Raw genomic sequence first — 72,089 nt, forward strand, 5'->3', positions numbered from 1 at the left:
CCCCCTGCATCTCTTGCCCAAAGCCTTAAATCTGTGTCCCCTAGTCCTTGTACCATCAATTAGCTGGAACAGCCTTTCCCCGTATAGCCTATCCAAACCCGTCATAATCTTGTACACCTCTATCAAATCACTCCTCAACCTCCTTTGTTCTAATGAAAACAAATCCAGCTTCTCCAACCTGTCCTTGTAGCTAAGATACCCCATCCCCGAAACCATTCTGGTAAATCTCCTCTGCACCCTCTCAAGTGCCTTCACATCCTTCCTAAAGTGTGGTGACCAGAACTGGACGCAATACTCCAGTTGTGGCCTCTACTTTTGTACTCAATAACTCTATTTATGAAGCCCAAGATCCCACATGCTTTGTTAACCATTCTCTCAATATGTCCTGCCACCTTCAGGGACCTATGCACATTAACTCCCAAGTCCCTCTGTCTCTGCACACTCTTTAAAACTATACCATTAAGTGTACATTGCCTCTCCCTGTTCCTTCTGCCAAAATGCATCACCTCACACTTCTCTGTATTAAATTCCATCTGCCACTTGTCTGTCCATTCTGCTAGCCTTTCTATGTCCTGTTGCAGTCGATTGATATCATCATCACTGTTTGCCACACCCCAAGTTTGGTGTCATCGGCAGATTTAGAAATTCTACTCTGTATTCCAACATCCAGGTCATTTATATATATCAAAAAAGCAGTGGCCCCAGCATTGACCCTTGGGGAACACCACTGTCGACCATCCTCCAGTCTGAAAAACAGCCATTTATCACAACTCGCTGTTTTCTGTCCTTAAGCCAATTCCTTATCCAAGCTGCCACTGACCCACCTATTCCATGAGCCTTAATTTTGTTAACCAGCCTTCTATGTGGTACTTTGTCAAATCCTTCCGAAAATCCATGTAGACAAGATCCACTGCATTCCCTTTATCAATCCTCTCTGTTACTTCATCAAAAAATTCAATTAGATTAGTCGAACATGATCTTCCTTTTACAAACCCATGTTGGCCCTCCTTAATTAGCTTAAACCTCTCCAAATGCCAGTTAATTTTTTCCTTGATTATTGTTTCGAAAACTTTACCCACCACTGATGTTAAATTGACTGGCCTGTAATTACTAGGATTGTCCTTACACCCTTTCTTGAATAATGGTGTTGTGGCAGTACCACTGGTTGTCCCTTACATTGAGACACATAATTCCCTTTAACTTACCTTTCTGTATGTTTAACTTACCCTTTGGGGCCGTTGCCCTTTTAAATGATCTGTTGGGGCCATTGCCCCTTTAAGAGGCGACCTAACGCGCTGACGTCACGCATCGCGTGACGCACGCGCGCCGGCCGCCGGCCCGACTCGGTCTTCCAAGACGGCCGCCGGCACAGCCCGGCCTACCGCAACTTCGGCCGCATCGGCCAGCCGACAGGAGCGACGCGATCTTCCGCCCCCGCGGCAAGCACCGGCACAGCCCGGCCTCGCGACCTTGGCCTCAACGGCCAGCCTCCATACCGGGAGATGCGCTGACGCAACGACGCGGTCATGTGATGCCCCAAGCGCAGGCAAACGCGACGACGCGATCACGTGACGCCCAAAGCGCGGGAACACACAGCAGAGTGTGATGACGTCATCACGCTCCCCACAGGACTGCGAACTCAGTCCTCATGGAGTCCCCGCTGGGACAAGACGTACACCACGGTGCTCCTACAGTCAGCCATCTTACCTGCTGTCTTACCTGATGTAATTAGTCTGTTCCTGTAAATAAACAACTTATTTATAGTTCGTCGAAGTCAAACTCTCTTATTTAGTGGCGATCTACACGACCCGCTACATTGGTGACCCCACGACGTGAGTACGGGAGCTCATCAATTTCAACGCTACAATTGGTGAACCCATATCCGTGAACGATTTTCACGGTAGCAACGCGCGCCTGAACCTCATCTTCACTCAAGACGACCAACGCACAACTGCCGAACAACCACGGAACAGCAACCGCCTAACACCGATTCCACCAAAAGCGACCCCGTCTTTGCGTACGTATTCGCAATGGAAGCGCAGCTTGGAGGTGAGCCCGTTTTTCATGAACAATGTCACAAAGGTAGAGCACGACCAACGGCAACCGTCATCCACCAGCGCTACAATTGGTGGGTTTGTGAACGTCTTTCACAAACGAAGCACGCTATGGAAGCATCAGCCGTTCTGCTGTCACTACCGCAATCCAGGGAGCCATGGTCTCCCTCGTGCTTTATGCAGGTAGAAGCCCTGCTCGCCGAGAACATCGATGAGGCACAGGCCACGCACGTGCTCACGGTCTCCGTATTTGACTCTTCTACCGCCACACAGATCGTCCGCCTCTACATCCAAAGCAACAGCAAGTATACATCTCTCCAAGCGCGGGGTACACCATGTTCGGGCCCACAAGATCAGAGCGCGCTCCGCGGGGATACCACGAGGACTCACCCCCGCAAAACACGAGGACGCACTCCTCGTGCACGAGGACCCATCCCTCGCGAACCACGAGAACCCATCCCTCGTGAACACCGACGACTCCTTCTCCGCCGACGACGCACCAGCCCTTCAGCTTGCTGGTTGTGTTACCTACTACACGATTCGGCGTGAACAAAAGCGTGCCGCCCTCCTGGCTGTTTTCTCCTAAATCTACAACAGTTACAAGTGTTGCCGCCCTCCAGGCAGAGTTAACCCCTACTGAAAGCAACAACAACCTGGACTGTTGCCGCCCTTTCTCCAGTTTTCCCTTTAACAAACGCAAACGTCGACTGAAGCTGCACACATCGAGGACGGGTCCAACGGGCATCCTGCGGCCGCAATCAGCCATGTGAAAGTTGCTAGCCTCACCGATCACTGATCAACGCAGCAACTCTTCACCCTCCGGTGTGTTCACGTCGTAGCACTATGGCACGCACCGTTCTGTGCGTTCCAGCCTCCCGAAGGTTTCGCTCACCAGCCAACGGAGACATCGCCCGGGTCCGCCCAACCTGCCCGTCACTCTGACAAGGCCTGCTGTTTCGCACGTCTCCATGGTCCTTCGCCTGACGGATACGTTTTATTCGCCACGACGCACGTAAGGATCCGCTCACGAGCAGCATCTTCATACCTCGCCTACCAAGTCGAGACAGCACGACCGCCGTGACCACCAGCTCGTCAGACCATCTCATCCTTGGACTTTCATTAAAGCGAATTCTGGGGGGGCCTATGTGGCGGTACCACTGGTTGTCCCTTACATTGAGACACATAATTCCCTTTAACTTACCTTACTGTATGTTTAACTTACCTTTTGGGGCCGTTGCTCTTTTAACTTACCTGTTGGGGCCATTGCCCCTTTAAGAGGCGACCTAACGCGCTGAAGTCACGCATCACGTGACGCACGCGCGCCGGCCGCCGGCCCAACTCGGTCTTCCAAGACGGCCACCGGCACAGCCCGGCCTACCGCGACTTCGGCCGCATCGGCCAGCCGACGGGAGCGACGCGATCTTCCGCCCCCGCGGCAAGCACCGGCACAGCCCGGCCTCGCGACCTCGGCCTCAACGGCCAGCCTCCGTACCGGGAGACGCGCTGACGCAACGACGCGGTCACGTGATGCCCCAAGCGCGGGCAAACGCGACGACGCGATCACGTGACGCCCAAAGCGCGGGAACACACAGCAGAGCGTGATGAAGTCATCATGCTCCCCACAGGACTGCGAACTCAGTCCTCGTGGAGTCCCCGCTGGGACAAGACCTACACCACGGTGCTCCTACAGTCAGCCATCTTACCTGCTATCTTACCTGATGTAATTTGTCTGTTCCTGTAAATAAACAACTTATTTATAGTTCGTCGAAGTCAAACGCTCTTATTTAATGGCGATCTACACGAACCGCTACAGTGTCACACTTGCCACTTTCCAATCCTCAGGCACCTCCCCCGCGTCTAGGGAAGATTGAAAAATTATGGCAAGCCCTTCCGCTAGCTCCTCCCCCAATTCCCTTAGCAACCTGGGATGCAAGCCATCTGGACCAGGCAACTTGTACACTCTAAGCATACCCAATCTTTCTAGTACATCCAGTCTATCAATTTTCACCCCTTTCATTGCTTCTACCTTTTTCACTTCTACTGATATTTTGTCAGCATCCACCTCCTTAGTAAACACCGATACAAAGTAGTCATTGAGTATTCTAGCCTTGCCCTGCGCCTCTAAGCATATATCACCTTCTTTGTCTCTAATAGGCCCCACCACGCCTTTTACTACCCGCTTACTGTTTACATGCCGGTAGTAGATTTTTGGGTTCCCTTTTATGTTAACCGCCATTCAACTCTCATATTCTCTCTTTACCAATCTTATTTTCATCTTCACATCCCCTCTCAACTTATTGTATTTGGCCTGGTTCTCCCTTGAAAAATTCACCTGACATGCATCATACACCCTCTTTTTTTGTTTTTATCACCTTCTCTATCTCCCTTGTCATCCAAGGAGCCCTTGCTTTGGTTCCCTTATCCTTCCCTCTTGTTGGAATGTACCTAGCCTGTACTTGGAATATCTCCTCCTTAAAGATCACCCATTGTTCTGTTACAGTTTTTCCTGTCAGTCTTTGGTTCCATTTTACCCTGGCTAGATCCATTCGCATCCATTCGCTTCCCATTGAAGTTAGCCCTATTCCAGTTTAGATTGTTCCTTGCTCCTCTCCATTTCTAATCTAAATCTTTATGATACGATGATCACTCGTACCCAAGTGTTCTCCCACAAACACTTGGTCGACCTGGCCCATCTAATTCCCCAGCACCATATCCAGCAATGCCTCCTTCCTAGTTGGGCCAAGAACATATTGGTCAAGGAAATTCCCCTGAACACATTTCAGAAACCTACCTAGCATTATCCCAATTGATATTTGGGTAATTAAAGTCTCCCAAAATCACCACTCTATAGCTCCTGCATATCTCTGCGATTTCCCTGAAGATTTGCTCCTCTACCTCTCTCTCACTATTGGGAGGCCAATAGAATACCTCCAATAGCGTGATCATACCCTTTTTGCTCCTCAACTCTAACCAAATGGATTCTGTCCTTATCCCCTCAAGAACATCCTTCCTTTCCAACACTACAATGTTCCTTAATCAGCATTGCCACCCCACCTCTCTTTTTTCCTTCCCTATCTTTGCTGAACACCTTGTACCCTTGAATATTAAGTGCCCAGTCCTCACCATTTTTAAACCATGTTTCCGTTATTGCCACAACATCATATTGCCACACAGCTAATTGTGCTTGTAGATCACCAACCTTATTCACCACACTTTGAGCGTCTACATACACGTATTCTAAACACATTATTGAAATTTTCATTGTCTTTCTTAGAATGCTCCTGTCTAATATGGTTCTACTACCGCCTCTAGTACTATCTTCTCTAGTGCTATCCAACACAATCACTCTTTTATGCACCTTATTCCTCTTTTCTACTACTATATGCTGGTGTCCATCCCCCTGCCAATTTAGTTTAAACCCTCCCCAAAAGCACTAACAAACCTCCCCACGAGAATATTGGTCCCGGCTCTGTTGAGGTATAACCCGTCCGGCTTGTACAGGTCCCACCTTCCCCAAAAACTGTCCCAATGCCTCAGGAATCTCCCCAGCCACGCATTCATCTGTTCTATCCTTCTATTCCTGTACTCACTAGCACGTCGCACCAGGAGTAATCTGGAGATTACTACCTTTGAGGTCCTGCTTTTCAATCTCTCTCTTAGCTCCCTAAACTCTGCCTGCAGTTCCTCATCCCTCTTTCTGTCTATGTCATTGGTACCAATATGGACAACGACCACTGGCTGTTCACCCTCCCCCCTCAAAAGTGTCCTGCAGCCGCTCAGTGACATTCTTGACCCTGGCACCAAGGAGGGAACATACCATCCTGGAGTCAAGTCTACGGTCGCAGAAACACCTGTCTGCTCCCCTAACTATCAAATCCCCTACTACTATTGCTCTTCCACTCTTTTCCCTCCCCCGCTGTGCAGCTGAGCCACCCGTGGTTCTGTGGACTTCATTCTGGCAACACTGCCTGTAATGTATATACCTTTAAGGGGGGAACAATCTTTTACAGCTCATGTATACTGCAGTACCGGCAGTGACCACACCTGTATATAGCACTGAGTAGTAATCTGTACAGATCAGTTCCCGTGTGAGCCACGTTGAGTAAACACCTGTTGTACCGTTCTCCTGCAGTCTGTGTCTTATTATACACGGACACAACATTGGCGACAAGGCAAGTTCGAACCTACCTGCAACTCTGCATCACCTCCCGGGGATTCGTTCCTGGAGATCAGTGGATTGGAGGTCAAGGCCAGAGACTCGGGCGTCGACCACGGGCAATCGCCCAGTCATCCAGCAGAGACTCGAAAATTGCGGGGGAGGCTGTCGAGAGCCAGGCTTGGCTTTCCAGTCGAGGTGGTCCAGCGAAATGGGCTGGCAACAGGTAATGCGCAGACCCTTCCCGGACAGCGGCGGTCTAGAGCCTGACCAAGCGGCACAGCAAAGGGCCGAGCAGCGTCGACGGGGGAGAGAGAGAAAGGGCAGAACGCACAGGGTGCAGCCGGTGTTCAGGGGCTGAGCAGCGTCGAAGAGAGGGAGAGAGAGACGCGCAGAAACCCGCGAGGCGCTGCCATTGCCACGAGGACCGCCGAGAGCGGCGTTGGCAGCAGCGCAGGAGAAGCGCACGAAACCTACAGGGCGCCACCATTGCCACGAGAACCGCCGGGAGCGGCGTTGGCAGCAGCGGGGGAGGAAGGAAAGCGTGGGAGATGCCATTTTAAGCCATTGGGAGACGCCATTTTAAACCACACCCAAAATGCCGAAGAGTGGCAGTATCACCGCATTTGACAATGAAGTCGAAGATTGGACTACATATGTCGAATGAATAGAGGTATACTGCAAGGCAAATGAGGTGTCAGATGACAAGAAAGCATCGGTATTGTTAAATTTAATGGGTGCAAAGACGTATGGTTTATTACGAAACCTAGTAACCCCAACGAAGCCAATGGAAAAGAGTTTTGAAGACATAGTAACGATACTACAGTAACATTTAAACCCCACACCGCTGCTGATAGCAGAAAGATTCAAGTTTCACAAATGGAACCAGCATAAGGATGAAAGCAATGCTGATTATTTAACAGAACTATGCAAACTATCGAAACACTGCCAGTTTGGAGCGGGACTGGCAGATACCTTAAGGGACAAGTTTGTGTGTGGGCTTCAAAGTGAAGGAACCCAGAAATGGCTTTTATCTGAAAAGGACCTTAAGCTGGAAAAGGCTTTCAGCATTGCGGTATCATATGAAGCAGCAGCACGGGGCACTACAGAGATACAACAGAGACCGCAAGAATATGGCACAAACGAAATGTCATATGGAACAGAGAAGTGCTATCGCTGCGGCAGAACAACACACGACCAGAATGATTGCTGGTTCAAAGACAAAGTGTGCAGACAGTGTGGAAAAGTAGGACACATAGCACGAGTCTGCAGGTCGGGAAAGAAAACCAGCAATAAGAAACCTACCAAAGAAAAGTACAAGAAGGTACATAAGATGACGGAGAATAGTTCAGACGAACAAAAGAGTGATAATGACTCCGAAAGCAGGGAACTGAGTTGTCTGAAACTACATAATGTGATCACAACGGAGGATCACCGAACCATTTGGGTCACTCTCAAGATAGCTGGAGTCCAGGTAAAGATGGAATTGGACACAGGATCATCCCTAACAGTCATAAACCGACGGGACTATGAGCGGCTATTCTCACACATACCCTTGATGTGACGGTGCCAGTCAGTCCCTTTCCTAACCTCTAGGTGGCACCTTCACTTGTTAGTTTTCTGTGTTAATTGTTCCTAGCTCTCTGTTAATTCTTAATGGCTTGTTAGCTGTTCATGGGTTTCACCTGGTTTTCTTGGTATATAAGTTCTATGGTTGTTTCACTCAGTTCTCAGTCCTCACTAGGGTGAACCAGGGAGTTAGTCTTGACAATGTTCCTTGTCTTGACTCGGTGCTCTGTGTGACTAGCCTTTTCTCTATGGCAGCTTGCCTTCATTAGCTGGCTGCCATAGTTCTCTCGAGTTATGTATCTAAGTCTGTTATAGTTCTCTCGAGTTATGTATCTAAGTCTGTGTTCTTGTTTCTGGATTTAAGATGTTCTTAAGTCTGTTGTTCTGTTAAGTTGGTTGTCTTGGTAAGGTGCTGTTTGGACAAGCGTGTTGCTATGTGGGAGCCGTTGGGATCTTGTCTTGAGCTTTGCATTGATAAGCCGATTACCCTTGGGGTAGCTTGTCTGGAGTTGTGCCTCGGCAAGCCGTTGGCCCCTTGTGGTAGCTTGTCGCAAGCTCAGTATAGACAAGTGGGCTTCCTCATGGAAGCTGTCCGGAGTTCCTATCTTGACTAGCTGTCTTGTAACTTGTCTCTAGTTTTTATGTATGCTTTGTGTTTCTGTCTCGAGTTCTCTTGTCTCTAGTTCTTATGTATATTGCTGTGTCCCTTGTGTTATTCTAGTTATGTGTGAATCTAGTAAAGTTCAAACAAAGTACGGTATATGTGTTTCTTGTCTGGTTTCTGCACTTGGGTCCAGAGCCTACCTCGCCCGGAGAGCACGGCCTCGTATTTATATGGCCCCGTGGCTCCCCAACCCTGACACTTGAGAGACACAAAAATTATTTTGAAGACGTACACGGGGCAAAAAGTCTACCCCAAAGGAAAAATAAGGGTAACCGTTATATATAACGGTAAGGAAACACCAAAACTAGACCTGTATGCATTACAAGATGGAGGACTACCATTACTGGGACGTGAATGGATCCGGAACATACAACTGGATTGGCATTCCATACAGGCACTGACTGTGGCTGACAAAAAGGATGACGACGTCACACCTGGGCGGCTGTCAAAGATCCTAACTGACGTGAAAGAAGTGTTCCAGCAAGGACTCGGAACACTAAAAGGCATGACAGCGATGATTAAAATTGAAGAAAACGCAAGCCCAAAATTTTTTAACGCCAGACCGATACCTTATGCGATCCGCCCAGCCGTCGAAGCAGAGCTGGAGAGTCTGGAACGTTCAGGTGTACTGTCCAAGATAGACTGGAGCGAGTGGGCTACACCCATCGTCCCTGTGATGAAAAAGTCGTTGAGCAGCACGCCTGGGGAACCAAGGAAGGTTCGCATCTGTGGGGACTTTAAGGTAACAGTGAACCCGGTCCTTCACAACGTACAGTATCCACTTCCGCGGATTGAAGATATTTTCGCCTCGCTATCTGGAGGGAAATGCTTCACTAAGATTGATCTGGCCCAGGCGTATCTGCAAATGGAGGTAGAAGAAGCATCAAAAAAATACCTCATAATCAACACCCATAAAGGTCTCTACCAATACAACCGGCTGGTATTCGGGGTAGCATCAGCTCCGGCTATTTGGCAGAGGGCAATGGAACAAGTCCTGCAAGGGATCCCAGGGACCCAGTGTTATTTGGACGACATCCTGGTCACGGGCGAAAATGACAGTGATCACCTTGCCAACCTGGAGCAGGTGCTCACTAGATTGCAGGAATATGGGCTCCGAGCTAACCGCCCCAAATGTGAGTTTTTTAGAAAACAGATCTCGTATTGTGGCCACGTTATCGATAAAGAGGGGTTACATAAGTCCCCAGAGAAGATTGAGGCAGTAGTCAAGGCTCCAGCACCGGAAAATGTGCCACAACTGGGGTCGTTCCTCGGGCTGGTAAAGTACTACCATAAGTTCTTGCCAAATTTGTCTACAATACTACACCCACTGAACACTCAACTGCAAACTGGGGTGCCATGGAAGTGGAGTGACGAATGTAGACGAGCTTTCCAGAAGAGCAAAACACTAATCACATTGAAAGAGGTATTGGCCCATTACAACCCAGCACTAACAATTCAGTTGGCATGTGATGCGTCATCCTACGGCATTGGAGCGGTGCTGTCGCACAAATTCTCGGACGGCTCAGAGAGGCCAATAGCCTTTGCGTCACGATCACTAACCTCAGCCGAGCATAATTACACCCAGATTGACAGGGAGGCCCTCAGCCTAGTGTGGGGAGTGAAAAAGTTCAATCACTATCTGCACGGGCAGAAATTCACCTTGCTGACTGATCACCAGCCTCTTGTCTCCATTTTTAATCCGAAGAAGGGCGTTCCGGTGATGACTGCGCAACGACTACAAAGATGGTCGCATTTTCTAGGGGCGCACCACTATGAGATTGAATATAAGGGCAGGAAACAGCATAGAAATGCTGATGGGCTATCACACCTGCCACTGCCGACTGCGGAGGAAGCACCAGCAGTGGATCCTGTCGAAATATTCCATTCGACTATAGTTGAATACCTACTGGTAACTAACGCTTGTATCGAAAAGGAAACCCGAAATGACCCGACACTGTCTCGGGTATATGATTTGATGGTGAAGGGATGGCCAGCACATGGCGACTCACTGTTGCCAGCATTCTCAACAAGAGAACAGCTGTCAGTGTGCCGGGGGACCTTGATGTGTGGATCCCAAGTGGTAATTCCACCCAAGTTAAGGGATAGAGTGCTCAATGAGCTTCATGAGGGTCATCTGGGAGGGGTAAAAATGAAAAGCCTAGCCAGGGCTTATGTGTGGTGGCCGGGAATCGATAAACAAATCGAGCACCTGACCAAGAGTTGCTCAGGATGCCAGGAGGTCCAAAATGCACCACCACAGGCCCCTCTACACCCATGGGAGTGGCCCTCATCTCCATGGCAACGGGTGCATATTGATTTTGCTGGTCCATGCATGGACTCAATGTTTTTAATAGCCGTGGATGCACACTCGAAATGGCCTGATGTCATCAAAATGTCCTCCACCACCACGGAGAAAACTATTGCAGTCCTACGGCCCATTTTTGCCAGGAATGGCTTGCCAGAACAGATTTGCTCCGACAACGGACCACAATTTGTGTCCGAAGAGTTCCGGAGGCTCTTGAAAAAGAATGGGGTAAGGCATTACACATCCGCCCCGTATCATCCAGCCACAAATGGATTGGCTGAGAGGCTCGTACAAACCTTTAAGAAGGCAATAAAGGCTATGTACAATGACAACATTCCGCTGCAGCACAAGGACAATTTCCTGTTCGCCTACCGGAATGCGACACATGCAGTCACCAACCAGGCCCCAGCCATGATGTTCTTTAACCGAAGGTTAAGATCTCGCCTGGATTTGCTCAGACCAAACGTACGAAGAGATGTTGAGAGTAAGCAATTCCAGCACATCCATGAGAAGCCAACAAGGAGCTTCAATGTAGGGCAACCAGTCTTGGCCCGCGACTACCGAACAGAAAAATGGCAGCCAGGAACGATATGCACACGGCAGGGCCCACTAATGTACACAGTGGACGTTGGGGAGAGCATCGTGAGATGCCATGCTGACCAGATCCTAGAGTCACAGGAACAAGTCAACCCCATGCCTCGCCCATACGTACCCGGTGATGAACCTGACGTACAGGTCGCATCTACCCCAGAAACAGTAGCATCGGAAGCTGATGAACCAACCGACGACAGGGGGCCAGAATCGGCTCCGCACCAAGAGCAAGACACTCGGGAAAGGCGCTATCCAGAAAGGATCAGGAAGCCTCCCCAAAGACTGAATATATAAATAGACTATTTTCAGCTAATGTTGCATGTTAAAAGTGTTAATTGTAATTAGTTTGATATTTAATTGTTAAATGAGTGTTATGGTACTGTTAATCTAAAAGGGGAGGAATTGTAATTCCTCCCCTTTAAGGGGGGAACTATCTTTTACAGCTCATGTATACTGCAGTACCGGCAGTGACCACACCTGTATATAGCACTGAGTAGTAATCTGTACAGATCAGTTCCCGTGTGAGCCACGTTGAGTAAACACCTGTTGTACCGTTCTCCTGCAGTCTGTGTCTTATTATACGCGGACACAACACTGCCCAGAGGAACCATTGCCCTCACCACTACTCAGAACAGAATACTGGTTGGAAAGCGTGATGCACTTCGGGGACTCCTGCACTACCTGCCTGACCCCCCTCCTCTGTTTGGCAGACACCCATTCCCTCTCTGCCTGCATACTCTTAAACTATGGGGTGACCACCTCTAGAAGCGTGCTATCCACGTGACTGTCAGCCTCGCGGATGCACCGCAGTGACTCCAGCCGCCGCTCAAGCTCCGAAACCCAGAGCTCGAGTTACTGTAGCTGGTGACACTTCCCGCACATGTGGTCATCCAAGCTACACAAAACATCCAGGAGTTCCCATGTGGCACAGGATGTGCACTCCATGGGACTGAGCTGCCCTGCCATGCCTCATTTTAATAGACTAAGAACTAACCCAGCAGAAATAAACATTAAACTTAACAAATAACACTCCCCAGCTATTCACCAATTAGCTCTTTCCCTCTATTTAATAGGCTACTAACTAACTTAGCAGAAATAAACTTTTAAACTTAAAAAGATACACTCACTAGTTACTCACCAATCAGCTCCTTCCCTTGTGCTGATGTCACTTTTTTTACACTGGCGTCACTTTTTCAAAAACTGCCTCTGTTGAGTTGCTGCCGCTCCTTTTAACTGCTCCACTCTCACTGTGCTCCCTCCAGATCCACTCCTTCCGGTCTCAGGCTCCTGCCGCTCGGGAATGCTCCTTTTAACTGCTCCGCTCTCGTTGTGCTCCCACCAGGTCTGCTCCTTCCGTACTCGCTGCGTAAACAAGTTTTTCCTCCTGGCGCCTTTGGTTCTTCTGCCAATCAACTTCAATCTGTGTCCTCTGGTTCTCGACCCTTCCGCCAATAGGAACAGTTTGTCTCTATCTACTCTGTCTAGACCCATCATGATTTTGAACACCTCTGTTAATCTCCTCTCAACCTTCTCTGCTCTAAGGAGAACAGCCCCAGCTTCTCCAGTCTATCCATGTAACTGAAGTCCCTCATCCTTGGAAACATTCTTGTAAATCTTTTCTGCACCCTCTCTAAGACCTTCACATCCTTCCTAAAGTGCGGTGCCCAGAATTGGACAAAATACTCCAGTTGAGGCCAAACCAGTGTTTTATAAAAGTTCATCATAACTTCCTTGCTTTTGTACTCTATGGCCGCGAATTTGCTGGCGCTCAGAGGGCGGGTTTGGAGGTGAGTCGGGAGTACAAATGTAACTGATTGATGGCGGCTTGCGAACCTGCTGCCATCCCGCCTCCATGCTACTTTACCAAGTGTGGGGTCTGCGAGTCCCGATCAGACCCGACACCAAACGGCAGGCGAGGACTTAAGGCAGTTAACAACTTGTTAACTGCCTCGATAATCTTATTTTAACTGCTGAATCCGATTTTGGAGCTTTTTCTGCATGTTGCATAGTCCCGCAAAATTGCTTCTATTTGCCTCGAGAAAGAAAGACGCAATAAGCTACAATTTCTGTGTTCTGATCTTTTATTAGTAGATGCTTTGTGAATTTATCAAGAGAATACTGATAACAATCCACAAAATGTTTACATTATTTATACTCTCCTAAATTTAGCTCTGAGCAAACATCGGCCATTGGCTACACCACTTCTGATTCACTGGTATGCTCACTGTAACATATTCAAACGACAAATCCAGCAAATTTTGGAGTAAATTCACAACGACAAGTTCGGAGTGCAAGGTGGAGAAATTTGCGGCATACATCGCCGATCCCGCCATTTCAGGAAATTCCGGGTACCATCTTTTTATATAATCCTTCTTGGATTTATCTATGTGTGAAGATAGGGTTCAGTTATATTACATAAGAACATAAGAACATAAGAAATAGGAGCAGGGGTAGGCCAATCGGCCCCTCGAGCCTGCTCCGCCATTCAATAAGATCATGGCTGATCTGATCCTAACCGCCAATCTACTATCACAGAACCATCTCCTGAATCTAACAGAATTAGACACACAAAATAGGAGCAGGATTAGGCTACACAGCCCCTGGGCCCGCTCCGCTACCCACAGGGCCATGTCCGATCCGAACCTAGACTCATGTCCAAATTCCTGCCCGCTCCCCGTAACCCTTAATTCCCTTTACTTCTAGGAAACTGTCTATTTCTGTTTTAAATTTATGCAATGATGTAGCTTCTACAGCTTTTTGGGGCAGCATATTCCATGGACCTACCACCCTCTGAGTGAAGTAGTTCCTCCTCATCTCAGTTTTGAAAGAGCAGCCCCTTATTCTAAGACTATGCCCCCTAGTTCTAGTTTCACCCATCATCGGGAACATCCTCCCCGCATCCACCCGATCCAACCCCTTCACAATCTTATATGTTTCAATAAGATCGCCTCTCATTCTTCTGAACTCCAATGAGTAGAGTCCCAATCTACTCAACCTCTCCTCATATGTCCATCCCCTCATCCCTGGGATTAACCGAGTGAACCTTCTTTGTACTGACTCGAGAGCAAGTATGTCTTTTCTTAAGTATGGACACCAAAACTGCATGCAGTATTCCAGGTGCGGTCTCACCAATACCTTGTACAACTGAAGCAATACCTCCCTATTTTTATATTCTATCCCCCTAGCAATGAAAGCCAACATTCCATTGGCCTTCTTAATCACTTGCTGCACCTGCATACTAACCTTTTGAGTTTCGTGCACCTGGGCCCCCAGATCCCTTTGTACTTCAGTACTTTCCAGTTTCTTGCCATTAAGATACTAACTTGCTCTACGATTTTTCCTGCCAAAGTGCATAACCTCACACTTTCCAGTATTGTATTCCATCTGCCAAATCTCTGCCCACTTACTTAGCCTGTCTATGTCCCCTTGCAGGTTTTTTATGTCCTCCTCACTCACTACTTTCCCTCCCATCTTAGTATCATCTGCAAACTTTGATATGTTACACTCGGTCCCCTCCTCCAAATCGTTAATATAGATTGTAAAGAGTTGGGGACCCAGCACTGACCCCTGCGGAACATTACTAGTTACTGATTGCCAGTCTGAGAATGAACCATTTATCCCAACTCTCTGCCTTCTGTTAGATAGCCAATCCTCTATCCATGCCAGAATATTACCCCCAATCCCGTGATTTTTTATCTTAAGCAATAATCTTTTGTGCAGCACCTTGTCAAATGCCTTTTGGAAGTCTAAATACACTACGTCCACTGGTTCCCATTTATCCACCCTATATGTTACTTCCTCAAAGAACTCCAGCAAATTTGTCAAACATGACTTCCCCTTCATAAAACCATGCTGACTTTGTCCTATTAAATTATGATTATCCAAATGTCCTGTTACTGTCTCCTTAATAATGGACTCCAAAATTTTACCTACAACAGATATTAGGCTAACCGGTCTATAGTTTCCAGCCTTCTGTCTACTGCCCTTTTTAAATAAGGGTGTTACATTAGCAGTTTTCCAGTCTGCCGGGACCTTTGCTGAGTCCAGGGAGTTTTGGAAAATTATTACTAATGCATCCACAATCCCTACTGCCACTTCCCTCAAGACCCTAGGATGTAAGCCATCAGATCCAGCTGATTTATCCGCCTTGAGTCCCATTATTTTACCGAGTACCACTTCCTTAGTGATTTTCATCATGTTTAGCTCCTCCCCCCCATAGCCCCCTGTTTGTCCAGTGTTGAGATATTCTTAGTGTCCTCTACTGTAAAGACTGATACAAAATATTCATTCAGTGATTTTGCCATCTCCATATTTCCCACCATTAATTTCCCGGTCTCATCCTCTAAGGGACCAACATTTACTTTAGCCATCCTTTTTCTTTTTATATAACTATAAAAACTCTTACTATCTGTTTTTATATTTTTTGCTAATTTACTTTCATAATCTATCTTCCCTTTCTTAATCAATCTTTTTGTTATTTTTTGCTGTCTTTTAAAGTTTTCCCAATCCTCTATCCTCCCACTAGATTTGGCTACCTTATATGCCCTTGTTTTTAGTCGAATACTATCCTTAATTTCTTTACTTAGCCACGGATGGCTGTCTTTTCTTTTACACCCTATCTTCTCAGTGGAATATATATTTTTTGGAAGTTGTAAAATAACTCCTTAAATGTACACCACTGATCATGTATCGTCTTACCCTTTAATCTATTTTCCCAATCCACTCTACTCAATTCCGCTCTCATACCTTCATAATCTCCTTTATTCAAGCTTAGCACACTTGTTTGAGATCCAACCTTCTCACCCTCTAATTGAATATGGAATTCAACCATGTTATGGTCACTCATTCCAAGGGGATCCTTTACTAGAACATTTTTAATTAATCCTGTCTCGTTACACAGGACCAGATCTAAGGTTGCTTGCCCCCTGGTCGGTTCAGTTACATACTGCTCAAGAAACCCATCCCTAATATACTCAATGAACTCATCCTCGAGGCAGCCCTGCCCAATTTGATTTGTCCAATTAATATGATAGTTAAAATCCCCCATAATTATAGATGTTCCCTTATTACAAGCCTCAATTATTTCCTGATTGATACTCCGTCCAACAGAGTTGCAACTGTTCGGAGGCCTATAGACTACGCCCACTAGTGTTTTTTTCCCCTTATTATTCCTTATCTCCACCCAAACTTTTGACCCAATACCATTTCTCTGTATTACAGTGATTCCTTCCTTTATTAACATAGCCACCCCACCTCCCCTTCCTTCCTGCCTGTCCTTCCTGATCGTTAAATAACCTGGTATGTTTAATTCCCAGGCATTGTCACCCTGCAGCCATGTTTCTGTAATGGCCACAAGATCATACCCATATGTAGTTATTTGTGCCATTAACTCGTCTATTTTGTTACGAATGCTACGTGCATTCAGATAGAGAACTTTCAAATATGTTTTGTGACACTTAGGCCTAGAAATTCATTGACGCCACTTTTGGGGCGCTAAAGTGGGGCGTCCGCTAAAGTTTGCGGCCGCCGCCAAATCTAGGCCACTTCTCCGATATTCATTAGCTTCACCCTACTAGTTCGGGCGAGCGCTAAAACTGCTGTTGGACGCCTCTCTTTGGGCGCTAAGCCGGAGGTGGTGATCGATAGCGCCGAGGCCGGGTGCAGCGCAGGTGTGGCCATCTCGTGACTGACAGCAGACACCCTGGCACCGGCCAGCTCTTAAGGGGGAAGGGTCGACTGTGTCTGCTGCCACGCCCTGGATAGTGGAGCCCTCCAGCTAGGCCTGAACACTGCTGCTGGACCCAAATAGTGCCTGAAGACATGGAGAAGGCCCGTGAACGTGCGCAGCGCTTCTTAGAGCGTGATCTGAGTGTGCTGCTTGCTGCTGTGGAGAAGAGGCGCCATGTTTTGTACCCGGACAATGGCAAGAAGGTGACGGTCCACGTCTACAGGAGAGCCTGGAGGCATGTCGCCAGCAAGCTGTCAGCCAACAGCGACGTCCCCAGGACCGGTGCCCAATGCCGCAAAAAGTTAAATGACCTCACACGCATTGTCAGGGTGAGTACCCTTTCCAATGACCTCCTCATCCTTGCATGTGCACCTCACATTATGGGTAAAGGGACCTGAAAGCTCTAATGGCCAGCCTTCATCCAGCAGCTATGGCACAGGCATGAGCATCAATTGCACATTCTGCACTGAACACACTGGCCAAGCTATTCCACCATGGGAGGCAGTGCACACCAGATCATGGCGACACACTGGCCAGGCTACTCCACCATGGGAGGCAGTGCACACCAGATCATGGCGACACACTGGCCAGGCTATTCCACCATGGGAGGCAGTGCACACCAGATCATGGCGACACACTGGCCAGGCTATTCCACCATGGGAGGCAGTGCACACCAGATCATGGCGACACACTGGCCAGGCTATTCCACCATGGGAGGCAGTGCACACCAGATCATGGCGACACACTGGCCAGGCTATTCCACCATGGGAGGCAGTGCACACAAGATCATGGCGACACACTGGCCAGGCTATTCCACCATGGGAGGCAGTGCACACCAGATCATGGCGACACACTGTACTTAGAGGCCGTCCTTTCTCTTGCAGGCCAAGCTGGCGAATAATTGCAAGAGCCGGACTGCGACCGGGGGAGGAAGACCCCATATCCAGCCACTCACCGAACTGCAACATCACGTGGAGCGCCTCATGGGTGGCCGGGTGATTGGGCCCGTTGCATGTGGAGATGCCGACCCTGTTCTGGGCAGCAATGGTAAGGACATCACCTTTTGCACCTCTCTCGTCCCACTTGCGCGTCAGATCTACATCCTTTGCCACTGTCCGACCAATGCGCTGAATGCCACCACTCATGCATCCTGCACTGATGCCCTCTCCTCACTCTAAAGCTACTCTTGTGCCTTCCTGCTTTCAGATGGTCAAGAGGAGGTCCCTCAACTTGCCAGTGACAGACCCTCAGAGGAGGAGCAGGAGGAGGAGCAAGAGGAAGGCGGCCCATCAGGGGAACCCTCAGCCGCGGCCACCCAGGCCAATGTAGGGGACACGTCTTCCCTGGAGGGCAGCGTGGCGGAAGTGTCGAAGGGGAGGGGAGCTCCTGGGACCTGCGTGCTGCAGAAAGGCGGGAGTGGGGTGGAAGCTCGGCGGCCTTCTCCCCAGAGGGGGGATGCGTCGGAGGGGAGTCCAATTGCTGGGCCCAGCGGCCTCCAGCAACGGAGGAAGGGTCGGCCAGCTCGGCGGCCTTCTCCCCAGAGGGAGAGTCCGGCCTCCAGTCAGGAGATGCTCTTCGCCGAGGAGATGGAACGCCTCGAAGGCTTGTCCGCGGACTCGGAGCGCCGGCACACGGAGCTCATGGCGGCAGTGGCACGGTTGCCTGAGTCCATCGATTCGCTCTCTCGGAGTGTGGCCGAGTTCGGGCCCTTAGAGGCCACCAGTCGGGCGGAATACCGGGCAGATCTGTCAGCGACTGGCCAGGTGATTAGTGGTGCCGTCTAGTCACTGGCTGCTCTGCTGCGGTCAGTGAACAGGTCAACACGGGCACTCACTGCTGCCACACTTGCGGTGTCAGCCAGGCATCGCCAGGGCACCCGGCGCACTGCAGCAGCACATCGGTCTGTCCCTCGGCAGATTGGTGCGAATGCTGCAGTGCTGGCCCGGGCGAGTGCCAGTGTCTCAGGCGACCAGCGAGCGCCTGCCATCCGCCAGCTTGCCGCCATTCCTCCAGCCGCCACTGCCACTCCCCCAGTGGAGCTGCCAGGAGCTGCTGCAGCGACTGATGCTGGCCAGCCACAGCTGCAGCAATCAACAGCCGGCCGCTCGACGGCCAGACCTCGACTAGGCCGACCCCCAAGGGCATCTACCGTCACGACATGTGCCCCTCAGGAGCCTGCCCCCAGCCTTGCAGCAGCCAATGGCCTTACTTTGAGGCGGAGCAGCAGGGCGGGCAGGGGCCACCCAAAGATGGCCAAGGCATCGCCATAGCGGACCAAATAGTCGAATGTGTGGCCATTTGTGTTTGTTTCTTGAGGCCGAGAATTGGATGTTTGTTTTTTGAAGGCCGATGATGTGATGTTTGTTTTGGACGAAGGCCGAGAATGACGGCCATTTTAGTTGCCCTATTTTGTTAATCCTCCCCAGGTTGTGGGAGCGAGTAATGTGTTTGAGTGTTTTTTGGGGGTTTCATCTGTTTTTGGTTTTCATGTGGGAAGGGCCCAGAGTTTGTACAATAAAGCATTTTATTTATTCACATTGTCCATGTTTGATCTTTGAAGTGTTTGTTGCCTTAACCGGCTGAGGGCTTGCGGAGCGGCTGCAATCATGTTCTATCATTGGCACAAGCCATTCCCTGACAGGGGGCCTAGAAGTGACGTTCAATAAGCCGACGACGGGCGGCCCTTGGACCTTGTGCGTCCCTCCTGGGCTGGTACTCCTCGTCCTCGTCGTCCTCATGCTCCTCCTGCTCCTCCTCCTGAGGTGGTGGTCCAACGTGAGGTGGCAGTGCCTGAGTCCTGCGGATAGCCAGGTTGTGCAGCATGCAGCAAACGACGACGAATTGGGAGACTCGATCCTGCGAATACTGGAGGGCTCCCCCGGAGCGGTCTAGACAGCGGAACCGTTGCTTGAGCACGCCGATTGTTTGTTCTATGAGGTTCCTCGTCGCTTGATGGCTCTCGTTGTATGCCTCTTCAGCAGGGGTCGTGGGCGCGCGGAGCGGGGTCATGAGCCAGGTACACAAAGGATAGCCTTTGTCCCCGATAAGCCATCCTCTTGGGGGAGGCTGTGCCTGGAACATGTCAGCCACAGTTGTCTGTCGCAGGATAAAGGCATCGTGGCTGCTGCCTGGAAAGCGGGCATTGACAGCTAGGTTGCGCTGCCTGTGGTCACACACCAGCTGTACATTGAGGGAATGGTAGCCCTTCCGGTTGCGGTACTCCTCGGCATGCTCAAGAGGTGCCCGCAAAGCCACATGCGTGCAGTCAATGGCGCCCTGCACCATGGGGAAGCCCGCTATTCTTGCAAACCCCACTGCACGCTGCTGCTGCTTGTCCAGGGTCATGGGGAAGGAGATGAATTGATGTCTCCTTCTGAAAAGGGCTTCGGTCACCTGGCAGATGCAGCAATGCACGACGAACTGGGAGATGTTAGCGATGTCCCCAGTAGCAGATTGGAAGGAGCCGGAGGCATAGAAGTTGAGAGCCACCGTCACCTTCACTGCCACCGACAGAGACGTCCTGCGCATCAGCTGTGGCTGCAGATCTCTCTGAAGCAGCCGGCAGATGTCTGTAACCACCTCCCTTCGGAATCGCAGCCTCCTAACACACATCGCGGCAGACATGGTCAGATAGGAGGTCTGCTGGCGGTATACCCTGCGTGGGTAAGGCCTCAGTTGGCGACGCCTGTTGCCCCCTCTGCGTCTAGCCAGGGCTGCCACTCTCTCACGGCGTCTGTAAGCCCTTCTGGCATAAGGCTGAAATTCAGCGTTGCCACCCAATGCAGCCCCCATTATATGCTGGCAAACACTGAGCTCTGAATGAAGGCAAAGATAATTTGTAAGCTCTGGCCTGAGCCAAAAATACCTGTCCAAGTGTTGGTCCAAACCAGTAAACTCTCCTCCTTGGTCTCTGTCCAAAAAACCATTGCACAAGAGTGAATGCTGCAAAATGGCTGGCCTTTATACTGCTGGGTAAGTGCCCTTTAATTAGCGCTCCCCCCGGCCCGGCTGGCCTGTGTACCGTTCCACTTCACAGTCGCTCGGGACGCCCGGCGCACAATGGGCTGGCGCGAGTGAAGTTCCGGTTTGGGGCGCACAAAGGGCGTTGCACTATTAAATGACGTCATGATCTGCGCGCGCAGCAGGGCGCGCGCTAAGACTTTGCGCCGGCGCTAAATGTGTCCTGAAGTTGGGGAGAGGCGCAGATCGCGCTGCGCCCGGGCGATAAGCGCCTAGCGCTCGAGATCTACTCCCCCTAAGGCGCTAACGGCTGGCGCGCCCAACTGAATTTCTAGGCCTTTGTTCCTGCTTTTGCCCTTTTTATTACTTTACCTTTTACTCCATACCTTCTGCACAAAATGAAGAGAGTGAATCATTTTTCAGTTCACTGTGGTTCTGGAGAGCTGATTTAAACTGTCTTGGACAGCCCTATATAACTTTCAATTCAAACTTTAATAACGTAAAAGGCAAAGGAAAAGCTGAAATTGTATACCGATAATTTTGACAGACGTGACAGAAGAGGTGAGAAATGCCTGAGTAAAAAAAGCAGGGTGTTATCTAAGTTTATAAACTACTGTAACAACATAGTACAGAGTATATTATCAGAGGGATTAATATTTATTGCACATGGGTACATTTTTATGTAGAATTGGATTTCTGTTTGATTATATTGATTTTGTTAACACTGTCCCAACTCAACTTTAATCCACCTTTAAATTTATTTTATGCAATAACAGGTAATTGTGTAAACTGGTAGTGAAGGTCCTGACTTCATGACATTTCATGAAAATAAACCTGATTCATTTGGTGGGAGGGACGTAAATAGCAATTTATATCCGGACATGTTATTAAAATGCTTTGCGTGCGTAGGGAATTGGAACAGGGAAACCCAGCTAATTAAGACCTCATTTACACAGAGAGAAGGGACGTGTACTTCAGATGTGAAACCACAGCTGCTGGGATTTCTGATTTGGGTCCGATGGCGCTGTGGAAAAAGAGCACTGACCTAGATTTGCATTTAAAGTCCAACTTTAGCATTCCAGTGAACCATACTGATCCATGTTTGCGGCAACTCAAGCTGAAAATTGTAGACGCAGATGCCTACTGCGAGCTGCAGTTAAGTCTCTTTGGTTGCCAGTGATAACTTTAGAAAGCCCACGAACTCAAGCCTAGGCTTCTCATTTTAAACACAGAAAAACCTATTTCGTTAGCAAGTTAAATCATTTTCCTCTAAGTGCTGCAATTTGTTTGTGTCTTTATTAATTCCACGATTGAGCACTCCTGGCAAGAAGCTAAGCTTGCAGCGAGTTACGGAAATCGTGGGCCTGGTTAAAATCAACTGAAAGGTCGCCCCATTGAAGGACACTGTGATGAAATATGCCATTCATCAGGCACTGTACTCCCTGTGTTTAGTTTAGTTTCAGTTTCATTTCCTTACCTGTATTGTATTGTGTGTAGGGCTCCGCCCATACCTGGCCCCTACTTAAGCAAGCCCCAGCGTGTCTCACAGCAGTACAGCAGATCTCCGGATGAGAGACACTTCTCCAATGTGTATTACTTTCTGAGTTAATAAAAGCCTTGCTTTGCTCCGTTAACGTCGAGTCTCGGATTCATTGAGGCACATCAGACACGATGGAGAACAAGATGTTGTAACTCAACTATTTCACTGAATGATAACAGGGGGTTGTGCACATGAGAGCACGCAACCAAAAGACATTAATGTGGTAGAAATAACTTTAAGGCCTGTTATTTGGCCCTGAAATGGGCGCCAATCATGGTATGCACTCCCCAACAGGGAGGCCCGAAATTGGCCCTCGGGCCTCATCAATATTATTTGGGCAAGCTGTTGCCTCCGCAGGAACGATTGTTGAATTTTACCTTTTGTTGGCGGCCGGTGAAGAATCCTGAGTGGAGCAGACACAGCTCCTGCTCTGCTCATCGCTATTTCAATTCTCAGCAGGGGCCTAAAACAAGCCTTACGTCCCTTGTTTACATTATCAGGACAGGCGTCTTTCAGATGTACTTTGGGCATTGTGCCCGTTACCCCGATAAATGTAGAATGGAATCATCAGTAAAAGGGTGGATAGGGTTGAACAATGTATAGAGTAGTTCATTGATATGAAGAAGAAACAGGAAGATGAAGAAGACAAACCCTGGAAAACCCCTGAATTAATGGTGAAAGAGTTAGCTGATGAGTCATGTGACATCGAAAGGCATGAAAGCTTCCAGATTGCCATAAAAGTTCAACTGGTTCACTAATGTCCTTCAGGGAAGGGAACCTACTACCCATATTTAGTCTGGCCTACATGTGACTCCAGCCCCACACTACCTGGTTGATAGTTGACTCTAATGCCACCAAGGCAACTAGGAACGGTCAATAATACTTCCTTGCTGGTGTCACACACATCCCAAAGAACAAATACAAAAAAAAGTTCATACTTCTTCCCCATCATGTAAAGGACAATATGAAGAGATGTACAGTCCCCGTCCCATGAGGAGGTGCTTGAAATCATCTTGTGAGATTAATAATCCTGAATTTCATATTCATTCAATTTACAGCTAACATTAATTCACTGAATTCTTTAGGTCTCTCTGCTTCTCCTGCCTCAGCCAAGAGGACAGAATGGACCAGGGCATGTGCTTTTCCATGGTAGCTGTTAATGCCACTTAAATGATCTGCTGAGAGGAGGTATCTCTCTGCTCTCCTTCTTCCCAGTGATAGCAGTCAAATTTTTATGACAGCGGCAATTGTAACCTTAGGCTTCATCTTCTAAGAAATTTATAGAGTTATGATTGATTTGACAGAGCAAAACATTTTCATAGCTCGCATTTCTTTTCATGGCAATAACATTATTATATATTTTGCATGAATGAAATCTGTCAAAATAACCTGCAGCTTTGGAATTCTATTCGGCAATCACGTGCAGCCTGTCTGCTCACGCTAGCAAATATGAAACGATAGAGTTTGTAGTGGAGGTACAGGCAGACAAAAAATTACCTTGCCTCATTATCTGCGCTATGTTCTGGGATTCAAGCAGCATGCAAGGACTCTGTGGCTTGAGCACTTCATCAAACAAGTGCAATAAATTATAAATGATATTCCAATCAGTGTCTGTTTGTATAATTAGCAGCTGGGTCTGAGAGTTGTGTGTTTGCCTTTCAAGGGTCACCAGTTTCTGCTGTGCTGGATGAGTCATTGGTGGAGTGGTATCTGTCTGACTTCCATAGGGCCTCATTTGTTCCCGAAGCAAAATGTATGCAAGCTGGCTTATATAAAAGAAAGATCTGAACACTGTTAAGGGTATTCTCAACGGGTATGCTGACAAACTCTGCTTGCAAACAACAACAAAAAATCATTAGATTCTTTTCCTTTTTAATTTTTTATTAAGAGTTTGCACTGTCTTATAAGTCTCCATATTCCTCAGTGTTTTCCTTGCTCGTTCAACTGAAAATGACAGCTTTTATGTTATGGGATACTCTTAACTCATTGTGTACTGGAAATATCATCAGAGTCGATTTTTATTCCAGAAAGCCTCACTCAACATCAGCATAGGTGGGTCATAAAGGAACAGACACAAAAATGCATCAAATTAAAGGAATTAAAGCTGCATTCTCAATCAAAGTTAAAAGGATCTGGGGAATAAGCTTAAGGTTTTTTGTTATCCTTGTTCACACAAGTTGCACTTAACACTACAGTGGCTCGGATTTTGCAGTAAAAATAATGGAGAGGCTAACAGCGCTCAGTTAGTAAAGAGTAAATGGGACAGCAACTTCCAGCAACTGGGCATGCGAAGTTAAACACAGAAATCAGGAAGTTGCTATCTGAGTTGCCCTGCTCCTCCAGAAGCTTCGCTATACTGGTATCTCGCTGAGAGAATCAGCATTAAAACATGTTGAATGACGTAAATTTGTAGTACTCACCCACTAGATACCCACTAAACACGCCAGAAAAAATTAGGGCTTGTCCATTCAAGTGTAAGTGAATTTTTAAAGTCGTGATAAGTCTTAATTACTGCCAAACAACCTCTCTGGTATTGAAAATTAACTTCTACAAGTGTGAAGTCTCATTCCTTCAGATTTTAATTAGTGTTGGAGATTTTTTTTAAATTTAAAATTTTAATAAACTTTATTTTACTTTTTGTTTCTATTTCTTTTATTTCTCTGTCTTAATTCAAACTTTCCTTTCCTCTCGTTGTTTTGCTTTCTGTATATGATTTGATATTGAATTAACTATTCTAACTTACACTTCCTGGTTTAGACTCGTACAGGGGTAGTTTTAACATGGGTGAGCGCATGGGCTTGGGTGGGGGTGGGGGGTTAAGTCCTGGAAAAATGCAAGTCAGCTCCAACCCGTCAACTTCTGCATTTAACCCCAGTGCGCTAGGCTGTGTGCACGCAACCCCTTCGGGAGTGGTGGGATGTCAATTTGAATATGTTAATCGCTCAATTACAGCGATATTATGATAGCAAAATACTGCAGATGTTGGAAATCCGAAATAACAACAGAAAATGCTGGAAAAACTCAGCAAGTCAGGCAACATCCATGGAGAGAAATTTGAGTTGACGTTTCGGGTTTGACCCTTCTTCAAAACTGGAGAGAAAAGGAACTAGATCGAAGGCAGGGCTGCGATCGGACAAAAGGATAAAAGAACCAAAAGAAGTAAAAGAGATTAGAAGCTAGACGAGATGGTAATAGGCTGTGATTAGGTGTAAAGTGTACTGGCAGGGCAAAAGATAGCTGCCAGGTGTGAGAGAGAAACAAAAGGAAAGGGGGGGGGGAAAGGAAAGGAGTGGAAAAATATAAGTGAAAATGAAATAGGGGCCGAGGTTATGATCTGAAATTGTTGAACTCGATATTGAGACCGGAAGGCTGCAGAGTGCCTGATCGGAAGATGAGGTGCTGTTCCTCGAGTTTACGTTGAGCTTCCGTAGAACAGTACAAGAGGCCAAGGACGGTGAGGTCCGAGTGGGAATGGAGCGGTGAATTGAAATGACAGGCGACCGGAAGCTCGGGGTCACCCTTACGGACTGAACGGAGGTGTTCCGCAAAGCGGTCACCCAATCTGCGTTTGGTCTCCCCAATGTAGAGGAGACCGCATCGTGAGCAGCGAATACAGTATACTAGATTGCGAGAAGTACAAGTAAATCGCTGTTTCACCTGGAAGGGGTGTTTGGGGCCCTGGACAGTGGGGAGGGGGGAGGTATAGGGGCAGGTGTTACATCTCCTCCGCTTGCACGGGAAGGTGCCAGGCGAAGGGGAAGGGCTGTTTGGGGTGATAGAGGAGTGGACTAGGGTGTCTCGGAGAGAGCGGTCCCTGCGGAATGCTGAAAGGGGAGGGGAGGGGAAGATACGTTTGGTGGTGATATTATCTTGGGCTTTGCAATTTAACTGTGGGCCCATGGGTTTCCTGGGCTTCCTGTGAAAGCAAGGCGAGAAGACTGCAACAATTGAGGGAGCTGAAGACATGATAGGGAAATATGCCAATAAGTACTGACTCCTCACAGCTGCTTTCTTGCCTGCTTGTGTGAAAGGCTTTGTTCACAGTCCTTGTGTTGAGAGGTTACCTTTGCAACTTTGGAGGTTACTGTTACAACTTTGGGGGTGTCATTTACACTTTGGAGGTTTGTACGTCTGACTTGCACTTTGGAGCTCTGCTCTATCAGGTCAGCATGGGTACCACTTATGCTGTGTTACTTTGAACCTCAGATGAGGACCAAGATGACCAGCACCACCAGCACCAGCAGAAGCAGGAACGGCAGGAGCAGCAACAGCCTTCTGCTCACAGACTTACAGCACCACGGGAGAGAGGGGATCAGCAGAGCTGCAGCTTGCAGGAGGCCACACCCAGCACACAGGGTCTACAGGCAGAGAATAAGCTTCCTTGACATGTCGGAACATCAGTGCCTAAGGAGGACCAGGGTGTCATGTCAGGTGGTGGCAGACATTTGCAGCCTGCTGGAACAAGACCTGTTGCAAAGTGGACCTGGTGACCACGCTTTACCAGTGGCTGTCAAAGTCACCACTGCTGTCAACTTTTTTGCCTCTGGATTCTTCCAGGGCTCTGCCGGAGACATTTGCAGATCTCACATGTTGGTGGCCCACAAAAGCATAAGACAGGTGACTGACTTATTTTCCAAGGCCGGCAATTATGTACATTTTTCCTGTGATGACGCCAGTCAGAATGAGCGGGCGCTCAGGTTTGCGGCTCTGGCTGGGTTCCCGCGGGTGCAGAGCATCATCGACTGCACACATGTGGCAATTAAGACACACCCAGATCACCCAGAAGTATTCATCAACTGCAAGGGCCTCCATTCCATCAATGTGCAGCTGGTGAGCAACCACAAAAAGATGTTTATGCAGGTGTGCGCAAGATTCCCAGGCAATGGTATGGAATTATGGGAACAGTAGCATGGTGGTATGTTACTGGATGAATAATCCAGAGCCCTGGACTAAGAATCCAGAGACATGAGTTCAAATCCCACCAGGGCAGCTGTGCAATTTAAATTCAGTTAATTAAATAATTTAAAAAAAATCTAGTATCAGTAATGGTGACCATGAAACTACCAGATTGTCATAAAAACCCATCATGTTCACTCATGTCGTTCAGGGAAGGAAATCTGCCCTTAACCTCTCTGTGACTCCAGACCCATAGCAATGTGGTTGACACTTAACTGCCCTCTGAAATAGTCTTAGCAAGCCACCCAGTTGTATCAAACTGATAGGCAAAACAATAAGAATAAAACCGGACAGACCACCTGGCATCGACCGAGGCACTAGACTCAGGCACGGCAAAGACACACCCAGCCCAGTCAACACTGCAAAGTCCACCTCACTAACATCTGGGGACTTGTGCCAAAATTGGGAGAGCTGTCCCACAGATTAGTCAAGTGACAGCCTGACATAGTCATACTCATACAGAATCATACCTTTCATCCAACGTCCCAAACCCCTCCATCAATATCCTGTCCCATTGGCAGGACAGACCCACCAAAGGTGATGACACATTGGTATACAGTTGGGAAGGAGTGGCACTGGGAGTCCTCAACATAAAAGGTTGCTACACAAGATAAGAGCTCATGAGGTTGGGGTAATATATTAGCATGGATAGAGGATTGGCTAACTAACGGGAAACAGAGAGTCGGGATAAATGGATCATTTTCAGGTTGGCAAACTGTAACTTGTGTGGTGCCACAGGGATCAGTGCTGGGGCCTCAGCTGTTTACAATCTATATTAATGACTTGGATGAAGGGACTGATTGTAATGTAGCCAAATTTGCTGATGATACAAAGATAGGTGGGAAAGTAAGTTGTGAAGAGGACACAAAGAATCTGTAAAGGGGTATAGATAGGTTAAGTGAGTGGGCAAAAATTTGGCAGATGGAGTATAATGTGGGAAAATGTAAGGTTATCCACTTTGGTAGGAACATTAAAAAAGCAAATTATTATTTAAATGGAGAGAAACTGCAAAATGCTGTGGTACAGAGGGATTTGGGTGTCCTTGTACATGAAACACAAAAAGTTAGCATGCAGGTACAGCAAGTAATTAGGAAGGCAAATGGAATGTTGGCCTTTATTGCAAGGGGGATGGAGTATAAAAGTAGGGAAGTCTTGCTCCAACTGTACAGGGTGTTGGTGAGACTGCACCTGGAGTACTGCGTACAGTTTTGGTCTCCTTATTTAAGGAGGAATATAATTGCATTGGAGGCAGTTCAGAGAATGTTCACTAGGTTGATTCCTGAGATGAAGGGATTGCCTTGTGAAGAAAGGTTGAGTAGGTTGGACCTATACTCATTGGAGTTTAGAAGAATGAGAGCTGATCTTAATGAAACATATAAGATTCTGAGGGGGCTTGACAGGGTAGATGCAGGGAGGATGTTTTCCCTCATGGGAGAATCTAGAACTAGGGGGAATAGTTTCAGAATAAGGGGTCGCCCATTTAAAACGGAGATGAGGAGGAATTTCTTCTCTCAGAGGGTTGTGAATCTTTGGAATTCTCTACCCCGGGGGAGGCTGGGTCATTGAATATATTTAAGGTGGAGATAGGCAGATTTTTGAACGATAAGGGAGTCAAGGTTTATGGGGAGCGGGCAGGAAAGTGGAGTTGAGGCCAATATCAGATCAGCCATGATCTTATCGAATGGCGGAGCAGGCTCAAGGAGCCAAATGGCCTACTCCTGCTCTTATTTCTTATGTTCTTATGTTCTTATGATCTTGACTCTGGTTCCCATGAAATTTCATGGCATCGGGTCAAATATGGGCAAGGAAACCTCCTGCTGATTACCACACACTGACCTCACTCAGCTGTTGAATCAATACTCTTCCATGTTGAAAAATACTTGGAAGAAGCACTGAGAGTAGCAAGGGCACAGAATGTACTCTGGGTGGGGGATTTCAATGTAAATCACCAAGAGTGGCTCGGTAGCACCACTACTGAGCGAGCTGACCAAGTCCTGATGACATAGCTGCCAGACTGGGCCTGCGGCAGGTGGTGAGAGAATCAACATGAGGAAAAAACCTACTTGACCTCATCCTCACCAATCTACCTGTTGCAGCTGCATCTATCCATGACAGCTTTGGTAGAAGTGACCACTACATAGTCCTTGTGGAGATGAAGTCCACTCTTCACACTGAGGACACCTTCCATCGCATTGTGTGGCACTACCACCGTGCTAAATAGGATAGTTTCAGAACAGATCTAGCAGCTCAAAACTGGGCACCCATGAGGTACCGTGGCCACCAGCAGCAACTGAATTGTATACCACCGCAATCTGTAACCTCATGGCTTGACATATCCCTCACTCTACCATTATCATCAAGCCAGGGGACCTGGTTCAAAGAGGAGTGTAGATGAGCAAGCTGGGAGCAGCACTATGCATACATAAAAATGAGGTGCCAACCTGGTAAAGCTACAACACAATGCATGCTAAACAGCGGAAACAGCATGCTATAGACAGAGCTAATCAATCCCATAACCAACAGATCAGATCAAAGCTCTACAGTCTGTAGAATTCGCAAAATTAATATTGTATTATAAGGGTCCTCTGGCAGAAGAGGCCTTGGCCTAGAAATTCAATTGCGTGCGCCAGCCGTTAGCGCCTTAGGAGGAGTAGATCTCGAGCGCTAGGCACTTAGTGGCCGGGCGCAGGGTGATCTGCGCCTACGCCCAACTTCAGTAGACATTTAGCGCCGGCGCAAAGTGTTTGCGCGCGCTCAGATGCGCGCGCAGCTTATGACGTAATTTCGTCGTGCAACGCCCTTTGTGCGCCCCAAACCAGAACTTCAGTCGCGCCCGCCCAATGTGGGCGTGGCGGTGCTAAGAACTGTGAAGTGGAACGCAGCAGAGGCCCTGCGGGCCTCGGGGAGTGCTAATTAAAGGACACTTACACTGAACTATAAAGGCCAGCCATTTTGCTGCAATGACTTTTGTGCAACGGATTTCTGGACAGAGACCAAGGAAGAGACCTTACTGATTTGGCCCAACATAGGAGAGGTATTTTTGGCTTCTGGCCAGAGCTTGGAAATTTGCCTCATTGTGATTTCATTGTTTGCAAGTATATTATGGGGGCTGCATGGGGTTCCAACCCTCAGTTCCAGCATTATGTGCGAAGGGCTCGCAGATGCTGTGTGAGAGGGGCAGCCATGCCTAGACACAGAGGGGGCATCAGGCGTCGGCAACGTAGGCCTTACCCACTCAGGGAATACCGCCAGCAGGTGTCCTATCTCAACATGACTGCCGCGCAGTGTGTTAAGAGGCTGCGCTTCAGAAGGGAGGTGGTTGCAGAGATCTGCCAGCTGCTTCACAGAGATCTGCATCCACAGCTGATGTGCAGGACGTCTCTGTCGGTGGAAGTGAAGGTCACGGTGGCTCTGAACTTTTATGCAAGCGGCTCCTTCCAAGCCGCTGCTGGGGACATAGCTAACATATCCCAGTTCGCCGTGCATCGCTGCATCCGGCAGGTCACCGATGCCCTTTTCACAAGGAGACACCAATTCATCTCCTTCCCCATGACCCTGGAGAGGCAGGAGCAGCGTGCAGTCGGATTTGCGAGGATCGCGGACTTCCCCATGGTGCAGGGCGCCATTGACTGCACGCATGTGGCTTTGCGGGCACCTATCGACAATGCCGAGGATTACCGCAACCGGAAGGGCTACCATTCCCTCAATGTACAGCTGGTGTGTGACCACAGACAGCGCATCCTAGCTGTCAATGCCCGCTTTACAGGCAGCAGCCACGATGCATTTATCCTGCGCCAGACTACTGTGGCTGACATGTTCCAGGCACAGCCTCCCCCAAGAGGATGGCTTATCGGGGACAAAGGCTATCCTTTGTGTACATGGCTCATGACCCCGCTCCGCGCGCCCTGGACCCCTGCTGAGGAGGCATACAACGAAAGCCATCAAGCCACAAGGAACATCATAGAGCAAACGATTGGCGTCCTCAAGCAACGGTTCCGCTGCCTGGATCGCTCCGGCGGATCTCTGCAGTATTCGCCGGATAGAGTCTCCCAGTTCGTCGTCGTTTGCTGCATGCTGCACAACCTGGCTATCCGCAGGACTCAGGCACTGCCACCTCACGTTGGACCAGCACCTCAGGAGGATGAGCAGGAGGACCATGAGGAGGAGGAGGAGGAGGAGGAGGAGTATCAGCCCAGGAGGGAGCCACAAGGTCCAAGGGCCGTCCGTCGGCGGCTTATTGAACGACACTTCTAGGCCCCCTGTCAGGGAATGGCTTGTGGCAATGAAGGGACATGAATGCAGCCGCTCCGCCAGCCCTCAGCCGGTTAACGCAACAACCACTTCAAACATTACACATGGACAAGCTGAATAAAGAAAAAGCTTTATTGAACAAACTCAGGGCCCTTCCAACATGAAACCCAAAAACAGACAACACCCCCAAAAAACAGTCAAAAACATATCTCACTCCCACAACCTGGGGAGGAATAACAAAACTTTTCCATCCAAATGGCCTTCATCCTCGGCCTTACCAAAAGAACCCCCCCCATAGACAACACAGCCACCCCCATATAAAAAAACATTTGGCAACACACTCTACTTTGTGTGCCGAGAGGGCGAGTCCTTGTCCAGCCTTTTCCGGCCCCTGGCCGACCTGCTGCTCTGCCTCAACCTGGGCCCTGTGGGTGCTGCAAGGCTGGGGGAAGGCTCCTGAGGGGCACATTGCGTGACGGCAGATGCCCTTGGGGGTCGGCCTAGACGAGCTCTGGCCCTCGAGGGGCCGGCTGCTGACTGCTGCAGCTGTGGCTGGGCAGCATCAGTCTGTCCAGCAGCTCGTCGCAGCTTCGCTGGGGGAGTGGCAGTGGCGGCTGCAGCAATGGGGGCAAGCTGGCTGATGCCAGGCGCTCGCTGCTCACCTGAGACACTGGCACTCGGCCGGGCTGGCACTGCAGCAAGCGCAGCAATCTGCTGAAGGCCAGACCGCTGTGCTGATGCAGCGCGGCGGGTGCCCTGGCGATGCCTGGCTGAGACAGCGAGTGTGGCAGCAGTGAGTGCCCGCACTGCCCTGGTCTGTGCCCGCATCAGACCAGCCAGTGACTGCACGGCACCACTGATCAACTGGCCACTCGCTGCCTGTGCTGCCCTGAAGTCGTCCCGACTCGCGTCCTGTGCTGCCCTGAATTCGGCCTGACTCGCGTCCTGTGCTGCGCCGAATTGTTCGAGACCCCTGGCCTGTGCTGCCCCGAGTTGTTCGAAACCCCTGGCCTGTGAGGCCCCGAAATCGGACACACTATGAGCCAGGGACTCGATGGCCTCAGGCAACCGTGCCACAACCCCCATGAACTCGGTGTGCCGGCGATCCGAGTCCGCGGACATTTGATCGAGGAGGCGCACCTCCTGGGCGAGGACCGTCTCTGGACTGGAGGCCGGACTCTCCCTCTGGGGAGAAGGCCGCCGACCTGGCCGACCCTTCCCGCGTGGCTGGACGCCACTGGGCCCAGCAACTACACTCCCCTGCAACACTTCCCCCCTCTGGGGAGAAGGCAGCCGAGCTGCCCGACCCTTCCCGCGTGGCTCGACGCCACTGGGCCCAGCAACTACACTCCCCTGCAACACTTCCCCCCTCTGGGGAGAAGGCAGCCGAGCTGCCCGACCCTTCCCGCGTGGCTCGACGCCACTGGGCACAGGAGCTACACCCCCCTGCAACACCTCCCCCTGGCTCTCCTCCAGGGAAGACGTCTCCCCTCCATTGCCATCCCCTGGCGCGGATGAGGGTTCCCCCGATGGGCCGCCTTCCTCTTGCTCCTCCTCGTCCTCCTCTTCCGAGGGACTGTCAGTGGCAGCTTCAGGTACCTCCTCCTCACCAGCTGAAAGCAGGAAGGCACAAGAGTAGCTTTAGAGTGAGGACAGGGCGTCAGCGAGGGAGGCATGAGTGGTGGCATTCAGCGCATTGGTCGGACAGTGGCAAAGGATGTAGATCTGAAGCGCAAGGGGAACGAGAGAGGTCCAAAAGTTCATGTCCTTACCATTGGGGCCCAGCACAGGGTCGGCATCTCCACATGCAATGGGGCCAATCAGCCGGCCACCCATGAGTCGACCCACGCGCTCCTCCAGGTCACTGAGCTGCTGGAACTGGGCACGGCCTCCCCCGGTGACAGTCCGGCTCTTCAGGTTCTGGGCCAGCTTGGCCTGCAAGAGAAAGGACGGCCTCTAAGTACAGTGTGGTGCCCTGTTGTTGTGTGCACTGCCTCCCATGGTCGAATAGCTTGGCCAGTGTGGTGCCCTGTTGTTGTGTGCACTGCCTCCCATGGTCGAATAGCTTGGCCAGTGTGGTGCCCTGTTGTTGTGTGCACTGCCTCCCATGGTCGAATAGCTTGGCCAGTGTGTAAAGTGCAGAAAGTGCAATGGATGTTCATGCCAGTGCCATAGCTGCTGGATGAGGGCTGGCCTTTAGGGCTTTGAGGTCCCTTTGCCCATAATGTGAGGTGCACATGCAAGGATGAGGAGGACACTGGAAAGGGTACTCACCCTGACAATCCGAGTGAGGTCGTTAAACTTTTTCCGGCATTGGACACCAGTCCTGGGGACATCGCAGGTGGCTGTGACCCTCTGGGCGATATCCCTCCAGGCTCTCCTGTAGACCCTGGTGGCAGGCTTCTTGCCACTGTCCGGGAACAAGATATGGCGTCTCCTCTCCAAAGCCCTAACCAGCACCTTTAAATCATGGGCAGAGAAGCGCTGCGCTCGCTCACGGGCCCTCTGCATCCTTCCTGGCGCTATTTCTCTCCAGCAGCAGTGTTTAGGCCTAGCTGGAGGGCTGCAGTATCCAGGGCGTGGCAGCAGACCAAGTCGACCCTTCCCCCTTTAAGAGCTGGCCGGCGCCAGGGTGTCTGCTGTCAATCAAGACATGACCGCACCTGCGCTGCGCCCGGCCTTGGCGGTATCAGTCTGCACCGCCGGCTTAGCGCCTAAAGATAGCCGTGCATTGCCAGTTTTAGCGCTCGAGCAAACTCCTTGGCCAAAGCTACTGAATATCGGCGAAGTGGCCTCCACTTTCCGGCGGGCGCAAACTTTAGCAGCCGCCCGACTTTACCGCCCCAAAAGTGGCTATACTGAATTTCTAGGCCCTTGATTTTAAAAAGACTGTTTTAAAAGAAGCCCAGAAAAGGGACACACAAAATGGCCACCAGACCCCGTGACTGACTTATTGGGACACTTTAAAATGGTTCCTGCAGTCCCCAGACAGCCGTTGTGGATTCAACCCACAGTAAGTTCTGGAAGCCGTTTCTGAGAGAACGAAACCAGACACCCACACATACATAAAGATTGGATGCAGATCCAGTCAGATCGGCCTGTAGATAAAGGCCATCTAAATGTTTACCCAGACAAAGGGGAACAGTTCCATATTCATAAAGAACGCATCAAGGACCCGTTAAAGACATCAAGAAGACATTAAAACATTACCAGGTCATTCCAGACCAGAGATGGCCATCACCAGCCATCCCGAAAGCAGATTTAAATATAATAACTGCCCCGCTGTGCCATAAGCCTGCCAAAAGTTAAACAAAGACGAACCTTGATTTGGCAGGAGATAGAGGCTTCTTCTGAGAAGTATAATTGGAGACACCGGGGGTAGCGAAAAAGCTTCATCTTGGATATTGGGAAGAGAGAGGTTCCTTTCTTCATCATCTTCGTGGGATCTTCGGTGATAGCCGTTACCTTCAATAGCAGCTGGAGTTCGGAGAAGAAGACGGTTCGAGCCAGCGTCCCGCCCCAGGGTAAAACATCGGGAGATCATCGACCAACCCTGGGCCGTTGATGAAACGGGAGGTAGTAAAAATACTGAAGAAACCTATATGAAAGCCAGCTAGGGGCTTCCAAACGTGGTCAAGCAGATGATCTCCGCCGACATCCAGGCCCGTCAGTGTCCAGCCTGTCCGTGACTTTCACCTCGAGAGAGAGAGAGAGAGAGAGAGAGAGAGAGTGAGGTGTGGCGCAGCCCGCTGTGGTTCCACTGACCGCGAGGAAACAGGACGCCTGAGGGGATCAAAACGCAGACCTGTTTCAAAACTCTATACTTTTCCAACTGGATTGGTGAGCATGTTTCTGGCCCTTCATAATCGGATCTAGATAGGTTTAAGGGGGTGGTCATTTTGGGTATAATTAACATGAGTTGTTGTCCCTCGATGTTCCGTGTGTTTCCCCATTTCATAATGACTGTTGTAAGGTATAATATGCCTGTATCTATTTTAGCTAGTACTGTATTGTTATGATTTGTTTTTCCCTCCCATGTACCCACTTATTTGCTTGCATTTGATTTGTTTTTCCATTTGCAATAAAATTCCATTTCGATTCATTAAACTTGGTCTATAAGAGTCTTCTCTGCATTGTAGTTCCTGCACCTAAGTCCAGTGTCTAGAATCTAACGGGCGAGTGGTTTGAACCACTCAAGGTTTTACTGTGCAAAAGAGAGAGAGAGGCCTCTGTCGAGAGAAACCTCTGCGACCTCAGAGAGAGAAACCCCTTACAGAAAATGGCGACCACGGCAGGACACTGGCAGCAGGATTGCAATGTAGTAGACCCAGGTTTGAATGGCCGAAATGCAATGGATGAGAGGATAGCGGATTATGTCTTTGGTAAGGTAAATCTCACTAAGCAGTGGGTTTCTGATCTCTTACTGGATGGGCGTCCAGTAGACGCAGCCATCAGGTGGACAGAGAGCAAAGAGCATAAGAAGTCAGTGGAAAAGGCAGTGTGGCTGATGTGCTAAAAGAAACAGGTCCAGATTTTGGATCGGGTCGTTGCAGCACAGGTAGCCAAGATCACTGCCCAGGCAGCAGAGATAGAGGAAAAGGCCATGGGTGGGTAAAAACTCATCACAGCGCTTCACGCGCTGAATCAGGAATGCCAAGTTGTAGCCAGCCAACATCAGGCTAGAATAGAGTATCTGGAATGCCAGGTTACTGAGGCAAAGATCCATGAGGTGAGAATACGGGAGAAAAATGCCTGCCTCGCACAACAGCTAAGAGCGCAGGAGGAGAGAGTAGTGGAAGTCAAGGCAGCTTACAAGCTATCCCTTGAACATGGGTTTGAGAGTGCAGACCATGGCCCCTGCCAAAAGACCATAGAGGACCTGAGAATGGCCCTGGTTAAGGCAAAAGGCATGGTATTGTAGGGGGTTTCTCTTGCTCGTTCTGGTCTCCTGCCAGGCTTTGTGCAATAATTACCCTTGAGTGGTTCGACCCACTCTCCCCTACGGTTCTAGACTTTGGACTTAGATGCAGAGAACTGTAGTGCAGAGAAAGGACTCAATAGACCAGGTCAAATAGCACGAAATGGATGCTTTTATTTTTAAACAGTTTGAAGCATTACAAAATACATGTCATAGGCACAGATTAAAGTAACTACAATCATGCACAAATTTATGAACTTGACTCTATGGAAATGGGGAACACACGGCACGTCGTAAAAGGGGAAACACATTACGATTTAACCTTACTCCCTCCCCTAATACCTAAACTAAGTTTCGACTTGAGGAACTCGGGATCATGCTCACCACTATCAGAATCGCAAAAAGGAGGGGTTCGCAGCCTTTCTGGCACAGCTTTCCGTCGTCACGTGGATTTGGAAACTTCTGGCGTAGCTTGTTTTTCTCTCTCTCTCAGGCGATGAGGCAGTGGACACAGCCTCAGTGAGCGCTCGTCATGGCTGAAATCCACTAAGTCTGTTGTGGATTTGGGTTCATGGAACAGAAGAACACCTCGAGAATGGGATGTTGAGGCACGGAAGTGCTAGGCCCGGAATGTCTTTTCTCTCCGGCCTGGATCGCCGGTTTTCCTGAGGGTGTCTTCTTCTTCGGCCTGGGTCATCGATGATCTCCCGACAACGGTACCCGGGCCACCCTCGTCGTCTTCTCGTCGCGGCCGAGCCTTGTCTGGCTGAACACCGACCACGTTGTCCTTTCCGAAAATGTCCGTCCGAAACGTCCTGATCGAATTCCGAAGCTATCGAGGTAGAAGAGGCGCTGATGGACTTTTTCAAAATCCATAGTTATACCCTTTTGGGCCAGCCTTATCTCCCGCCAGATCATAGTCCAGTCTTTGTAATAATTTTGGCGGGCAGAAATCTCTGCAGGGGCGCTTTGTCTTGTAATGGGAGCCGGTGATAGCTTTAACTGGCCTTCCTGGCCGATAATGTCTTTTACTTTGTCACCGTAACTCAGTTCGCATATTGATCGGTCTGGAGATTTCCCTTGATGGCTGTTAAACGGTTTTTCCTTTGTACATTAAATGGGTTTAAGTGTTCATGCATTGTCCGCCCATATCTTGATGGGCCCCATCCTGTTTGCCTGAAACTGTCTTGTACTTAGAATCCAATTGAATATGTATGCTCAGTTCCCTGAGTTTCGTTTTCCCGATACTGGCTTTCGCGGGCTTACTGTCTTCAATCCACAAGCCTGTCTGGCTTGCAGTAACAGAAATCAAATGGTCCAGAAACTGATCACGAGGCCCGGCGGCCATTTTGTATGCCCTTTTATCAAAGGTTTTTCTGTACGAGCTTACTTTGGTCAATAAACTGTCTTATTTTATCCTGTTTTCTTGCGTGATTATTGCTGAAAATTTTGAATCTTACAGGCCCCCCTGTGATACTGATAGCTTGCTGGAGGTATCAATGATCCTTGGTGAGCAAATTTTCCCTGATTCCCCACATCCAAACATTCCTGGCACTTAACTATCTATGACCCTCACGACACATGCAGTTCCCATTTCCGAAAAAAAAAAAAAAAATTACCTTGTGCACATTTGGACAATCATAGGCAGTACTTCTTAAACTATAACACATTCATCTGTCAGATGTGCAGGGGTTGATACCCTCTTGCACCACCTGCATACACCTTTTATTAATCCAAAAACTTAGCAACGACTAATAACATAACAATATTCATACACTTAAAAGAAAACGCGCAAATGGCCAAAATCTAAAAATGGAGGGACGCCTAACTTTCAATACTAGCAGCTTAAAGTGGGGTGTCTTCTTCCCCCATTCGCACATAGCGTTCTCTCCATTCTCCTGTGTTCTCGTGCCTCTGGAGGCGTTTGCCTCTCTTGCAATGCACGAACAGCAAAAATATCACAATTAATACCTGACACACTACTAGGATGTGGGATGCTATTCTAATCCAGGCCGGGATCTCTATGTTAGTGAACAAGTCCCACCATGGTGGGATGACTATGTCCAATATGTCTTTTCCTATCTCTAAAGTCTTCTGCTCCAGTGTGTAAAAATGTTTCTGTGAAACTATAACGGCTTTTAAAATCTTGGTGAGGTGTTCGGGAAGAGGGGGAATGACATAACCAAAATGCGCAACGAATCGTTACAAGTCCATGAAATTCTCTTTTACAGTGAGGTGAACGGTGGAGGGTGCAGGAATGGGGACAATTCGCTGTTGTGCCACTTGAACCTCGGCCCTGGGTTTGAAACAGAAACTGCTATCACTGATCGAACACCACTCGTGCTGTCCGTGGCGGTAGTGAGGCACTGCAGTGGTGACGCAGTATGTCCCACCCCCAATGTATGCTACCTGCGGGGGCACATGATCCTCTGCCATTGCCTCCATGGTGCAATTTATCGGCTTCGCACTAGCGGTTCTGAACCCGCACTGTGGTTTCAAAAAGGCATTCAAGTGCTGGGGACACAGGATGATGTGTGCTCCCCGGCTCCGACACCCCGAGAGGTCGGTGCCTGTCATCGTATGCTCCCATCTGATGATGTAAGGCGGGACCACTGCGTAACGAATGTGCGCGCCCCCCTGAATGACTCCAATGTTCTCCACCCTGTATACCGGGGCGGGCTTTGCTGCGGGACCCAACACCGGCATTCTTACCACTATTCCCATGATAGTATGATTCGAACGTCCGCAGTCCACTGGGACTGGGTACGCTTCTGCAGCTAGTCTGAGCTGGCACGGGCTTAATGCATTCTCAAAAGGGTGGAGCGCTTGCAAGTGCTTGTTGCTGATCCAGGACGGGACCAAACCCTGTTTTAAATCCTCAAGATTACTGCGGCCCTCGCCCAGTAACCACGCCCCGTATAGCACACAGGCCTCGTTTTGCGCAGCTTGATCGGATGCATTCCGATCCTCCTTAATGAGCGCATTTACCGCTCTCGCATGTTTCTCTAGCTCAGCTATTATTTCCTTAAAGTGTAGTGTCATGGCCTGGTCTTCATGTAACTCAGAACCCACTACCTTATTTTCATCTGTCAGTATGTTCCTTAACTGGGCTTTTAAACTGTTGATCTGTGTCTGCAGCTCCACGTTATCTACAGCATTGACGACAGATGTCCTGGTATTAAAAGCAGTGAATATGTCATTTACTGTACCCCTTCTTTGCCTCCCGACTCGATCCAAAACTTCCGGTGGTGTGGTGTATAATTTGTCTTTGTCGATGTCGGCAAAGTCAAACTCGTAAAACTGTCTAAACATTCGGGTTAACAGGACCTGGTATAATTGTTCCGTTTCTTTGGGACACCACTCCGGCAATCGTACCTCAGTGAGGTTTAAAATCACTGAGGCTACCGCGTAGTGTACCCCTTGGTACAGCACCTGACCGGTGGGTACCAATACTAAACCGTTCCCGGGTCCCTTGGTGGTGGTGGGGCACCCTTCTTTCTGGGCTAGTGCTACCGGAATCATGGGCAGGGGCTTGCGTGGGTGGGTGATGAGTTCAGTGGCGTTTACCGGAATAGGGGAGTATGGGGCTCCGCACGCTCGAGTGCTGACATCCCATCTCATCCCCTTTCCTTCATCCTGCCACTGCCTCTGGAAGAAGATGGATACGCCCTTGGGGCAAACGCATTTTGAACCCCACATACAGACATATATTCCTTCATCTGGTTCCCACCATTTGTCCGTAATTGCCCGTGAGTCCCCGTAATAGTCCGATGGGTATTATTACCCAGTCGCTCCCACTCGACCGTAGAGTTCTTCATGTCCTTTCCCAGCTTTCGCAGCCACCACCATCGCCTTAGTGGTACGTTCCCATTACACACCAGAGAGATCCTCTTTCCCATGGTAACGCTGACTCTGGGTGCAAGGATCCTCACCCGAGGGCACGTTTACGAAGTCTCTTGGTAGGCAAAACCGAAATTGCTGGAGTATTCCGTAGAATTCGTCCCCAGCCAACCTGGCCATCTCCCCTGGTGGAAGTAGGTGGCGGTTTCCTCAACCTCTCGCTCCCCTATCCCATCCGTCGCGATGGGGGCCGTGTCCCCGGAACACCCGAAGATGATGACGTCCTTGGTGCGGCCTCGGTAGGCCCACCCGCACCCGATCGCCACGAACACGATGAGAATCTTTTTCATCATATCCCAGGTTTCTGTAACCAATAAAATGATGTAGCCAGGCTCCCAATAGGTGCTGGCCTAATTAAATGGACGCGCTGGTTCCTAGACCCCGCTTCCAAACAAGCACACATACCGGGCAGACTTCAAAATCGTACTCTTAACATTTCTTAACACCGTAAATTTTATATTCCTTAAACTATCATCATAATTACCTAACTTAACTTATGTACAGCGCCGCCCTCCGCCGGGCGGCCTACTGAATTCCTGTGAGGGCTGCAGCGTGCCGCACCCTGTGGTGGGGCTGCACTGACCTTCGGCTTTGATCCCCCGCAGCCTGTTGCTGTTGAACGGGAACCATGCCTTTCTGGGGCTGCTCTAGACCGAGGTTGGGAAGGATGGGGAGAATCTGGCCAAAACTTTCTGGGCTGGGGCGCTCGAGTCGACCTACGAGGGGCTGCTTTGGGTGAGGCTCCCGGGGCTGATGGACCGGGGATTGGGACTGTCACATCACAGCCTGTGGTTCCACCACAGCTGCCGGCTCCAGCTCCCCTCCCTCAGGCTCCGCCCCCCCGGGGCCGGGATTTGTGGCTACCGACTCCACCTCACCTGTCCCTACAGGTAGTGAGTCTCCGCCCCCATTCCCTACCTCCCCCAAGCTTGAGTCGAGGGCGGGATCGTCGTCCTCTGACTCTTCCTCCTCCGTGATTGGGTCTAAGGCGAGGTCGAGCTGTTCGGGCTCTTCCTCGTCCGAATCCCAAATTAGAGGGGAGACCTCCCACTCCGATGGGGTGGCCCCTCCCTTCACGCAGGCTACTGTTCCAGCCTGTGTGGTCTGTGACTCTGTTACAGGCTGAGGATTTTTGTTCTCAGACCTGGTCCCTGTTGTTGGCCCTTGTGCACCCGATTTAAACAGTTTACACTGGTTAATGTGAAACCATTTAATACGTCGGGGCACCTTTACTGCATAAACCATGGGGCTGGCCTTGTCTACAATGCTGTAAGGCCCCATGTACAATGGTTCAAAACTCCCTACCCTGGCATAGTTTCGGACCATGACCTGGTCTCCGACTACCCACTCTTGTTGCTTACGAGGTTCCAGTAACAGTCGGTTTCCCTGATGCTGTCTTCCCATGTTCCCAGCCGCCTGCCCATAAATCTGTTTCAGGCGCTCCAAAAGGGTTTGGACGAATTTGTCTCACTTCACCTCTCGGAGCTGGCCCTCAGTGAGCACCGGGGCTAGTACATGGGTGGGTGTTCGCATGATCCTTCCAGTCATTAATTCGTGCGGGGAATACCCTGTACTTTTGGACTGGCTGGCCCGGATCCCCATGAGGACTAAAGGCAGGACCTCCGCCCATTTCTGGGGCGAGCCCATTGTCTCTTTCCTCAGCTTTTCCTTGAGGGTCCGATTCATGCGTTCAACAATCCCGGATGACTGGGGATTGTATGCTACGTGCCACTTCCCCTTAATGCCCAAGAGCATGAGGGCGTTCTGCATTACTTGATCGGTGAACTGACTCCCTTGGTCAGACTCTACAAAATGGGGGAGACCCCACCGTGAGAACACTTCCCGAATCAAGATTTTAGCAGTGCCCAGTGCCGTAGCTGTTCTGCATGGGAAAGCTTCTACCCATTTGGTGAACACATCTACCAGGACAAGGCAGTACTTATATCCTCCCTGGGCGGCGGGCAGGGGCCCTATGTAGTCGACCTGAATCGACTGCCATGGTCCCTCTACCCTCCTGATGTGCTCCATGGGCACCTTCCTTTTGTGGGGGTCTGGGTTGTTTGCAGCGCACACAAGACAGCTTGTGCAGAACTCGCGGACATCGTCCCGAAGTCCCGGCCACCATCCCGCCTGCTCTACCCGTTGCCAGGTAACCTCAGGCCTGGGGTGTCCCGCCCCTGGACCCTCATGGGCCAGTTGCAGGAATTCCCTCCGGTGCTGCTGCGGCACAACCCACTGCTCCTCTCGGAACAGCATGCCTTCTTTGACTGAGAGGGCTGCCGTACTGTACGGACCCTCTACCTGCTTGCCTTCTGTGATGGCTTTTAGGACTGTTTTTAGGGCGGGATCCAGGGTTTGGACGGTCTTTAGGTCTGGGGGCGGTGTCACCCCTGTGTTCCCTGGAGTTCCCTCCCCTTCTCGGATCGCTGCCACGGGTCCGGGTCCATAGGGGTCCCAGAAAGTGCCGTTGCAAGCACCCTCCCGGGCTAGCGCATCCGCCTGCTGGTTGCCCTGACTGCGGGGTTCTGCGGTGGAATGAGCCTTCACCTTGTGGATGAACACCTCCCCTTCCTCCCCCACAGCTGCTAGGATCTTTTCCAGCAAGGGCTTAACTGTTAAAGGCCGCCCGTCCGCGGAGGTATATCCGCGGCGGGACCAGATGGCGAGGTACTCCGTACACGAATTGCACGTGAACATGCTGTCTGAGCAAATCGTGTATGGGGTTGGGAAAATCTCGGGGTGGGTAACCACGTACGCCACCGTGGACAGTTCAGCCTGCTGTGCGCTCATAGTGCTGGGGAGCTTAATTGCCAGGGCAATGTTTGCCACAGGGTCATAAACTCCACACCCTGTGAGTCGTTCGCCAGCAGATACAGTGCTGGAACCGTCTACGTAGATTTTGCGGCCTGTGGGGTGTATCCCGGCCCGTAAACCTATGTTGACCTCCCATACCCCTTCTATGGAACACCGATGGGCTGTTCCAGGATATACCATGTTGGCTGCGAGCTTTGGCTCGCAGAGGCCTTTAACTTTGAGATCCATCTGGGAAAGGAGAAGGGTCCAGCGCGCAATCCGAGCGCTGCTTACGGTCCCATCCTTAATCCTTCCATCCAGAAGCATCTTTGTGGGGGTGTGATGGGTGAGGAGCGTGATGGGAGAGGTTCCTGTGAAGATCACTGATCTGCTCACAGCCCAATGCGTGGCCAGGAGATGCCGTTCGCAATTGGAGAAACTCCTCTCTACATCCGTGAGCACCCTGGAGGAATAAACTACCGGTCTCAGCTTGCCGTGCCGCTCCTGGAGCAGCACGGCGCTCAGGCTGTCCCCACTAGCGGCTACCTCCAGGAAAAACTCCTCTCCCCCATCTATGGCCCCTAGGGCTGGCGCGGTCTGCAGATCTCTTTTCAACTTCTCAAATGCTGCCTGGCACCCCTCATCCCAAGACCACTCGATTCCCTTGTGTAAGAGTCGGAGTAGCGGGGCTGCTGTGGCAGCATAGTCCTCGATGAAATCTCTGCAGTACCCGGTCAATCCCAAAAAGGACTTTACACCCGTTACTGTGTTGGGGATCGGCAGATCTTGTACTGATTCCCTTCTGGCCTTATCTATGGCTCTTTCTCCAGCGCGGATGGCCAGACCCAGGAATTTGACTTCCTGCTGGCCGATCTGTGCTTTCTTTGGGTTTACTTTGAAACCCTTCCTTTCTAACAGCTCCAATAATTCGGCTAATAGTGGGCCGTGCTCCTCCCTTGTGTCCGTGAACAGGAGTAGGTCGTCCACATACTGTACTATCTGGTTGGGCTGGCTAAATTCTTTTAAACTCCCTGCCATGCATTGATGGAAAATGCTGGGGCTGTTGTGAAAACCCTGTGGCAAGCAGTTCCAAGTGTACTGTTGCCCTTTGAATGTAAAGGCAAACTTGTACTGATCCTCCCGCCGCAGCGGAATGGATCAAAAACCGTTCGAGATATCCAGCACCGTGAATGTGGTCGCCGATGCTGGAATACTCCCTATTAGGTCTGCAACTGCTGCTACCGTGGGCGCGCAGGCTGGGATGTTACTATTGAGGACTCTGTAGTCCACTGTGGCTCTCCACGAATTGTCCGGCTTCTTTACCGGCCATAAGGGGGAGTTCATGTGAGTGGCTATTGGTCTCAATACGCCCTGCTGCACCAATGAAGATATTGCGGTCTCCATGTCGGGTTCTGCCTCCTTGGGGAAGTTATACTGCTTTTGGGGTCGGATCATGGGGTCCCCGTCTACGCTGACTTCAAACCCAGTGACTCTCCCACAGTCGTGCTTGTGGGTGGCAAACGCGGTCAGATTTTCCGACACACACGCCTGCAAGTCCGTTGGGACGTTTGCTACCATGAGCTCGAGATCGTAACCTCCTGACGGCTTCATGGTGCACAGGGCCCCCTTTTCTTCCCTCCCTGGGATTGCAACTACCTTACCTAAACCGCTCTCGGCTCCCCAGAGACAGTGATTTCTCAGGTCCATGAGGATCCCGTGTTCCACCAAGAAATCAGCCCCGAGGATGCCTTTTCCACCCCCCTCGCTCCACTTCAATAGGATACACGTCCATGTGGTGTGGAGTGCTCCCAAATGAATGGAGAGCGGGATGGAGTACGCGCCAGCCTGTTCTCTGCCTGTGAAACCCGCTACTGAGAATGGAGCCTGGGTGGACAGAGGTGAGGCAAAAGGTCTAGCTGTGTGGATCACGGTGCACGAAGCTCCCGTATCCAACAGGTAACTACCCTTTTCCCTTTCCACCTCCATTTCCACCACAGGTCTTCTCCAGGCGTCATAGCGGAGCGGACACAAGTAGACGGGCTGCGCAGGCGTCAGTCATTTAGGTGCTTCGGTTGGGGTCTCGGGAACGATAGGGCTGTTGGCGACTGCTACCTTCCCCTGCGAGGTCATCAGAGACTGCATAGTCTCTAAAATTGACTCAATCGTAGCGGGATCCACAACCGCACCACCTCCTGTTGCTGGGGCAGGGGCTACAGTTGGGTTTTGGGCTGGTGCTGGGGCAACGGTCTGGGCTTGGGCTTGGGCTTGGGCTGCGGGGAATCTCCCTCTGTTACCCTTCCATGGATTTCTACAGTCCTTGCGCCAATGACCCTCCTTCCCACACCCGTAACAACTGCTTTTGGCTTGGGGAGGGCGATTCCCCTCCTGATGCCATTCCTTTTTAGCAGAAGCTGCGGGCCTTGCCTCATGTACCTTTCCTTTTAAAGCAGGCGTTTTCCTACCCTTGTTGTTCCTGTAACTGATCGTGAGCTGATCAAGCACTACGTCTTCCGTGGAGCGGGCGTTAGTGGGGTCAAACCATGCTTTGGCCTGCTCCCTCACTATTGGCAAGCAACCTGCTACCAGGCACCGGAGCCAATGAGCCCTTTGTTCATCATTTAGCGTGTTCCGGTCCGGTCCTCCCGGGCAGCTGCGCCGATACACGGGCCACAACTTTCCGGTGAAAACCCGTGGGGGTTCTCCTTCTAGCTGCACTGTCTTTTCTAAACGGAGGAACGGAGTCCCGTCACCCTCTCCTATAATCTCCAGGACCTCGGCCCGTAACAACCCATATTCCCTGTGCCCTCTCTTGCTCTCGTCAGGGAGACACTGGAGGAGCGAGCTGTCCAGGGAGAACAGCAGCATCTTAGACTGTTCAACCCCGTCGCAGTCATTAACTGCTGCGGTCTGCTCCACGTCCCTAAAATGGACGGAGGGATCTCCTGACTCGGAGAGTTTAATGATGTGACTTATCATTGCCCTCAGCTGTTGTGCGCTGTGGGGCATTATGATCTGATTCACGAGGGGTCCGTCCTCGCCATCATTGGCGCCTGGACCGAGCCTCTGGTGTCGCGTGGGACACATCAGCGCCGGTCCTGACTCTGCTACCTGGGGTGGCTCTTCCTCAAGAATCTTTTCATCTACCGTCTCCGTTTCCTTTCCCGGAGTGCAAGACTCATCATAAGCAGGGGGCGCAGAGGGTTCGGGGGTTGGTTCCTGAACTATCTCTTGTGGAATCGGTCTTTTGGATTCCTTGGCTAACAATAGCTGGCTCGCTGGTGGGTTTATGAGACACACCAACCCGTTTGCCTTGGCTAGGGCCGTTCTCAGGTCCTCTTGCTCCTGGCGGCAAGCGCTGTGGTCGGTTCTCTCAGATCTATCCTCCATGGCCATCTTATATGCTGCCCTGGCTCCCAGAAGTTTTTCCTCTTGGGTCTCTATTTGCTTAGCTAGACGGAAACACCTTTCTCTCATTCTACCTTCACAGGCCTTGGCTTCAATGACCTGACATTTTAAATACTCTACCCGGGTTTCGTGGCGGTGAGTTGTGGATTGGTGTTCCTGATTCAGTGCGTTAAGCGATTCAATCAGTTTTTGACCTCCCGCAACCTTTTCCTCTACTTCTGTAAGCAACCCTTTGATCTGGGCTGTCTGTGCTACAACGACTTGGTCCAAAAGCTGGACTTGCTTCTTGTAGCACATCAGACAGACCGCCTTTTCTACAGATTTCTTATGCTCTTTACCCTCTGTCCACTTGATGGCTGCGTCTAGCAGGCGCCTATCCCTTAATAGGTCAGATATCCATTGTTTTGTGAGGTTTACCTTTCCAAAAACATAATCCGCTATTCTTTCATCCATCACATTTCGTTTATTCAGACCTTGATCTAACACACTACTTTCCTGCTGCCAAGGTCCTGCCGCGGTCGCCATTTCTATAGGGGGTTTCTCTTGCTCGTTCTGGTCTCCTGCCAGGCTTTGTGCAATAATTACCCTTGAGTGGTTCGACCCACTCTCCCCTACGGTTCTAGACCTTGGACTTAGATGCAGAGAACTGTAGTGCAGAGAAAGGACTCAATAGACCAGGTCGAATAGCACGAAATGGATACTTTTATTTTTAAACAGTTTGAAGCATTACAAAATACATGTCATAGGCACAGATTAAAGTAACTACAATCATGCACAAATTTATGAACTTGACTCTATGGAAATGGGGAACACACGGCATGTCGTAAAAGGGGAAACACATTACGATTTAACCTTACTCCCTCCCCTAATACCTAAACTAAGTTTCGACTTGAGGAACTCGGGATCATGCTCACCACTATCAGAATCGCAAAAAGGAGGGGTTCGCAGCCTTTCTGGCACAGCTTTCCGTCGTCACGTGGATTTGGAAACTTCTGGCGCAGCTTGTTTTTCTCTCTCTCTCAGGCGATGAGGCAGTGGACACAGCCTCAGTGAGCGCTCGTCATGGCTGAAATCCACTAAGTCTGTTGTGGATTTGGGTTCATGGAACAGAAGAACACCTCGAGAATGGGATGTTGAGGCACGGAAGTGCTAGGCCCGGAATGACTTTTCTCTCCGGCCTGGATCGTCGGTTTTCCTGAGGGTGTCTTCTTCTTCGGCCTGGGTCGTCGATGATCTCCCGACAACGGTACCCGGGCCACCCTCGTCGTCTTCTCGTCACGGCCGAGCCTTGTCTGGCTGAACACCGACCACGTTGTCCTTTCCGAAATGTCCGTCCGAAACGTCCTGATCGAATTCTGAAGCTACCGAGGTAGAAGAGGCGCTGATGGACTTTTTCAAAATCCATAGTTATACCCTTTTGGGCCAGCCTTATCTCCCGCCAGATCATAGTCCAGTCTTTGTAATAATTTTGGCAGGCAGAAATCTCTGCAGGGGCGCTTTGTCTTGTAACGGGAGCCGGTGATAGCTTTAACTGGCCTTCCTGGCCGATAATGTCTTTTACTTTGTCACCGTAACTCAGTTCGCATATTGATCGGTCTGGAGATTTCCCTTGATGGCTGTTAAACGGTTTTTCCTTTGTACATTAAATGGGTTTAAGTGTTCATGCATTGTCCGCCCATATCTTGATGGGCCCCATCCTGTTTGCCTGAAACTGTCTTGTACTTAGAATCCAATTAATATGTATGCTCAGTTCCCTGAGTTTCGTTTTCCCAATACTGGCTTTCGTGGGCTTACTGTCTTCAATCCACAAGCCTGTCTGGCTTGCAGTAACAGAAATCAAATGGTCCAGAAACTGTTCACGAGGCCCAGCGGCCATTTTGTATGCCCTTTTATCAAAGGTTTTTCTGTACAAGCTTACTTTGGTCAATAAACTGTCTTATTTTATCCTGTTTTCTTGCGTGATTATTGCTGAAAATTTCGAATCTTGCAGTATGCCTCGTAAGCCCGAGAGCAAGTCAGATTGAATTTTTGCAGGAATCCAAACATCCGGTTCCTTGCGAAGTAGTTGTGGCACCAGCCACTGAACCCTCAGCCCCGCCAAGCTATAGCGAGGCTTGGCCCGAAAAGGGGGTGGTGGATGAAAGGGTAGCCGGGATGGTACAGGAGAAGGAACAACCCCTGGTAGCACAGCCGGAGCCGGCATCAATGTATCTGACTTGGCACCAGAAGTTCGGTCCCAACGCCGCAAATGGCGATGCCGGACCCCACATGAATCAGATCGTGGTGCCCTACGCTGCCCCACAACTAAGATCCATGGTGAGCCACCTCCCAAGAATCACAGTAAAGGGAGATCCCTCAGTCCATTTCAGGGAGATAGAGGAGACAGCCGCCATCAATGATTGTGATGATCTTGAACAGGCAAAGATGCTGCTCTTCTCCCTGGATAGCACAATCCTTCAGTGCCTCTCAGACGGGAGCAAGAGGGGGCGGAAAGGGTATACGGATCTCAGGGATGAGGTCTTGGAAGTTATGGGAGTGGACAACGGTAATCCGTTCCAATGGGTGGAAGGGACTGTGCAGCTAGCTGGAGAACCCCTGCGGGTTTTCGCAGAAAGGCTGTGGCCAGTGTATTGACGCAATTGTCCGGGCATGCCTGAACAGGTTGGAATGAGCACCGAACAGCGGGTTCATTGGCTCCATTGCTTGGTTGCTAACAGCTTGCCACAGATACAGGCCTTAGCCAGGTCCTGGTTTGACCCCCAAGGTCCCGGTGTCATGGAGGAAATGGTGCTCCGCCAGCTCACCGTAGCATACAAGAATTGTAGAGGTCAGGAGATGCCTCCCTCTAAGGGAAAAGTGCATGAGGCAAAACCCGCAGCCCCAAGCAAGAAGGAGTGGCATCAGGAGGGGAATCGCCCTGCCCAAGCCAAGCTCAATTGCTATGGGTGTGGGAAGGATGGACATTGGCGCAAGGACTGTAAAAATCCGTGCAAGGATAATAAAGGGAAATCTCCCGCAGCCCAAACCCAGGCCCAGACCGCCGCCCCAGCACCAGCCCAAACACAAGCCGCAGCTCCTGTCCCAGCAAAGGGAGCCGGTGTAGCTATGGATCCCGCTGTGATAGAATCAATTATAGAAACAATGCGGTCTCTTATGATCTCGCAAGGGAAGATAGCAGCCACCACCGGCCCTGTCGTTCTCGCAAACCCGACCGCTGCACCCAAATGACTAGAGCCAGCGCTGCCTGTCAACCTGTTTCCTCTAGAAAGACATGCACAGGAAGAGACCTCCTGTAAAATGGAGGAATAGCTGCGGTGCCAGGTTGCGAAGGCTAAGTTAGTTGAACAGGCTTTAAAGGAAGAGAACGCTAGGTTAACAGCGAGGGCTGGCAGTTTAGAGGGTCAGCTAAGGGCTTGTAAATGGTTTCACATCAATCAGTGCAAACCGTTTAAGCCAGGTACAAAGGAGCCAACAACTGAGGCCAGGTCTGAGGGTGAAAATCCTCAGCCTGAGGCGTGCAATAAGTCACAGACCACACAGGCTGGAACCGCAGCCTGCCTGGAGGGAGAAACTGTCCCACCTGATGCGCCTCAATAACTTCAAGACTCAAAGTTAACTGAATAAAACAAGGCTTTTATTAGCAAAGAAAGATGCCTGTGTCTTCACCTAGCTTCACCTAGCATTCTGCTGTTCTGCTGCAAGACAAGCCTGGGCTTGTCTTAAGTAGGGCCAGGTATGGGCGGAGCCGACACATCCAATGGGGAGAAAGGGGGCGGTGCACTATATACAATACAAGGTAAAACACCGGAGCAGGCAATACAATATATGTAGTTAAGTACAGAGTCTGATGAATGACATATTTCATCACACCACCCACCTGGGAGGTTTCCCCACTGGCCTGGGACTCGGACGAGGAGGAGCCCGAAGACCAAGGCCCTCCTCCTGATCTGAACGCCATTGAGGGGGAGCCCGAACAGCAAGGCCCCGCCCTCGACATGATTCTGGAGGAGGTGGAGTCAGAGGATAGAGGTCCCGCCCTCGACTCAAGCTTAGGGGAGGTAGAAATTGGGGGCGGAGATCCTCCACCTGTAGGGACAGGTGAGGAGGAGTCATCTTCCCCAGACCCAAATCCCAAAGGGGCGGAGCCTGAGGGAAGGGAGCCGAAGCCAGCAGCCGTGGAAGTGCCATGGGCTGTGAGGGCTAAAGTCCCAACCGAAGGTCCGCTCGCTAAGGGAGCAACGCCCAAAGTACCTCTTCGCAGGTCGGCTCGAATACCTCAGCCGGTAAAACCTTGGCCCGATTCTCCCGTTTTCACTAAACGCCGACTTGGGAAATCCCTGACAAAACGCAGTCCCCGAGTAACAACAAAAGGCTGCGGGGAACCCAAGCCACAGGTCAGTGCAGCCCCGCCACAAAGAGCGGCAAGCTGCAGTCCAATCAGGGATTAGGTAAGCCGCCCGGGGACGGGCGGCGCTGTACATAAGTTAAGTTTAAGTTTAATTAAGTTTAAGGTGTGTGTATATTAAAGTGATTAGTGTTATAAGTAGTTTTGGAATCTGCCCAGTTTGTGTGTTGTTTTGGATCGAGGCCGAAAGACCCGATCACGCCTTCACCTAAGCCAGAATCTCTCGGGAGCCTGGCTATATCATTTAATTTTGTTACAGGAACCAGAAAGATGAGAGGGATTCTCGTCGCGTTCGCGGTGATCAGGTGGAGCTGGGCCTATCGGGGCTGCACCAAGGACTCCACGATCTACAGGTGCTCGGGGAGCACAGCCCCCATCGCGACCGATGGGTCGGGCGCGCGGGGCATTGAGGAGACAGCCACCTATTTCCACGAAGGGAGGTGGCCAGGATGGCTGGGGTCGAACTCTACGGAATACTCCAGCCAGTCCGGGTTTGCGTACCGGGAGACTTCCTTGATGTGCCCCCGAGTGAGAGTCATCACACCCAGAGTCAGCGTCACCGTCGGGAAGAAGATTTGCCTGGTTTGTAATGGACATGTTCCTTTGGACCGCTGGTGGTGGCTTCGGAAGCTGAGTAAGACCATGAAGAACTCCACGGTCGAGTGGGAGAGGCTGGGTAACAATACCCATCGGACTATTACGGGGGCTCAAAGGGGGGTTGAGTGTCTGTTGGGACAAATGGTGGGAACCAGATGAGGGGATTTACATCTGTATGTGGGGTTCAGAACGCGCCTGCCCCACAGGCATCTCCATCTTTTTCCAAAGGCAGTGGCAGGATGCTGGGAAAGGAATGAGGTGGGACGTCAGCACACGGGCATGCGGAGTCCCATACTCTCAGATCCCAGTAAATGCCACTGAGCTCATCACCTGCCCCCGCAAGCCCCTGCCCACGATTCCGGTAGCCAAAGCCCGCAAGGAAGGGTGCCCCACCACTACCAAGGGACCCGGGAATGGATTGGTATTAATACCCACAGGTCAGGTGCTGTACCAAGGGGTGCACTACGCGGTGGCCTCAGTGATTTTAAACCTCACCGAGGTGCGATTGCCAGAGTGGTGCCCCAAGGAAATGGAGCAATTGTACCAGGTCCTGTCAACAAACATGTTCAGGCAGTTTTATGAATTCGACTTTGCTGATGTAGACAGAGCCAAATTGTACACCACACCACATGAGGTCTTGGACAGGATAGGGAGACAAAGAAGGGGTGTAGTAAATGATATTTTCACAGCTTTTAACACAGGGACTTCCGTCATCAACACGCTGGATGGCATGGAGCTGCAGACCCAGATTAATCATTTGAAAACACAGTTACGAAAGATACTGACTGACGAGAACAAGGTAGTGGGTTCTGAGTTACATGAGGACCAGGCCATGACACTACACTTAAAAGAAATTATTGCTGAGCTGGAGAAAGACGCTAAAACGGTAAATGCTCTCATCAGGGAGGATCGGAATGCATCCGCTCAGGCTGCGCAGAGCGAAGCTTGCGTGCTGTATGGGGCGTGGTTACTGGGCAAGGGCCGCAGTAATCTGGAGGATCTAAAACAAGGTTTAGTCCCCTCCTGGATCAACAGCAAGCACCTCGCAGCCCTCCACCCTTTTGAGAATGCATTAAGTCTGTGCCAGCTCAGACTAGCTTCAGAAGCCTACCCAGTCCCAGTGGACTGTGGACGGTCTAATCACACCATTATGGGTATAGTGGTAAGAATGCCGGTGATGGGAAAGACAGCTAAACCCGCCCCGGCATACAGGGTGGAGAACATTGGAGTCATTCAGTGGGGTGCACATGTTCGCTACACAGCGGTCCCACCTTACGTCATTCGATGGGAGCATGCAATGACGGGTACCAACCTCTCGGGGTGCCAGAGCCGGGGAGCACACATCATCATATGTCCCCAGCACTTGAATGCCTATTCAAAACCACAGTGCGGGTTCAGAACTGCTGGCGCGAAGGCTATAAATTGCACCATGGAGGCAATGGCACAAGACCATGTGCTCCCACAGGTGGCATATATAGGAGGTGGGACATACTGTGTCACCACTGCAGCACCCCACTACCAACATGGACAGCACGGCTGGTGTCCGGTGAGTGACAGCAGTTTCTGCTTCAAGCCCAAGGCAGAAGTTCAAGCGGCCCAAGAGCGAATTGTCCCCATTCCTGAACCTTCCGCTGTTCACATCACTGTTAAAGAGAATTTCACCGATCTGCAACGATTCATTGCACATTTTGGATATATCATTCCCCCTCTCCCTGAACACCTCACCAAGATATTAAAAGCAGTTGTCGTTTCACAGAAACATTTTTACACACTGGAGCAGAAGACTTTAGAGATAGGGGCAAGCATATTGGATATAGTAACCCCACCATGGTGGGATCTGTTCACTAATATAGAAGTCCCTTCTTGGATTAGGATAGCCTCTCACATCCTTGTAGTGTGTTAGATTTTCATTGTGGTTTATTTACTGTTTGTACACTGTAAAAAGGTCAGACATTCGCAGAAGTATGAGAACAGAGGAGAATGGAGAGAGCATTATGTGCGGGTAGAAGAAGAGACACCCGTTTAGATTTTTGCTGCTATGTATAATGTTAAAGTTTCCCTCCATCCTCTATGTTTATGTTTGTTCATGAGTATTCTTTGTGTGTAATGTATTTTTATTATTGAAACTCGTTAAGCGAGTTGTTGTTAATAAATGATAAGGTGTATGGACCAGGTAGTGTAGGGGTATTAGGCCCCCCTCCACGCCTGGAAATGAGTGTGTCAGATTTTAAATCCAATGTGTTGCCATCTGTAGATGCTCAATGTACACTGTAGGTTTTCTGAAATGGGAAATACATGTGTCGTGGGGTCATAGATAGGTAATTACAGGGGATGGTTTAATTATGGAAGGTCAGAAAATTTTGTTCACCCAGAATTATGATACTTCAAGCAAGTTATAGTATCATCAGGGGGGACTGTAGAATTCGCAAAATTAATATTGTATTATAAGGGTCCTCTGGCAGAAGAGGCCTTGATTTTAAAAAGACTGTTTTAAAAGAAGCCCAGTAAAGGGACACACAAAATGGCCACCAGACCCCGTGACTGACTTATTGGGACACTTTAAAATGGTTCCTGCAGTCCCCAGACAGCCGTTGTGGATTCAACCCACAGTAAGTTCTGGAAGCCGTTTCTGAGAGAACGAAACCAGACACCCACACATACATAAAGATTGGATGCAGATCCAGTCAGATCGGCCTGTAGATAAAGGCCATCTAAATGTTTACCCAGACAAAGGGGAACAGTTCCATATTCATAAAGAACGCATCAAGGACCCGTGAAAGACATCAAGAAGACATTAAAACATTACCAGGTCATTCCAGACCAGTGATGGCCATCACCTGCCATCCTGAAAGCAGTTTAAATATAATAACTACCCCGCTGTGCCATAAGCCCGCCAAAAGACTAACCTTGATTTGGCGGCAGATAGAGGCTTCTTCTGAGAAGTATAATTGGAGACACCGGGGGTAGCGAGAAAGCTTCATCTTGGATATTGGGAAGAGAGAGGTTCCTTTCTTCATCATCTTCATGGGATCTTCGGTGATAGCCGTTACCTTCGATAGCAGCTGGAGTTCGGAGAAGAAGATAGTTCGAGCCGGCTTCCCGCCCCGGGGTAAAATATCGGGAGATCATCGACCAACCCCGGGCCGTTGACAAAATGGGAGGTAGTAAAAATACTGAAGAAACCTATATGAAAGCCGGCTAGGGGCTTCCAACCGTGGTTAAGCAGATGATCTCCACCGACAAAGATGTGCGGGTTAGGTTGATTGGCCATGATAAAAAAATTGGCCCTTAGTGTTAGGGGGGATTAAATACGTGGGGTTACGGGGATAGGGCTTGGGTGGGATGGTTGTCGGTGTAGGGACCAGGTGCTAGGGTTTGGATGATCAGCCATGATCTCGTTGAATGGCAGAGCAGGCTCAAAGGGCCGAATGGCCTACTCCTGCTCCTATCTTCTATGTTTCTATGTTTCTATGACATCCAGGCCCGTCAGTGTCCAGCCTGTCCGTGACCTTCACCTCGAGAGAGAGAGAGAGAGAGAGAGAGAGAGAGAGAGAGAGAGAGAGTGAGGTGTGGCGCAGCCCGCTGTGGCTCCACTGACCACGAGGAAACAGGATGCCTGAGGGGATCAAAATGCAGACCTGTTTCAAAACTCTATACTTTTCCAACTGGATTGGTGAGCATGTTTCTGGCCCTTCATAATCGGATCTAGATAGGTTTAAGGGGGTGGTCATTTTGGGTATAATTAACATGAGTTGTTGTCCCTCGATGTTCCGTGTGTTTCACCATTTCATAATGACTGTTGTAAGGTATAATATGCCTGTATCTATTTTAGCTAGTCCTGTATTGTTATGATTTGTTTTTCCCTCCCATGTACCCTCCTATTTGCTTGCATTTGATTTGTTTTTCCATTTGCAATAAAATTCCATTTTGATTCATTAAACTTGGTCTATAAGAGTCTTCTCTGCATTGTAGTTCCTGCACCTAAGTCCAGTGTCTAGAATCTAAGGGGCGAGTGGGTTGAACCACTCAAGGTTTTACTGTGCAAAAGAGAGAGAGAGGCCTCTGGTGAGAGAAACCTCTGCGACCTCAGAGAGAGAAATCCCTTACAGTCCTGCCCCATCCAGTCGTGAATAGTGGTGGACAATTAAGCAACTAATGGGAGGAGGAGGCTCCTTGAACATCCCCATTCTCAATGATGGAGGAGCCCAGCAAGCAAGTGCAAAAGACAAGGCTGAAGCATTTGCAATCATCTTCAGCCAGAAGTGCCGAGTGGATGATCCATCTTGGCCTCCTCCTGAGGTCCCCACCATCACAGAAGCCAGTCTTCAGCCAATTCGATTCATTCCACGTGATATCAAGAAACGACTGAGCGCACTGGATATGGGCCCCAACAACATCCCGGCTGTCGTGCTGAAGACTTGTGCTCCAGAACTAGCCGCGCCTCTAGCCAAGATGTTCCAGTACAACTACAACACTGGCATCTACCCAACGAAGTGGAAAACTGTCCTGTCCATAAAAAGCAGGAAAATCCGGTTAATTACAGCCCCATCAGCCTGCTCTCAATCATCAGCAAAGTGATGGAAGGTGTCGTCGACAGTGCTATTAAGCAGCACTTACTCACCAATAACCTGCTCACTAATGCTCAGTTTGGGTTCTGCCCAGACCCCTTGGCTCCAGAGCTCATTACAGCCTTGGTCCAAACATGGACAAAAGAACTGAATTCCACAGGTGAGGTACAAGAGACTGCCCTTGGCATCAAGGCAGCATATTACCGAGTGTGGCATCAAGGAGCCATAGTAAAATTGAAGTCAATGGGAATCAGGGGGAACGCTCTCCACTGGCTTGAATCAAACCTAGCACGAAGGAAAATGGTTGTGGTTGTTGGAGGCCAATTATCTCCGCCCCAGGATATCATTGTAGGAGTTCCTCAGGGCAGTGTCCTAGGCCCAACCATCATCAGCTACTTCATCAATGACCTTCCCTCCATCATAAGTCAGAAGTGGGGATGTTCCTTAATGATTGTACAGTGTTCAGTTCCATTCGCAACCCCTCAGAGAATGAAGCAGTCTGTGCCTGCACGCAGCAAGACCTGGACAACATTCAGGCTTGGGCTGATAAGTGGCAGATAACATTCGCGCCACACAAGTGTCAGCCAATGACGATCTCCAACAAGAGTGAGTCTAGCCACGGCCCCTTGACATTCAACGGGATTACCATAACCATTTTGGTCGCCTTATCTGAGGAAGGATGTTCTTGCCATGGAAAGAGTTCAGCGATGATTCACCAGGCTGATACCTGGGATGGCAAGAATGACGTATGAGGAGAGATTGGGTCGATTGGGCTTGTACTCGCTGGAGTTTAGAAGAATGAGAGGGGATCTCATTGAAACTTATAAAATTCTGACGGGACTGGACAGACTAGATGCAGGAAGGATGTTCCCGATGGTTGGGGAGTCCAGAACCAGGGGTCACAGTCTAAGGATAAGGGGTAGGCCATTTAGGACAGAAATGAGGAGGAATTTCTTCACCCAGAGAGTGCTGAACCTGTGGAATTCTCTACCACAGAAGGCAGTAGAGGCCAATATATTAAATAAATTCAAGAAGGAGTTGGATATATTTCTTAAGGCTAAAGGGATCAAGGGATATGGGGAGAAAGCAGGGACCGGGTACTGAATTTGAATGATCAGCCATGATCTCACTGAATGGTGGAGCAGGCTCGAGGGGCTGAATGGCCTACTCCTGCTCCTATCTTCTATGTTTCTATGTTTCTATGAATCCCCCATCAACAACATCCTTAAAATGTGGTTGATGACCTCTGTGAAGAACCCAATCAATGAGGCCCAGGAGCGATACAATGAAAGCCATATGACAAACAGATGTGTAATTGAGCAAGCCATTGGCGACCTTCAGTCAGGGTATCCAGAATGGTCATGGTGTGCTGCACCATCCATAACATTGCACGGCAGCAAGCTTTGGACCTGCAGGAGGAACAAGGTGCAAAGCACAGAGCCTCTTCAGATGATTCCAAGAAGGAGGAGGAGTAGGAACAGAAGAAGGAGGAGGAGACGGAAGGTGATGCAGATCATGCACCAGCAGTGGCGCTCATTGCTGCCCAGAATAGGAAAACATTGGGCTAGAAATTCATCATAGCCCTGGAATGGGCGGTAACATAAGAACAGTTTGAAAATTAGCGCCAGGCACTAATGCTTTAGACTGCATGCAAAATTAATTCTCACTGCTCAGAGAAATGATTAGGGCGATAAATCACTTCTTAAATGCCTAGCTCAGTGGCGTAACACTCAAAGGGTGGACCAATATTGGGTCAGTCTAATCTCAACTCATCATTGCCACAGGCTTTTCCCAATACTTAAAGAGGAGGTTCATTGATACTGCAGCACCTCATTCTCAGCATTGCTGGTTGTGCAGCTGCCTCAGCAAGGAGATGAACAACAAGGAGAAGGAGCCGGAGGACTGAAGTAGGTGTGCTCATGGCAGATCCACCTCAGTCAGGTGGTCAGGGTGAGTCAATGCTTCAACAAATGCTACATACCACCATCTGTACCACAAGCTTCACACACTGCCCAAAGCACCAGACCCCCAGCACTCACCCACCAACAATCTCTACCTACCAACACTAACACCCACATCTCACACCTTACACACAATGATAGCTATTCAACTATGGCAGGCACAAGAGTAATTAGTTATTAGAATGAATATGTGTGATATGTTTATGCATAAATTTATTAATGGAGTTTGCAATATTTTGTGGTCTCTCTCATTTCACCTTTGTGCCCAGGAGGATGCTGTGATATGGCATGCGGGATGGCATGATGGGCATGTGGTGAGCAAAAGGGATCTGGGGTTTAAGTCATTCTGGTGTGAGGCTGGAGGTCTGTTTGGAGCAGGTGGCAGAGTTCTGTGACCACCATCTTGGTGATGCAGAGCTGTCTAATACACTGCTCCTCGCTTAATTGGAAATAGGAGAAGTGCTGTTGAAATACCCTCAGAGGGTAAGGCCTCCTGATGAGAGCCCTGATGTCCGTCCTCATCCCTCTGCGCACATGTTCCTGTATTTCTCACTGCCTACGCTCCCTCCACCGTAGATCCTGGAGGGTGAGGTGACATGCCAGTACAGCCCCCATTAATGTTGCCAAATGTAGTAGTTTGAATCTTTGAACAATAGTGTAGCTACTTTGTAGTATAAATATAGCTACTTTGTAGTTGCCAGAAGGCTGCTGATACAAAAGAAGCTTGAAATTACACATACAAAATGTTTGAGTGGGTGAAACTGACAAGAAACCATTGAAACTAACCTGCCCTGACAGCTGGGAGTGATTAATGCACATGCCTTTAAATAATGGGGAGCTGGCTTCCTGGAGTTGCACGCCAGGTCTCGCTGTCGCTGTCTGGTCGAGGCACTAAGGTAAATGGCGACAATCAATTTTCCAGATTGGGCGTGCAACGCTCATTGACGTCACGATCTGCCTGGCTTTGAAGTCCCCGGCGGTACCTCGTACTGGTGGTGCAACGGGGGGGTGGGGGGGCGTGATTTGCCGTGCTGCACTGGATTCGCCTCACCCCAGCGCTACTGCATCTGCGCACCATTACCGCCATCTGCTGGAACTAACAGGAGGCATTAAGATACCAAATTTTTCCTCCAGTGGGGTTTTTTGACATCAGGTCGGACCCCCGCCACGCGCCTATACCAAATGTTGGGTCTGCCAGCGGCGAGGGAGGCAATTTAAATCATTAGTGGCTTGTTTACAGCCACCTAACAATGCTTTATTCCCAGCTTTTTAATTTTGACAGGTCGCCCACCAGTTTCCCTCTGTGCCTAGACATCGTCAGTGAGTTGAAGTGGGAGGTCACTTGCCATTGAATCAGCTGATGAGTTGACAGCTTCAAATGTCAAGTCAAAGCTGCCAGCTGATTCAGGTATGTCCCCTTAATCACTAGCTTCTCTAAACTGCATTTCCACTACAGATTCAGGATGCTGCAAGTGTTTACATAAGTCTCCATCCAGTTTGACCTCATTACCTCTCCCACCATTGACAGATCACTTCTGTCAACTCTACTTCACCTGCAATCTATTCCATCAGTATCGGTACCCTTGAAACTTTCTCACCTTCGTCCTCAGAATCCCACCACGATCAGCCCCAACACCAGCATCACCAGGCACACCAGCAGCACTAACAATAACACCAACCTTCTCTGCAATCAACTGATGCTGCACAGGACAGAGAGCATCAGCACCCGAGCACATTGCTGCCTGGGACGTCAGGGGTGGCCTCACCATGGCCAGATTCACTTCACTTGATGCTGTACACCCTGGCTGCCATATGATGCTCCAGGTTGGCACCACCCCACACCAACACCATAAAGCATCCCTACAATGCCCGAGCCATTTCTTTCAAACTCATCACCATTGCGGGGGGTACCGTTATGTCTCGCCATTCACTGCACCTCACTAAGCCACTTCCAAAGGTGCACACAAATCTGCCCAAGAATGCAAAGTGTTGAAAATAAAGGTTTCAATGTTTGACACCACAATCACAGAAACTTTACATGAACATTGCATAAAACAATCAAGTGCTTACCCTTGTGTGTTGTTAGTTGGTATGATTGGACTAGGATGAGGGTGAGTGTGAGGGGTGGCTCGTGAGATGGGGAAGTGATAATGTAGATCGAGAGGGATGGATGGAGGTGCATGGTAAATTGATGTGAGTAAGGATGCGCAGAGTAGCGTAGGGAAGGCAGAGTGAAACAGATGTGATGAGTGGCACAGCAGGATGAGGTTGAGTGTAGCTTTGCAGTAACGTTTCGTGATCTGCTCAGAGCATTGAAAGGTTTGTGCCACTGTAGCCTGGTCCTCCTGATGACATACCTGCTTGTGCCCTACTGTGCAATGTGTAACCAGGCTGTGTTAATCTCCTGGGGAGGTCTCTTCTCCCCATTGGAAGGGAAGAAAACTTCCCTGCATGCTGTGTCTCCCTCCATAAGCATATGGAGGGAGTCATGGGAGAGCCTGGGTGCAGCCGTGCACCTCTGTGCAGTGCTTGTCAGTGTTTGCAGCACCTCAATGCTGTAGAACACTGACAGCACAAATGTCAAAACCAATTTGGATATGGTCCCTTTAAGGAAACCGGCTGATGATGCGTCATGAAATTATTTAACCAAACCCGCTTCCTTCAATTGGCCAGCAAACGCGCTGGGCAGGCTTAACGAGCCCAAGCAAGTGAAATTCATTCTACAGAGCAGGCTGGAGCCAGCAGAGAGGCTGGGACCCACCACTGACATCGCCCACCATGGTCCCGCTGATCCTCTGGCTGGAGAGCCTAGAACCGGGTGTTACAGTCTTAGAATAAGGTGTCGGCCTTTAAGAATGAGATGAGGAGGAATTTCTTCATTCAGAGGGTTGTGAATCTTAGGAATTCTCTGCCCCAAAAGCTGTGGATTCTCAGTCATTGAGTATATTCAAGGCTCAGATAGATAGATTTTTGGACTCTAGAGTAATCAAAGGATATGGGGATTGAACGGGAAAGTGGAGTTGTGGTTGCAGATCAGCCATGGTCTTATTAAATGGCGGAGCAGGCTCAAGGGGCCATATAGTCTACTCCTGCTCCTAATTCATATGCCCTTATGTTCTTATGCCCAGGATGCCCTAAATATTGCGAGGTTCACTTAGGTTCCAACAGTCCACCCATCTGTCAACCACATGCAAAACCACTTTCTGCCCCCACCCACCCCCCCATGACACTAACACAAAGCAGTTCCACAAACAAACAAGTATCCCTTTCACAGTCCCCACTGCTCATCATCAATTGATATCTTACCATTCATCACAATTGAAAAGCCACTTGCCACGCAGCAACCAAAAATGGGCAAGATGAGAAAGTGGTGGATAGAAATCATATTTATGTGGCACAAAAATAAAACAGAAACTTACCAATGTAACATTGTGCAACACACCCATGTGCATACTCTTGTGCAATGACAAATCTTGACTCTTCCTCTTCTATGTGCTGCAATCCCTGTGGCTCCAGCAGAGGTAGAGGAAGGCTGCTCAGATCCCTGCTCTGACTGCTGAGATGTGCTTGGCCAACGTCCTTTGGGTATTGGAGCTTGTGAGGGTCCCGTCAGAGACTACTTAACCTGCACCTGTGCAGGGGCAGACAGAATCGGCCATCGGGACACGAGGCAGCATGTGGGGTACTGACTGAGGGGGCCGGGGGGTTACAACAGGTGAGAAATGGAAGCGCTTTGAACCGAGTTCTCACTTCCATGTCCCCTTTCACCATCATCCCTCTCATGGCCCACCTACACATCCCTGATAGCAATGAGCTGGAGAACAATTTTCTGCAGATCAGTGGGGTGATGAATGGCCAAGGCTAGGTTATCATTCATCCTATTTACAGTGGCATTCATAGTGTGCAAACCATTGGTGAGACCATGAACCTGCTCTCCAAGGCTCACGGTCTCAAATTTTACCTCAGAGCCATTAGGACAGGTACAGTAGCTCCGGATAATTTTGACGGAAAGCGCAAGATCAGCTTCTGTTGGGTCAACAGAGAAGGGGAGTGGTCCTCCAGTCATGGGGACCCTGCAAACAGAGGCCCAGGGTTAAGACTCAAATTATAGATTAGCTTTCTCCTCCACACTCCAGGGTGGCGTCACTAAAATGAGGTGCAGCCTTTGAACGTCTGTACTCCATTCTGCCAATTCATTCTGCAGTGCTTCCAACTCCAAACACCATCAAATTGCATGTTTGAAAGTTGGAGTTGAATTGGAGTTGAAATTGACTTATACGGGTCGTCATCATGCCTGCTCATGCTAATTGGTCGGGAAACCTGGAAATTATATGGTAATGCAGTGGCTCGGTTAAAAAGCCACTGACAGATGTGCTGCACTTGCTTCTGGGTTTCCCATGCGCTACTGGACACCCCTCTCCCACCCCCACCACCACCGCCCCCCCTCCACCTGCTCCCAAAGTGTCGCAAAGTTAAAATCCAGCCCTGTGTGTCTCAGTAAGGATTCTTCAATTTGATTGGTTAAGGAGACACACTGTTGTTTGCCCTGTTCATACAGGTCCCAGCTCCCCTGAAGAGGGAGCTCTAATAACCGCAAATTCCAGTGCAGGCAAGTCTGTGCCACTGACCGTAAAATCCGGGCCATTGTGAAGTTATATAGCACCTTTAATGTAGAAGAATTTCCCAAAGCACTTTACACACTTACTTTACTGATAGCAGCCAGATCATCTCCAGCAATGGCTTCTCTTCCCACCTTTGTACTGTCACCTCTGCAGTCCCCCAAGGGTCCATCTTTCGTCCCCTCCTCTTCCTCATCTTGAGCACAGATACATTCATTAATCATGCATTATGCAATTTCTTAGTTGGCCATTGATGTGAACATACATTATCCTTGCAAAAACAGTGCAAAGCACTTAATTTACTTACGCACCTCAATGAAAATAAGCGTGTGCCGTTTCACAATGCTAACACCTGATTCACACAATGTGCTTAGCCTACAAATATGACATAAATTTGAAAGGCCAGTCCTGTTCTGCCTTTTCAGGAAAGTGAGCTATCCTGGTACAAAACCCCTCATTGCCATAGTGCAGCCAAAGAAAAACTCACCCATTAATCCAATTGTGAATGGCCACTATGTTGTCATGGATTGGATGACCATGGAAGCATACACTGGCATGGAATGGCTCCTTATTTGGGGGAGGTGCGAGAAAACTGGAAGAAAAGTAAAATATGGGAAATTAAAGAGAGGGTAACCTCCATATTTGTTACAAAGAGTGTGATTAAAAATATCCTATTTTAAAAGATGCAAGAAGCATTTTTTTAAATAATATTACAATTCAAGATTGAGGAGGAAGTAGAGTGAGACCTATGAATAAAAATTTAGGATAATAAGATGTGCAAAATCAAAGAAGGTCTCCTCAATTGAAGGAATCAGTGAGAACAGTTGGAATCCACAGCATACATCTGTTCTTCACAATTTTCTGCATTTATGTGATATCTTGAAATCACCTGGAGTGAATAACTGAGCTTTGAAAGGCTTCTCATGAATACTTTTAACATTCAGGACTCAAGAGTGCAATTCAAAACTAAAGGACGATCAAGAATTCTGTGCAAACCTACGTTGCTCAGAATTGCAGCAAAGCTATTTGTGGGTTTATTATCTGCTACATTTTTCATACTTTTCTCTACTTTTTAAAAATTAATTCTTCTACTTCTGTACCCAGTTCATATTTTTTTAATGCTTTTTAATGTCTTTATTATTCCATCTATTGTGATTTTGTGCACATTAGTGTGGCATATTTGCCCCCTGGGAATTGGCAGTAGATCTGTGTGAAAATGCAGTTTTATGTAATTTTGTATGTATTGGATTAAATAAAAGTTCAAGTTATCAAAAACTGAGCAGAACATACTTTATTTGGTTTAAACCTGAGTCCAATTAGTGTCATTGGCTGGGGGGTTGGGCAGGCAGTGGCTGTTGAAAAGCTGCTTCTGGCTCTTAATGGTATGTCTTGTTTTTGTTTCCGCACAAAATCACAGTGCAAAAGAGGCAAGGAAAAAATGTGGGCGATACTTATTCTTTTTTTGATGATGCCTTGGGGGATGGTACAGGAATTGCAGTGAGAAAGAGTGGTCATCTCTGGAGCTGAAGGGCACCATTCTGTGAAAGCAAAAGGCCAATCCTGGATGGAGGCGGCTCACAGAGTGAGTATATTCTATCGACCCGGGCAAGAAATTTTCAGGCATCAGAATAAGTGCCATTGTAAGTGTGCTCCTTTGTATACATTATTACAATTGGAGCCTTAGGGGAATGGCATAAATCAAATGGTTGCACATCCTCTTCCTCCAGTTCCTCATCTTCCTCCTCCTTGATGCCTTGTACACCATAGGACTCCACTTCATCTTGCTGCATGCCTATTGCCCTTAATATTGCAAAGTTATAAACATGCAGCAAAGTGCCATGATTTTGGAAGGACCCACCTGGATAGCCTAAACAACAGAATCTTTGTTTTGCCATCCCTTCTGTGTGTTCCACAGTAATTTTGCTTGAGACATGTGTTTCAGTGTATGTCTGGTGAGGAGCTTCTAAAGGGAGGTCAGCAGCAAAGATTGAAGTGGGTAGCCCAATCTTCATCTGTCCAGTCTATAAATAACACTTGATTTGTTCGATTTATTGAACATGTAGTGTATGTACCTTTAAGAGAGAACTACTTTTACAGCTCCTGTATACTGTAGTACCGGCAGTGACCACACCTGTATATAAGCCTTGAGCATGCCTCTGTACCCCAGTCTCGAGACTACCCTACTCCAGTAAATACCTGTTGATTGTTAAGTTACAGCATCCGTGTGGTTATTGAAAAACATCATACACTCAGAATCACGGATCTAACAGTGGCGACGACTGTCGATTCGAATCTACCTGCAACTCTGCATTTCCCTTCGAGGATTCGCTCTGAGAGGGCGGTGGAAGAAAGTTGAGGCCAGAAACACGGGTGTCGACCACGAGCAACCGCCCAGTCGTCTGGCAGAGAGTGAACATCACAGGGGAGGCTGTGGAGAGCCGGGCTTGGTTCCCCAGCCACGACGATCAGCAATAGACTGACGACAGGTACAGCGCAGACCCTTCCCAGACAGCGGCGGCTGGAGCCGACCGACGGCGGAGAGAAAGCCGAGCAGCGTCGACGGGGTAAGACAGAGGGTGAAGGGCACAGGGCGCAGCCAGGGGTTGAAAACCGAGCGGCGTCGAGGAAAAACAAAATGGAGAGAGAGAGGTTAAAGCAACAGCCGGGTTCAGGACCGAGCGGTGGAAACGGGAAAGGCGCACAAAAAAAAAGAACGCGCAGAGCACAGCCAGGGCTCAAGGGCTGAACAGTGTCCGCGGGGAGAAGAAGGGAGAGCGCGGGAGACGCCATTGAGCCGCGGAGAAGAAGGAAGAGCACGGGAGATGCCATTTTTAGAAGCCGCAGCGGAGAAGAAGGGCGAGCGCGGGAAGGAAGGAAAGCGCGGGAGACGCCATTTTGTGCCAGCGGAGAAGAAGGGGAAGCGCGGGAGATGCCATTTTTGACAGTTAAATCACACCCAGGGATGCAGAAGAGTGGCAGTATCTCTACGTTCAACAATGAAGTCGAAGATTGGGCGACATATGTGGAACGTATTGAGGTGTACTGCAGGGCGAATGAAGTGCCAGATGCTAGGAAAGCACTGGTTTTGTTAAATTCCATGGGTGCAAAAACTTATGGGTTACTGCGAAACCTAATAGCCCCAGAGAAGCCTGTGAACAAGAATTTTGAAAGCATAGTAGAAATCCTACAGGACCACTTAAACCCCACATCGCTGCTGATAGCAGAATGATTTCAGTTCCATAAAAGGAACCAACACAAAGACGAAAGCAATGCTGAGTACCTAACGGAACTGCGCAAGCTATCGAAACACTGCCAGTTTGGAGCGGGACTAGCAGATACGTTAAGGGGCAAGTTTGTGTGTGGGCTGCAAAGTGAAGGAACCCAGAAACGGCTTCTATCAGAAAAGGATCTTACGCTGGACAAGGCTTTCAGTATGGCAGTATCACACGAAGCAGCCGCAAGGGGCGCTGCAGAGATACAATGGAGACCGCAAGAAGATGGCACCAATGAAATGTCCTATGGAACAGGGAAGTGCTATCGCTGCAGCAGAACAACACATGACCAGAAGGATTGTTGGTTCAAGGACCAAGTGTGCAGACAGTGTGGAAAAGCAGGACACATAGCAAGAGTCTGCAGGTCTGGGAAGAAAACCAACAGTAAGAAATCTCCACAGGAGAAGTGCAAAAAGGTACACCAGGTGATGGGCAGTAGTTCAGACGAACAGAAAAGTGACACAGACTCCGGAAGCAAGGAGCTGGGTTGTCTGAAACTACATAAGGTAACCAAAATGGAGGATCACCAGGCTATCTGGGTTACACTCAAGATAAACGAAGTCCAAGTGAAAATGGAATTGGACACAGGATCAGCCCTAACAGTCATAAACCAAAGGGACTACAAGCGGCTATTTTCACATATACCCTTGAAAGCTACAGAGATTGTCTTGAAGACGTACACGGGGCAAAAAGTCTACCCCAAAGGAAAAATAAGGGTGAAAGTGATATATAAAGGCCAGGAAATACCTAAAATGGATATATATGTATTGCAAGATGGAGGACCACCACTGCTAGGACGTGAATGGATCCGGAAGATACAATTAGATTGGCATTCCATACAGGCACTGAAGGTTGAGGCCAAAAAGGATGACAACGTCACACCTGGTCAACTGTCAAAAATGCTAACTGACGCAAAATAAGTGTTCCAGGAGGGGCTCAGAACACTAAAAGGCATAACAGCAATGATTAAAATAGAGGAAAATGCAAGCCCAAAGTTTCTTAAGGCCAGACCAGTGCCTTATGCGATCAGACCAGCTGTCAAAGCAGAGCTGGAAGAGTTGGAACGTTCAGGAGTACTGTCCAAAGTAGACAGGAGCGAGTGGGCTACAGTCATCGTTCCTGTAATGAAGGGGTCGTTGAGTAATACGCCTGGGGAACCAAAGAAGGTCCGCATCTGCGGGGATTTTAAGGTGACAGTGAAACCAGTCCATCACACGGTACAATATCCGCTTCCACGAATTGAGGATATTTTCGCCTCGCTATCTGGAGGTAAACGCTTCACCGAAATTGATCTAGCCCAGGCGTACTTGCAAATGGAGGTAGAAGAAGCCTCGAAACAATACCTTACGATTAACACTCATAAAGGTCATTATCAATACAACCGGCTGGTGTTCAGGGTAGCATCGGCTCCGGCTATTTGGCAAAGGGCGATGGATCAAGTCCTGCAAGGGACTCCAGGGACCCAGTGTTATATGGACAAAATCCTGGTCATGGGCGAAAATGACAGTGATCACCTCACCAACTTGGAGAAGGTGCTCACCAGATTAAAGGAACATGGGCTACGAGCTAATCGCCACAAGTGCGAGCTTTTCCAGAAGCAGATCTTGTATTGTGGCCATGTCATCGATGAAGAGGGGTTACATAAGTCCCCTGAAAAGATTGAGGCAGTAGTCAAGGCTCCAGCACCGGAAAATGTGTCACAACTGAGGTCGTTCCTCGGGCTGGTAAACTACTACCATAAGTTCTTACCAAATTTGTCCACGGTATTACACCCACTGAGCACCCTACTGCAAACAGGGGTACCATGGAAGTGGAATGACGAATGTAGACGAGCTTTCCAGAAGTGTAAAGAATTGATCACATCAAAAGAGGTGTTGGCCCATTTCAACCCAGCACTTCCAATTCGTTTGGCATGTGATGCATCACCCTATGGTATTGGAGCGGTGCTGTCGCACAAATTCCCAGACGGGTTGGAGAGGCCAGTAGCCTTTGCGTCTCGGTCACTAATCTCAGCCGAGTGCAACTATGCCCAGATTGACAGGGAGGCCCTCAGCCTAGCATGGGGAGTAAAAAAATTCAACCATTATCTGCATGGGCAGAAGTTCACCTTGCTGACTGACCACCAACCACTTGTCTCCATCTTTAATCCTAAGAAGGGCGTTCCAGTGATGACAGCACAACGGTTACAAAGATGGTCCCTGTTTCTAGGGGCGAATCAATATGAAATAGAAAATAAAGGCACGAAACAGCATGGAAACGCTGATGGGCTATCGCGCCTGCCACTGCCTATCGTGGAGGAAGCACCAGCAGTGGACCCTATCGAGATATTTTATTCATCAATTATTGAACGATTGCCAGTAACGAACGCGGATATAGAGAAGGAGACCCGTAATGATCCGATGCTGTCTCGAGTATATGATTTGACGGTGAGGGGATGGCCAACACATGGCGACTCACTGTTGCCAGCATTCTCATCCAGAAGAGAACAGCTGTCAGTATGCTAGGGGACAGTGATGTGTGGATCCAGAGTGGTGATTCCACCCAAGTTAAGGGAGAGAGTGCTAAATGAGCTACATGAAGGTCATCTGGGGAGAGTGAAAATGAAAAGCCTTGCTAGGGCTTATGTGTGGTGGCCGGGAATCGATCAACAAATCGAAGACCTAACCAAGAGCTGCTCAGGATGCCAGAAGGCACCACCACATGCGCCTCTACACCCATGGGAGTGGCCCTCCTCTCCATGGCAACGGGTGCATATTGATTTTGCTGGTCCATTCATGGACTCAATGTTCTTAATAGCAGTGGATGCTCATTCGAAGTGGCCTGAGGTGATAAAAATGTCCTCAACCTCTACAGAGAAAATGATTGCCGTCCTACGGACCATATTTGCCAGAAACGGCTTGCCAGAGCAGATTTGCTCTGATAATGGACCACAGTTTGTGTCCGAAGCGTTTCGAAAATTTATGGGAAGGAATGGGGTAAGGCATTACACATCCGCCCCGTATCATCCAGCCACAAATGGATTGGCCGAGAGGTTCGTACAAATCTTTAAGAAGGCGATAAAGGCCATGTGCGACGATGAAATTCCACTACAGCATAAGGTGGACAATTTCTTATTAGCCTACCGAAACGCGACACATGCAGTTACCAACCAGACCCCGGCCATGATGTTCTTTAACCGAAGGTTGCGATCTCGTCTGGACTTGCTTAGACCAAATGTGCGAAGAAATGTTGAGGATAAACAATTCCAGCACATCAATGAGAAGCCGACAAGGAGCTTCAATGTAGGACAACCAGTCTTGGCCCGTGACTACCGAACAGAGAAATGGCAACCCGGAATGATATGCACACGGCAGGGGCCATTAATGTACACAGTGGATGTCGGGGGGAACATTGTGAGATGCCACGTTGATCAGATCTTAGCGTCACAGGAACGAGTCAACCCCATGTCTTGCGTACCTGGGGATGAACCCGACATACCGGTAGCATCTACCTCCGAACCAGTAGCAGTGGAACCTGATGAACTAACCGATGAAAAGGGGCCAGAATCGCCTCCGCACCAAGAACAAGAACCTCAGGAAAGGCGCTATCCCGAAAGGATCAGGGAGCCGCCCCAAAGACTGAATCTATAAATGGACTATTGTTGTTTAATGTACATGTTAAAGTGTTAATTGTTATTTGAATATTATGGGTACTACTAATCTAAAAGGGGAGGAATTGTAGTGTATGTACCTTTAAGAGAGAACTACTTTTACAGCTCCTGTATACTGTAGTATCGGCAGTGACCACACCTGTATATAAGCCTTGAGCATGCCTCTGTACCCCAGTCTTGAGACTACCCTACGCCAGTAAATACCTGTTGATTGTTAAGTTACAGCATCCGTGTGGTTATTGAAAAACATCATACTCTCAGAATCACGGATCTAACAGGACACACACACACACAATGACCTCCCCAGTATAAATCCCTATGATTTATATCAGACTAACAACCCCAAAATACAAACCCCTACACAAGAGTCATTTGCATCAACACAATATGACACAGTTAAACCTGTCCACGATTTGACTGTTACATATAAAGTTACCCAGACTCAATCACAAAAACCCTTATTGTGACCTGACTGAAACTTACAAACTTACTCAGACTCAATCACAAAAGCCCCCTCAATGATTTGACTGAAACATACAATCACCACTCCTGATCGGCTGTTTCCTAGAGTTGATTGTAGGCCCGAATCTTGCTGCTTGCTATTTTTGCATTGGCTTCCCACACCGACTCTCGTCAAAGTGTCTCTTACTTTAAACCAAAACCAACTTGCGGTATCTTGAAACACATTTCCTGCCCTTCAAAATGTGTGAATGTCTCTAGCAGAGAACTCTTGAAGGCTAATTGTCCCTAATATTGTCCATTGATTAGAGATACTTTACTGAAAATGCAACCTTCCCAAGGTGACTACATATGCTAGTTGTTGGTTTCTGTTAGCATTCATATTCAAATGGTTCAAGGCCCAGCTCATTGTCTAGGCCTGCACTGATACTAGTTATACTGGGGCCATGGTCTTCTTTAACAATATAACCCCTTAAGGTAAATGAATATACGAATGTTCTTGTTCAGAAGCATTCGTATTTTAGATTGTCTGTGGTCATTGATATCCAGTCTCTTGACGGTTCGTCTGCAATGTTTGAATTAACCCTTTATTGCCCATCACTTTTTGCAGGCTGTGCAGTTCTGGGTTTTTATATTTCACAGTCCAATTTTTACAATTGGGGGAGAGGAACGGATCCTACAGGGCCCAAAGGCCAGCCAGGTGGCTCGATCATTCAGCATTCTTCAGGTGGAGGGCTGCCTTGGGGCCCTCGATTACCACCTACAGCCAGCTGGCCCTACATTAATGAGCTGCAGCCTCTAAAATAGGTTGTGCCTCCCGCTGGTACTATTGAGCGGCCAGCTACTGCCCTCCTCTAGCCAGCTGCCCGCAAACTGCACAGAGGGAAAATCTAGCCCCATTTGTTGAAAAGTTTTTGTTGAATGGTGGAAAACGGGGAGAGCAGTTCGTAGTCCACCCCAATTCTTCACCTAAGCCCTGTAATGTGCGCATAAAGGGACCTATGCCCTGTAATAGCCTGCAAATGTATTCCCAGCAACACTCATCCCACAGCTTTCCATTGCAAATCTTTATTTCCCAAGCGCTGAGACTATGAAAGTCCTTACAATGATCAGCATATACTTCCTCGGACAAGTTACCTGGCTACAGTTTTCTGACCTGCCATCATTTTTGTGAGACTCACAGCAACCTCAGTGCTGTCTTACACTATAACTTTATAACTGCCATTCTATTTAATGAATATTAAGCAAAACACGTGTTGTTATTGGGGATCTGCTATTTATTGGAAGACTTTTATCACGGGCATGTGGGGCAAGCTCTTACAGTTCATCATTATTTGAAGAAAATGAAGTGCAATTGTTCAACACGTTTATCAATCACATGAACTGTTTCTGTGTGAATTCTTCTATTTATCATAATTGCTCTATCTCAGTACCAATATGTATGAATTATAATGGTGAATGTGTGGTTACAGAGAATAATGTGCCACCAATTGAATGTGAGCTAATTATTTACAGTATGATTCTATGCTTGGTCTTTGTCTTTGCATCCATGCACATTGCCTGTCAACTTCTTACGATAGCTTGTTTTCACGTATTCCCCTCTCCAAGGTGGTAATCGAGAGTGGGCAGCAGTCGCCCTGAGATACCGTTGGAAATGCAGAAGGGCTGCTCCCTTTTTCTGCCATCAACCCTGCTACACCAACGCCAGTCCCAACAGTCTGTGATGTTGTGACACCAATGTGAAAATTGTCTGAACAATGTGCAGCGTC

The sequence above is a fragment of the Somniosus microcephalus genome, chromosome 15, assembly GCF_052327205.1.
Source record: "Somniosus microcephalus isolate GS21.2 chromosome 15, FLI_Smic_1.0, whole genome shotgun sequence".
Classification (NCBI taxonomy): Eukaryota; Metazoa; Chordata; class Chondrichthyes; order Squaliformes; family Somniosidae; genus Somniosus; species Somniosus microcephalus.